The sequence below is a fragment of the Ooceraea biroi genome, chromosome 13 (assembly GCF_003672135.1).
Source record: "Ooceraea biroi isolate clonal line C1 chromosome 13, Obir_v5.4, whole genome shotgun sequence".
Lineage (NCBI taxonomy): Eukaryota > Metazoa > Arthropoda > Insecta > Hymenoptera > Formicidae > Ooceraea > Ooceraea biroi.
Genome location: NC_039518.1, coordinates 7,181,322 through 7,248,494, shown reverse-complemented (window position 1 = coordinate 7,248,494; position 67,173 = coordinate 7,181,322). Strand labels below are relative to the sequence as shown.

General features: G+C 40.1%; 5 protein-coding genes across 13 annotated transcripts; 4 read left to right on the top strand and 1 right to left on the bottom strand.

Annotated features, from left to right (window-relative positions):
* Positions 1-6,575: 6,575 nt before the first annotated feature.
* On the top strand, positions 6,576-8,046 carry LOC105281970 (signal recognition particle receptor subunit beta). The gene is made up of 4 exons (XM_011343573.3): positions 6,576-6,838; positions 7,167-7,333; positions 7,436-7,575; positions 7,688-8,046. The coding sequence occupies exons 1-4, from the start codon at positions 6,739-6,741 to the stop codon at positions 8,016-8,018; spliced, it is 738 nt and encodes a 245-aa protein (XP_011341875.1). The 5' UTR covers positions 6,576-6,738; the 3' UTR covers positions 8,019-8,046.
* Positions 8,047-9,398: 1,352 nt separating this feature from the next.
* LOC105281968 lies at positions 9,399-26,853 on the top strand. The gene is given in 26 exon segments (XM_026974526.1): positions 9,399-9,538; positions 9,694-9,875; positions 10,240-10,406; positions 10,488-10,573; positions 10,645-10,705; positions 10,784-10,913; positions 10,992-11,056; positions 11,140-11,211; positions 11,285-11,393; positions 11,582-11,761; positions 11,831-12,327; positions 13,696-14,143; positions 14,246-14,333; positions 14,423-14,532; positions 16,423-16,474; positions 16,573-16,814; positions 23,647-23,813; positions 23,895-23,980; positions 24,052-24,116; positions 24,171-24,320; positions 24,399-24,463; positions 24,547-24,749; positions 24,853-25,085; positions 25,155-25,645; positions 25,730-26,180; positions 26,294-26,853. Coding segments are annotated over 26 exon segments (4,896 nt in total). The 5' UTR covers positions 9,399-9,470; the 3' UTR covers positions 26,722-26,853.
* LOC113563169 lies at positions 22,535-24,768 on the top strand. The gene is made up of 8 exons (XM_026974477.1): positions 22,535-22,946; positions 23,102-23,282; positions 23,647-23,813; positions 23,895-23,980; positions 24,052-24,112; positions 24,191-24,320; positions 24,399-24,463; positions 24,547-24,768. Coding segments are annotated over exons 2-8 (717 nt in total). The 5' UTR covers positions 22,535-22,946; positions 23,102-23,281; the 3' UTR covers positions 24,754-24,768.
* A 1,292-nt stretch (positions 26,854-28,145) lies between the features above and the next one.
* LOC105286543 lies at positions 28,146-45,740 on the top strand. Of its 9 annotated transcripts, none has more exons than XM_026974472.1 (21): positions 28,146-28,677; positions 28,951-29,126; positions 40,148-40,308; positions 40,384-40,472; positions 40,540-40,600; positions 40,689-40,809; positions 40,883-40,941; positions 41,022-41,090; positions 41,146-41,206; positions 41,285-41,440; positions 41,526-41,699; positions 41,768-42,258; positions 42,343-42,793; positions 42,889-43,328; positions 43,416-43,644; positions 43,722-43,891; positions 43,977-44,169; positions 44,276-44,489; positions 44,552-44,742; positions 44,820-44,923; positions 45,577-45,740. In XM_026974472.1, the coding sequence occupies exons 1-21, from the start codon at positions 28,610-28,612 to the stop codon at positions 45,604-45,606; spliced, it is 3,708 nt and encodes a 1,235-aa protein (XP_026830273.1). In that variant the 5' UTR covers positions 28,146-28,609; the 3' UTR covers positions 45,607-45,740. The 9 variants fall into 9 exon arrangements, with proteins under 9 accessions (XP_026830273.1, XP_026830272.1, XP_026830271.1 ...); XM_026974471.1 differs by having other exon boundaries at positions 28,147-28,677; positions 40,680-40,809; positions 41,294-41,440; XM_026974470.1 differs by having other exon boundaries at positions 28,147-28,677; positions 40,680-40,809; positions 41,529-41,699.
* Positions 45,741-51,820: 6,080 nt separating this feature from the next.
* LOC105286549 (ornithine decarboxylase antizyme 1) lies at positions 51,821-54,267 on the bottom strand (the record flags this gene model as incomplete). The annotated part of the gene is made up of 4 exons (XM_011351573.1): positions 51,821-53,400; positions 53,501-53,651; positions 53,751-54,000; positions 54,136-54,267. Coding segments are annotated over 3 exons (498 nt in total), but the record flags the coding sequence as incomplete, so codon positions are not given.
* Between the last annotated feature and the right edge of the window lie 12,906 nt (positions 54,268-67,173).

Below are 67,173 nucleotides of genomic sequence, written 5' to 3'. Positions count from 1 at the left end.
CTTAACTTAAGAGACCCTTAACTTCTTCAGATTCGTGTATGATGCGAAAACAGTACTGCCTCGATCTCTCCCCCGCCATTGGAATCGATCAGTGCCTTTATTTTGTCATCATCAATTCGATTGACCTTCCTGAGCGTGATGCATCTTTCACATTAAAATCCCAGATCGAAATTTAGTAACCCAATTTTGACACTGCCGCAGTTTTAAAGCATCTTCGCCATATATTGGGTTGGCCAAAAAGTAATTGCGTTTTTTTTATATAAATAAAAGGCGAATTTTTCATGGGAAACAAAAACTTTATTAAACAATATATTATCCATTTTGTTTGATTATCTTTTGCCATTTTTCAGGCAACTTCATGATTCCGCGCTCAAAAAAGTTCTTATCTTTTTCAGCAAAAAACAATTCCAACAACGATTTGATATCCTCATCAGCAGTCAAGGTTTTACCATTCAAGGCGTTTTGCAAAGAACGAAACGAATGGTAATCTGATGGTGCCAGGTCTGGCGAATATGGTGGATGTGGTAACACGTCCCATCCAAGCTGCAACAATTTTTCACGAGTGACCAAACTTGTACGTGGTCTAGCGTTATCATGGCGAAACGCAACACCTTTGCGATTCACCAATTCTGAACGTTTCTGTTTGATGGCATCATTTAATTTATCCAGTTGACGACAGTATACGTCTGAATTAATGGTTTGATTCCTTGCAAGCAGCTCAAAATACACAATACCTTTAAAGTCCCACCAGACTGACAGCATAATCTTTCTTTGGTGAATATCTGCTTTTCAAGTGCTTTCAGCAGGTTCATCACGCTTGCTCCACGATCTTTTTCGTTTGACGTTGTTGTAGACGATCCATTTTTCGTCGCCTGTTATCATCCGTTTCAAACATCGATCATTTTCCTCACGTTTCAAAAGAGAATCGCAAATGTCAATACGCTCAGTGAGATGAATGTCTTTGAGCTCATGTGGTACCCAAATATCGAGCTTACTAATGTATCCAAGTCGTTTTAAATGGTTTTCAACACTCGATTTCGATATGTTAAGATTCTCAGCAATCTCTCGGGTCGTTAAACGCCGATTGGAATCGATCAGTGCCTTTATTTTGTCATCATCAATTTCGATTGGCCTTCCTGAGCGTGGTGCATCTTTCACATTAAAATCTCCAGATCGAAATTTAGTAACCCAATTTTGACACTGCCGCAGTTTTAAAGCATCTTCGCCATATATTGGGTTGGCCAAAAAGTAATTGCGTTTTTTTTATATAAATAAAAGGCGAATTTTTCATGGGAAACAAAAACTTTATTAAACAATATATTATCCATTTTGTTTGATTATCTTTTGCCATTTTTCAGGCAACTTCATGATTCCGCGCTCAAAAAAGTTCTTATCTTTTTCAGTAAAAAACAATTCCAACAACGATTTGATATCCTCATCAGCAGTCAAGGTTTTACCATTCAAGGCGTTTTGCAAAGAACGAAACGAATGGTAATCTGATGGTGCCAGGTCTGGCGAATATGGTGGATGTGGTAACACGTCCCATCCAAGCTGCAACAATTTTTCACGAGTGACCAAACTTGTACGTGGTCTAGCGTTATCATGGCGAAACGCAACACCTTTGCGATTCACCAATTCTCGACGTTTCTGTTTGATGGCATCGTTTAATTTATCCAGTTGACGACAGTATACGTCTGAATTAATGGTTTGATTCCTTGCAAGCAGCTCAAAATACACAATACCTTTAAAGTCCCACCAGACTGACAGCATAATCTTTCTTTGGTGAATATCTGCTTTTCAAGTGCTTTCAGCAGGTTCATCACGCTTGCTCCACGATCTTTTTCGTTTGACGTTGTTGTAGACGATCCATTTTTCGTCGCCTGTTATCATCCGTTTCAAAAATCGATCATTTTCCTCACGTTTCAAAAGAGAATCGCAAATGTCAATACGCTCAGTGAGATGAATTTCTTTGAGCTCATGTGATACCCAAATATCGAGCTTACTAATGTATCCAAGTCGTTTTAAATGGTTTTCAACATTCGATTTCGATATGTTAAGATTCTCAGCAATCTCTCGGGTCGTTAAACGCCGATTGGAATCGATCAGTGCCTTTATTTTGTCATCATCAATTTCGATTGACCTTCCTGAGCGTGATGCATCTTTCACATTAAAATCTCCAGATCGAAATTTAGTAACCCAATTTTGACACTGCCGCAGTTTTAAAGCATCTTCGCCATATATTGGGTTGGCCAAAAAGTAATTGCGTTTTTTTTATATAAATAAAAGGCGAATTTTTCATGGGAAACAAAAACTTTATTAAACAATATATTATCCATTTTGTTTGATTATCTTTTGCCATTTTTCAGGCAACTTCATGATTCCGCGCTCAAAAAAGTTCTTATCTTTTTCAGCAAAAAACAATTCCAACAACGATTTGATATCCTCATCAGCAGTCAAGGTTTTACCATTCAAGGCGTTTTGCAAAGAACGAAACGAATGGTAATCTGATGGTGCCAGGTCTGGCGAATATGGTGGATGTGGTAACACGTCCCATCCAAGCTGCAACAATTTTTCACGAGTGACCAAACTTGTACGTGGTCTAGCGTTATCATGGCGAAACGCAACACCTTTGCGATTCACCAATTCTCGACGTTTCTGTTTGATGGCATCGTTTAATTTATCCAGTTGACGACAGTATACGTCTGAATTAATGGTTTGATTCCTTGCAAGCAGCTCAAAATACACAATACCTTTAAAGTCCCACCAGACTGACAGCATAATCTTTCTTTGGTGAATATCTGCTTTTCAAGTGCTTTCAGCAGGTTCATCACGCTTGCTCCACGATCTTTTTCGTTTGACGTTGTTGTAGACGATCCATTTTTCGTCGCCTGTTATCATCCGTTTCAAACATCGATCATTTTCCTCACGTTTCAAAAGAGAATCGCAAATGTCAATACGCTCAGTGAGATGAATGTCTTTGAGCTCATGTGGTACCCAAATATCGAGCTTACTAATGTATCCAAGTCGTTTTAAATGGTTTTCAACACTCGATTTCGATATGTTAAGATTCTCAGCAATCTCTCGGGTCGTTAAACGCCGATTGGAATCGATCAGTGCCTTTATTTTGTCATCATCAATTTCGATTGGCCTTCCTGAGCGTGGTGCATCTTTCACATTAAAATCTCCAGATCGAAATTTAGTAAACCAATTTTGACACTGCCGCAGTTTTAAGGATCTTCGCCATATACATCACGTAACTTTTTATGAGCTTGCACAGCGTTTTTCCCTTTTCGGAAGTAATAAAACAAAATATGAGGAAAATGTTCTTTTTGATTTTCCATTTTGAAATCGACGGCAAACAAACAATTGTTAACGAAATCGTGTACTTTCTTTTTCTAAAACAAGCTTGAACTGTGAGTTGTTAACCTACATAATGAATTTGCGGTTTAGAATGAAGTTAGTTACATTTCAAGACATGTATGTCCATCTATTGGAAAAAAACGCAATTACTTTTTGGCCAACCCAATATGATAATCTATGAAATCTCTTATAACTATGGATCAACTTGCCGGTTTTAAACATTGCTATTTCTTACTGAACAATTCAATCAATTTCGTGCAATGGACTTTATCATCGCGCGATCGCGTTAGTTACGAATAATTCCGGAACGGGCAAATTCTGCAGATAAACGACCGCGGATTGAAGGCGGTTCAAGTCGCACCTAGACACGATAAGGTACACCAATCTCTTTTGAATGCTAGATATAAAAAGGGACGCCGTCTCACAGCGTGAAGGCAGTACGAAGCAGCTGAGGGGATCGGGCACTTATAAAGGATTCGCGTTGCTTGGTGCAGAAGGCAAAATACCATCCGCGGCCTTTTATGGCTCGCAACGCCGGGAAATAAATTGAAGAAGGCTTAACTCACCGTTGACCGGAACGGCGGGCGGAATCGCGGCCGCTGGAAGCTCCAGGGACAGCTGCTGCTGGTAGCGATGCCAAGTGTCTCCCGTCCACGGAGCGAGCAATTGACGGATAAGACGCTATCCCGAGGGGGCTTCTGTCCGGCAGCGAGGCAGCATTTTTTTTTCAAAATGGAAAAAAGTTAGAAAAGACAAATGCAAGTTTTTTACTTTTTTCCATTTTGAGTATAAAGTCCTGTAGAGCGGACTTTCTTTCTACCTATACTTCATTTGTGGAAAAACATTTTTTATTCTGCACAAGCAATAAAGAGAATTTTCGAAACTGCAATTACCATCGCTATAGTGAAAAAATAGTTCACTAGCAGCTCCAGCTTCCCCTTCAGCACATTATTACAGAAGAGGTAGATCTGCATGAAGAACACTCAATGAAAGAAAAATGAAGAATAAATTAGCTCCAACTCGTCGCATCCAGATTAAGGGGAAGCTGGAGTTGCTAGTGAACTATTTTTTCACTATAGCGAACGTAATTGCAGTTTCGAAAATTCTCTTTATTGCTTGTGCAGAATAAAAAATCCTTTTCCACAAATGAAGTATAGGTAGAAAGAAAGTCCGCTCTACAGGACTTTATATTCAAAATGGAAAAAAGTTAGAAAAGACAAATGCAAGTTTTTAACTTTTTTCCATTTTGAGTATAAAGTCCTGTAGAGCGGACTTTCTTTCTACCTATACTTCATTTGTGGAAAAGGATTTTTTATTCTGCACAAGCAATAAAGAGAATTTTCGAAACTGCAATTACCATCGCTATAGTGAAAAAATAGTTCACTAGCAGCTCCAGCTTCCCCTTCAGCACATTATTACAGAAGAGGTAGATCTGCATGAAGAACACTCAATGAAAGAAAAATGAAGAATAAATTAGCTCCAACTCGTCGCATCCAGATTAAGGGGAAGCTGGAGTTGCTAGTGAACTATTTTTTCACTATAGCGAACGTAATTGCAGTTTCGAAAATTCTCTTTATTGCTTGTGCAGAATAAAAAATCCTTTTCCACAAATGAAGTATAGGTAGAAAGAAAGCCCGCTCTACAGGACTTTATATTCAAAATGGAAAAAAGTTAGAAAAGACAATGCAACTTTTTTAACTTTTTTCCATTTTGAGTATAAAGTCCTGTAGAGCGGGCTTTCTTTCTACCTATACTTCATTTGTGGAAAAGGATTTTTTATTCTGCACAAGCAATAAAGAGAATTTTCGAAACTGCAATTACCATCGCTATAGTGAAAAAATAGTTCACTAGCAGCTCCAGCTTCCCCTTCAGCACATTATTACAGAAGAGGTAGATCTGCATGAAGAACACTCAATGAAAGAAAAATGAAGAATAAATTAGCTCCAACTCGTCGCATCCAGATTAAGGGGAAGCTGGAGTTGCTAGTGAACTATTTTTTCACTATAGCAATCGTAATTGCAGTTTCGAAAATTCTCTTTATTGCTTGTGCAGAATAAAAAATCCTTTTCCACAAATGAAGTATAGGTAGAAAGAAAGTCCGCTCTACAGGACTTTATATTCAAAATGGAAAAAAGGTAGAAAAGACAAATGCAAGTTTTTAACTTTTTTCCATTTTGAGTATAAAGTCCTGTAGAGCGGGCTTTCTTGCTATCTATACTTCATTTGTGGAAAAGGATTTTTTATTCTGCACAAGCAATAAAGAGAATTTTCGAAACTGCAATTACCATCGCTATAGTGAAAAAATAGTTCACTAGCAGCTCCAGCTTCCCCTTCAGCACATTATTACAGAAGAGGTAGATCTGCCTGAAGAACACTCAATGAAAGAAAAATGAAGAATAAATTAGCTCCAACTCGTCGCATCCAGATTAAGGGGAAGCTGGAGTTGCTAGTGAACTATTTTTTCACTATAGCAATCGTAATTGCAGTTTCGAAAATTCTCTTTATTGCTTGTGCAGAATAAAAAATCCTTTTCCACAAATGAAGTATAGGTAGAAAGAAAGTCCGCTCTACAGGACTTTATATTCAAAATGGAAAAAAGGTAGAAAAGACAAATGCAAGTTTTTAACTTTTTTCCATTTTGAGTATAAAGTCCTGTAGAGCGGGCTTTCTTGCTATCTATACTTCATTTGTGGAAAAGGATTTTTTATTCTGCACAAGCAATAAAGAGAATTTTCGAAACTGCAATTACCATCGCTATAGTGAAAAAAAAGTTAAACACTTGCATTTGTCTTTTCTAACTTTTTTCCATTTTGAATATAAAGTCCTGTAGAGCGGGCTTTCTTTCTATCTATACTTCATTTGTGGAAAAGGATTTTTTATTCTGCACAAGCAATAAAGAGAATTTTCGAAACTGCAATTACCATCGCTATAGTGAAAAAATAGTTCACTAGCAACTCCATCTTCCCCTTAATAACATATAACAGTTGTTATATTACGTGTTACTTCTGTGTTATATAATAGTTATATTTTGTGTTTGCTGGGAATGTTTCGGAAACGGGAAGTCCCCTGTGATGATGTGGCAGCACTATCCAGTGAGATTACGTGGCGGCATCTTCGTGCAGTTCGCGCGAACTATTCACACGCCGAGGAATTATGATAAATCAACGTCTGTGAAGATAGTTACCGGTAGATCAAATTTATCGACGTAAAAGATGTCGAAGGGTTAGGTGTAATTCGTGCAGATGTGGCAGACTACCGTCAAGAACACGTTTTATTTTCCGCGATACTCGCATAATACTGTAACCTTTGATGGTCGGTCGGTTGGCATATGTCTACATGTGTTCTCGAAGAAGTTGAGCCTCGAGGGAAACACAAATTATGACAGTGAACGAGCAGACCAAGTCGTCGTTGGAGAAAAATAGCAACATGCAGCTGTTGAGTTTGCTGGCTGCTGTGCTCGTTATTTTTATAACTTTAGGTAATTGCACTAGAATTTTATTCATAAGCCTTTGCGTTTGTTACTGTTGCGTCGAGCTTACTATAAATATGGAATTTTTATGTAACAAATTCCTATACATTCACCATAATTTTAAACATCTTCGGAGTTGTCACAATCTTTTTTAATTCATGAAATAAATGCGCCCTTGCAATCTTTTTCTTTAAATGAGAGAAGTTTTTGTCTTGTAAATAATGACTGTTAACGCAGACCAGTGACAATCTTTTCATCGTTTTACGTTTAAATTAATTTCTCATGTATATAATGTTCGTTAATTTACACATTGTTCTAATTAATATAAATTATATAGTTTTGTTCACACTCTGGCGTAGAAGAAGATCCATAGGCCGCAGTATCCTCCTAACGGGTCTTAGTGACAGTGGGAAAACATTGATTTATGCGCGATTAATGCACTCCACATTCGTCAGGACGTACACATCTGTTAAAGAAAATGTAGGAGATATGTCAGCTGGTAAGGTAAGTTTTAAGTAACGTTCTATGGTATACACGTTCTATAGTTACACATGATAAATCTATTATAAATATAATTATTTTCATAAACACAAATCTCTCATTTAGAGTTCTTTAAGAATTGTGGATATTCCTGGTGATGAGCGACTGCGCAGCAAGTACTTTGATAAGCACAAGACATCTGCCAAAGGTCTGGTTTACGTGATTGATTCAGTGACCATCCAGAAAGAAATCAGAGATGTGGCCGAGTGAGTAAAATTAAGATTACCAGGACAGAACATTTTTATGTGAATTTGAGATAGTAATTCATATTTAAATATTTATTTAAATATTATCTAAATATTTAATATTTTTCCACAGATACTTGTACAACTTGTTGTCGGACGTACAGAGAAACGTTCCAGTTCTTATATTATGCAACAAGCAGGATCAAACTATGGCCAAGGGATGCGCAGTGATAAGAACAATGTTGGAGAAGGAGCTGAATCTGCTGCGAATGACAAAGACTAGTCAATTGGAAGGCACCGACGCCTCGTCAACGAACGTCTTCCTGGGGAAGCAGGGAAAGGATTTCGAACTTTCACATTTAGATTCGCAAATCGATTTCGCAGAATCGTACGCGTTTAATAAAGATCCTCAAGCATCGGCCGATATCAGAGAACTTAACAAATGGTTACACAAGATTGCATAATAATAAATAAGGCTTCTGTTTCATCCAATATAATTTATTGCTTTGTAAACTTTGTATGATAAAATATCTTCTTTTCTATTGAAAATTAATAATAAATTAATTTACTTCATTTACTATAAAATAACTGTCTTATAAATAAACATTAAACCTATTCTTGAAATATAATTTACATATAGAGCGTCCGATTGTGAACGAATCAACGCTCACAGTAAGAAAAGTCTTTTTATCACTGTCAATTGCATAAATATCGTAGTAGATCCAGTAGTCATCTGTTTTACCGACGAAATGTTAATTCCTTTTTAAACATCTTTAGTTTTATTGGCTTCATTTGTCAAATAAAAATCCTTTTCCGGAATTAACGAGTGCGTACATACAGTGCAATTTTATAGCGGAGAATAAGAAATATTGCGAGATTGTGTGTTCAATTGCTGCTCTTAGGATAACACGACGTTTAACGCTCTCAATTGTTTTCCAAAAGTTCTGCGGTTCTACGAACAAAACAGATGCGTTCCCGCCTGAGAAATGCGCTGAAGCGTGTCGCAGACCCCTCGAATCGAATTCAGAAGTCCAGTTTAAAGGAATCGGCCAGGTAAAAATTTCTATATACGCGCGAGTGTGTGATGTTGATAAAGTAGAGAAAGAAGCAGTAGATCCCGTAAATTCTCGCGGGGGTGTTATCTTCATTAGAGGCATTCTAAGAAATTGGCTGCGAAAAGGACACTTTGATTGATCCACCAATTTTCGTCTATCCAATTCTCGCTAGCAACAGTTGCTCAAAGTTCTGCATCATTTGGGAAAATGTTCATCACGTAACCTTTTCTCGCAGAATTGTTGCAAAACGATGCTGAACATCCTGTCATTTTGCATAGATACATGCAGGAGTGAATTAAACAAAAGTATCAACATTAATGGCTCATCTTCTTGTACGTTAGTCATATGTTATAAGGCAGAAATAGTAAAATAGTGTATAATATTTCCTGCTTATAGGATTTGGTTGAGACATATCAGATTAGCACTGTTGGCCAATCTCTCATTACTCTCGGTAGAATGCCTTGGAGTGTCTCTCATGTGTATGAGATGCAGCGTGCATACGTAATGTGACAGTTCATTGAATTATACGCACTATGTAACTGCTGACTGAGTAGTTGCAATTCTTGTCTCTCCTTCAATAGGACAATGTTACACGAAGCATAATAACGAACATTGCCAAATGTATCTTCCTGTACAAAGTCCAGCTCGAAAATGCTTTTTGGGTTCTTGGACTTATGATAGTTAATGACTAGCAGATAATAACCCATATAGAACAAAATCCAAAACATATGGCAAAGATGTCTAAAGGACGTCTTGATGTCTTTCAGTCAGTAAATAAGCTACATGTTGACTGTGAAAAATGTAGCCTTTAAAGTGAAGTTTTTTATTATTTAGAATATTTAAAAAACAGTGCACAGCAAAATGGGAAACAAAAGTGGCTATTCTTTATCTCGCCCCAGACTGTCTCGGAAAAAAGGATACGTACAGAGGTTTGTGACTGCTTCTTTTAGCTATTTGCATATGTACCTACCTCGCTTATGAAAAAGAGGCATTTACGTTGCCAAAATATAATTTATTGTATCATTATATTGTATCACATATAGCTAACTTTCAGTATCAAGAATTCATTAATTTTTCGTTGCAGACGACGACTATTGCGGATGATGCAGGCTGAAAAAGCAAAGCACTCTAAGACCACTGAAGATGCTAATGACAAATGCAACCATTTTGATCAATTTGTCGAATCACCAAGTGACAAGATAGATACTGAAGATACAAAAATTGATATCTCAATAAAGCAGTTCCTGGATTCAACTTCAAACACAAGTAGGTGTTATTAAAAACATAACGAACTAAGAAGTGTCGAACTTTCCAAGGATAAAAATAGTTTTGTGATTGTAATTGGACGTATGGATGTAAATTGAATTTAGGAAAGCATGCCAAAGGCTGTTGCACTGTCCACATTTCTTTTTTGCGGGATGAAATCCAGAGAACATTTTTAACCATGCGCGAAGAATAGAATGCCCATTTAAAAGAAACTCGTGAAGAAAATCCCTGTTGCTTACAGAAGAGTTACCATTTATCTGTCTCATCTCAAGTGTCTTCTTGTGTAATCTCTTGTGCAATACATTTCTCGAATAATGCTGAACTGGTTTTGATTATATTGAAAATGTCATGCTCTTACTTTTAGTGTCAGCATCCACAGACAACATACCAGAACCACAACTCTTCACACATTCCATCATAAATACTCATCCAGTCGACAAAATGTTAAAGATGGAGTGTATAGAAGAACCTCTGAGTGAAACACAGTTGTCCTCTACAATGAAACTCGAAGATATGACAGATTATGACAGAGTAAGTTTATTCGCTAATTACTTTCTCCTCGCAAAGTCTTGCCAAAGATAAATACAGATATTGATCCTTTCTTTTCAACAGGTTGCAGCTACCTTGGAACAACTAGTTGAGGATTATGGGGGTAAATTGGTACGTCAAACTGGTGTCATCAGTTATGAATACACATTGTAGGTACCTATGAATTATGCAACGAGCCAGTCTTATTAAATTTGTTTACGTAATTTATTAACTTTGATAGGCCTGCAAATCAGACGGCGACTCCGACAATAGTTCCAGACAATCCTCAGATCTCAAACGTTGTAAGTATAGAATGAGGCACAGTAAAGAAACATAAATCTTTGTGTGTCTCTCGTATAGAATGTTGCTTATCATTTGAGACTCAGCAAAAGGAGAATTCGGCGCCAATCAAACTGGAAAGCGATAATATAAGTGAGCCTCAAGAAAATGTTCAGCTGGAAAGTGAGCCATGTGCAGGAGCTAACTTGGAACCTGTTACACAAACTCAAGGTAGAAAGTCGCTTACTTTAATTTTTTTTAAACAAGCCTGGTTTATTGAACATTAAATTAAATCGAACATGTTTCCAGGTACAACTACGACGACTACGTCCTCCGTGGCGTCCACCAATACACAGACTCAACAAAAAGAGAATGTATTATCAATTCCGTTTGTATTTTTCTTTATCGCAAGTCCATGTTTTATATCATCTTAATCATGTGCTGCGATTGTTTTCAGTACGTGTATAACAAATCTGGACGTAAGATAGGAAGAGTTATTTATGTGCGCCGATCTGATACTAGACAAGTAGTACGTTTCAACAGTACATAGAGAGAGATCTCGATCCTTGTTGTATCGAATACACAGTATCGTATTTTTGTAGCCCGCACTTGTTGCCTGCGAGAGATCGAATCCCGGACCAGCGATTCAGACACCTATGGAACACACTAGTATAGGAGGGATATTTAATATAGCCGGCAACAAAAATACAAGTTGGAAACGAAGAATACTCACATTCTTGGGATGTAGTCCAGTTGGCACTGGAATGCTACAAAACACTTGCCATCCTTGCAAATAGAAAGGAGGATAGAAAGTGGCTCGTAGCATTGCACTGCTAACTGGATTACAGCCTTCAGGAAACCCTTAGAAAACAGAACAATTAATTCTACGAATTTTGTAGCTTGCGAACAGATTGACGAAGCCAAGAAGAATCAATCCAGTGATGGAGAATCTACGTTTAATAGGATGGAGGATGATCTTTTCGCTCGATCTTTCCCCTCACTGATGGTGGTAGTGAGACCAAGTATCCGTGACAAATACATCAGGTCGCAAGTCGCGCACACGGAGAGACGAGCACTAGGTATATCCTTTTACATTTTTATTGATACAGTCACGCTGCCCGCGTCGCAATAACGACTGATCTTTCCAGACGATAAAGTCAAAAACATGCTCGGGTTTTCTGCAGCAAAATTCACCGAATGGTTATTTGAGCAGGGCTTGGTGAAATCGAGGCAGTACTGTTCGCATCATAGCACCAAGTCTGAAAAAGTTAATCTCAAGTTAGAAATGTACAGTGTTCGAGGAACGTTTCCTTATTCCGGCGGCTACGTCTGGAGCTCCAATTGTTGTCCCGATAGATACGTTTCCGTCTTTTCTGGTTCTGTTTTTCAAGAAGCTCCGTACATGCCCACTGTCCTGTTGAAGCTGATTTATCATTGGGCATGTCAAACTGACGTGCAGAACGTAATCTCTTGGGTGAACGTGTCCAATATATATCTACAAAACTTTTATGCAAATCTACGTAGCATTTGTACAGCGGCGGTATGGGACAAGTCTCGCAAAATGGGCGGTAAAAACTCGGAGATACAAGTCGGCGTGATCAAATTAAGGACCATGTTAACCATGCCAAGTGGACATACGCGACAGGTGAAAATGTCTTGATATTTCTATTAGGTTGTTCATTAAGTTCTGCGGTTTTTTTGCCCTAAATTAAAACATAAATCTATTGTACTTACACATTTATTCAATCTAGAATGTATTGTCCATTTTGATCGACCACCTTCTGCCAACGTTCTGGAAGGGACATAATGCCGCGTTTGTAGAAGTCGCGCGACTTCTGCGCGAAAAAGTCCTTCAAGTACGTTTGAATATCGTCCACTGAATTAAAGCGCTGCTCGTCGAGATTGTTTTGGAGTGACCGGAACAGATGGTAATCCGACGGCGCAAGGTCTGGGGAGTACGGTGGGTGCTGCATGACTTCCCAGCCAAAGCACTTCAACTTCTTCTTGGTCACCAAGCAGTGTGTGTTTGGCGTAGTCGTGGTGGAAGACAACGCCCTTCCTGTTCGCCAATTTCGGCCGTTTCTCCGCCACTGCCTGCTTCAATTTTTCTAACTGAGCGCAATGCTTCTCGGCGTCGATGGTCTGACCGCGCGGAAGCAGCTCGAAGTACAGGACGCCTCGCCAATCCCACCACACGCTCAGCATCACTTTCTTGGATGCAAATCCGCTTTGGCAATCGATTGTGACGACTCACCCGGACCGCACCATGACCGCTTGCGTCGAATGTTGTTATATACCACCCTTTTTTCATCTCCCGTGACCACCCGTTTGAGAAAGGCCTCCAGCGAGTTCCATTTCAGCAGGGATTCACAGATCATGACGCGGTCCAAAATGTTCTTTTCGGTGAGCTCGTGAGGACCCAAACATCTGCTTTTTTCGACATCCCAAGCCGTTTTAATCGCTGCGCAACCGTTGTATGGGCGATGTCGAAGCGCTCCGCGATCTCCCGCGTCGTCAGGTGTCGGTCTGCTTTGATTGCGGCCACGATTTGGTCGTCGTCAGTGGTGGATGGACGACCGGAGCGAGCAGCATCGGAGACGTTCACATCTCTGGAACGAAAGCGCGCAAACCAACGCTGACAAGTGTCAGCGCTTATGGCCGAGTCCCCGTACACGCCACATATCTCACGTTGTGCGTCCGTCGCTTTTACTCCTTTGCGGAAGAAAAATAGCAAAATGTGCCGAAAATGCACCTTTTGATCCTCCATTTTCAATGAATAGCGCGTACACATAACACGTCAAAACACAACAAAGACTGGCGAAATGTCGAGCGTTGTCTGACCTGTCACGGAGTATGCGGCAATCCGCGGTTCAGGCGATGCATGCTATCTTTTTCAATGGACAAACGCTATCTTATCAAGAAAACCGCAGAACTTAATGAACAACCTAATAGTTCCGTCGAAAACAGTGACGTTACGTTAATTTAAATGCTCAATTCGGCCTCTCGCGTTTAGGTACAAATCGAGGTTCTCGCTGTTCTGGATCCCGTGACGTCGGATATACGATTACGCGCCTGTGACCCAATGCAAGGCGGAGATCGATTAGTCAGGAGACGATTTCACAATATTCTACGTCCGTTGAAAGAGTGGGTGCACACGGATTCCAAGATAATGACCGATTTCACCGTCGACAAGCGCGCTTTGAACGACTTGGGATATAATCACGTTGTACAGTCTGCATTCGCGGGGCAGAATTCTAAAAACATGAACAACTTCCACATGGAATTTCTGCGAAAAAGCGTGTGGGCAATGTTTCAGAAGACGATGTTAAGCTTGCTCGGTAGACACATGATACAACAATTCTTGGACGAATTAATCTGGAGAGAAACGTATGGCGGTACGTCGAAACGCGCGTTCGACAACATTATCCGGCACATCGCAGAGCAGACCAAGTTTGACTTAAGTGAGTATAAAGGTGACTGTATCGCTGATAAGAACGTACTGACTCACGCCTGAATTGGACATTCGGTGCTAACCAACATTTTGCATTGCATATTTTTTTCAGACAACAATCTGATAAACCGCTTGGCGAAAATAGCTAGCAATCCGTTTCATGATTGGTCTTACACAATGACGCATTCGGCGGGCGACATGTTGGCGTCGTCAAAAGCTGATCATCATTAACTGCTGATGTGGTGGCATTTTAAAACGCCGCTGAGACCGTTCTGTTAAAATACTCCAGTCTGGAGAAGCGAGGAAGGAAACGGATTTATCCCGCGACAAATCTGGGGCAAGACCCGAAGAAAATTATTCTGGAGCCGAAGGATAACACAGAGAAGGAGGAGGAAGAAGGTAAAGGCGAAAAAGAATCGGAAGATCAGATTCGGCTTCAGGAATTGCACATACGCTGCGATGGAAGATGACAAGAATGCTCACTCACGTGAAACGCATGTAATTCTGGCCATTCTGACAGCGCAGCGGTAGCTTACGTCATTTTCGAAGAGAAATTGGACAAATCAACGCACCGAAGATCATTTTTACTCGCTTTACAATGGCAATTAGAAAATTCTGTGATAAAAGATGAAGATGATCGCATTTTATCTTTTATTTCTACTTTGGAAAAGAACGAATAATTAATCGACCATCTATCATCGATGCATTATCGTTCCTAGGTGTAATATCGATGCGAAAACTACGGATGTCGCACGTCCTTTATTCATAAGTCTTTGCGTTTATTAAGGGGGTATTCTAGTGCAGCATGTCAGAAAAATCGAATTTTTTTGGCATATTTTGCAAGTATATGGTATGGATAATATGTCTGCGAGAAGATTTGCCCGATTCGCAAAATTAACAAAGTAATAGCACCTAATAGAAAATAACCTCTGGCGCGCGCTCGGCGGTTGGACCGCGCGGCACACACCAGAGCATTGTTTAGTATTTTAGGTAGGGTCGGAAGATCGTTATTCTTTGAAGGTCGTACATTTGAATTGGAGCCTTTGTATAGTACAGCTTATATAGTACAACGAATCTCTAAATTCATTGATTTGGACTTTTGCTCCAAAACATCTCCATGCTGGCGTGAAAGTTGTTGAAATAGCAACATTCTTGGCAGTTATAATTTTCAGTAAAGGATTTATGCCAATTTTCAAACTTATGAACGTGATGGGAGTTAGTATTGGTCAGCAAGCGGTGATGTACGCAAACTCCCGGAACGAAGCTCGTATCACCCGCTCGGGGCGGCGCTCCACCAACTTCTCTCGAGATCAGAGAACGAATCGCAGGGAAGAGAGATCAGCCCTGCAGGACTTCTACGAACAAGAGGAATGTCCCCTGTATGGCCCTGGACTAGCCGATTGATCGTAAGTAACATTATCTCTATGTAATCAGTATGAAAAACTTTAACGTGTTTTTCTCGAAACCACGTTTTTCAAATTGGTTCCCAGGATATCTCAAAAACCAGTTAATCAATTGACTCAGGCTTTTGCACACATCTTCAGTATATGTGTGGCTATAGCCCCTACCACAATCAAGTCGAAATATTGTTTTTTGGAATTTCTACAGCCCTTCAATGGTGAAAAAAATGGCACAAATCGAAACTTAATTTTCTCAATGAAGTCATGTTTTAAATTTTCAACATTTTTTTTCATTCTGGTACCTGCTATAGCCACACTCATACTAATTAAGAATCTCTTTGGTTTTTTTGTTTCAGATGAGCAGAACAGCTGAAATCATGGGAACCATGGACCAACTTTTTTTCATGTTCTTATTTAATATCATGTGCAGCGCTTATTTATAGTTATTGTCTAATACACAAACTTGGAAACATACGCCAAATATGTATGAATAAGCAGGGAAAACCCTGCCTCAAAAAACCTTATACTTTTTTCCGCTTTTACACTAGAATACCCCCTTAATATTGCGTCAAGCTTAGTATAAATACGTAATTTTTATTTTATAAATTCTTATCGCGTTATTTTACATCTACCATAATTTTATCTTCAGAGTCGTCGCAGTCGTTTTTAATTGATGAAATAAATGCGCCCTTGTAATCATTTTATTTAAATGCGAGAATTATTTATCTTGTAAATAATGACTGAATTAACACAGAGCAGCGATAATATTTTCGTCGTTTTTATGTTTAAATTAATTTTTCACAGTTCCTAATTTCAAGCGTAAAATAATACTACTTACAAGGCGCATTTGATGAAACGCTCGGACACGACTCTACTTGTTTCGATATAGATTCACCATGTGAAAAGAGATCAAAAACGGTGAAGTGTCAACCTTGCCTTGAGTAAGTAAAGTTATAATTACAGGACAGAACATTTTTACGTGAATTTGAGGTGCTAAACTATATTCAGTATTATTTAAATATTTAATAACTTTTCGCAGATACTTGTATAACTTGTTGTCGGACGTACAGAGAAACGTTCCAGTTCTTATATTATGCAATAAGCAGGATCAAACTGTGGCCAAGGGATGCGCAGTGACAAGAACAATGTTGGAGAAGGAGATGAATCTGCTGCGAATGACAAAGACAAGTCAATTGGAAGGCACCGACGCCTCGTCAACGAACGTCTTCCTCGGGAAGCAGGAAAAGGATCTCGAATTTTCACATTTCGATTCGCAGAATCGTACGCGTTTAATAAGGATCCTCAAGCATCGGCCGATATCGAAGAACTTAACAACTGCCCAGCAAACATAGAATATAACTATTATATATCTCAGAAGTAACACGTAACATAACAGTTGTTATACACTATTAATATTGAGGCTACATAATTTCCTTTTATAACTGTAATATTACTTTGTTTTAAAACTTTAATATAACTGTGTTATTTCCTGGTTATAATAATATAACAGCAATATAAATTGAACATAACACGTGATATTACAAATGCTATATTATTATTACTTTGATGTTATACAACGTGTGATATAGAGATGTTATATTCATTTTATATTATATATATTATAACATGAATATAACATATATATTTAAAATGTTGCCTCTTTTCGTTGTTGGTATCCTTGCGTTCTTTTCAGTTCTTGCTGGTTCTTTCATCGTGTCAGCGTGTTGTTGCGTGGTATGGAAGTGCTCTCTTTATCCAAGGTAATCCTTAATTTCTAACTAGTATTCTTTAACTTATTGCAGTTAATCTATGTATATGTAATTAAAATGGTGTAGTAGGTTATGTATGCAAAGGTCACATTGCAAAAATACAATACCGGTCGTCTTCACTTCTACGGAACATTTAGAAATGCTTATCATTATCAAATGTACACAACTCTAAAGAGTGATAATGAAATTAAGTATTTCTAACTGCTCCGTAGAAGTGGAAATGACTCGGCGTTGCATTCTTGCAATGCAACTTTGCATCTATTACCATTTTACATATGCATAGTGTAAGAGGCGAAAAATAACTAGGACACTGCCTTAGATTTGAACTCGAACTCTCCGGGATCCCTGGTTCACACGCCTAGGGCTTAGGCTGTACGGCCAATACTCCTACTGTTGTGATCAACTTGTTTCCATTCCGATCCTCTATACGACCTGTCAGTCTCGACTATCTTTCCAGATCTTACACAGCTCGGCCAGCCTGACATTACATTCGTCCCGAATGTCTCCAAATCGTCGGTTCACTCCACTTGAGTCCCTCCCAACCTCCATGTTGGTTCACTCTTCTGAGTCCCTCCCAAACTCCATGTTGGTTCACTCCTCCGAGTCCCTCCCAATCTCCATGTTGGTTCACTCCTCTGAGTCCGTCCCGAACTCCATGTTCAGGCTTCACTACCGGCCAGCTGCTTCTCAACTCCCCCCTCTCCGAGGGGTAGCGGATGAATCTCAACTGTCTTCGAGGGGTAGCGGATTTTTCCCACTTCTGAATTGTAAGAGGCGAAAAATAACTAGGAGACTGCCTTAGATTTGAACTCGAACTCTCCGGGATCCCTGGTTCACACGCCTAGGCTTAGGCTGTACGGCCAATACTCCTACTGTTGTGATCAACTTGTTTTCATTCCGATCCTCTATACGACCTGTCAGTCTCGACTATCTTTCCAGATCTTACACAGCTCGGCCAGCCTGACATTACATTCGTCCCCGAATGTCTCCAAATCGTCGGTTCACTCCACTTGAGTCCCTCCCAACATCCATTTTTGGTTCACTCTTCTGAATCCCTCCCAACCTCCATGTTCGTTCACTCCTCTGAGTCCTTCCCAATCTCCATGTTGGTTCACTCCTCCGAGTCCCTCCCAATCTCCATGTTGGTTCACTCCTCTGAGTCCGTCCCGACCTCCGTGTTCAGGCTTCACTACCGGCCAGCTGCTTCTCAACTCCCTCCTCTCCGAGGGGTAGCGGATGAATCTCAACTGTCTTCGAGGGGTAGCGGATTTTTCCCACTTCTGAATTGTAAGAGGCGAAAAATAACTAGGAGACTGCCTTAGATTTGAACTCGAACTCTCCGGGATCCCTGGTTCACACGCCTAGGGCTTAGGCTGTGCGGCCAATACTCCTACTGTTGTGATCAACTTGTTTTCATTCCGATCCTTTATACGACCTGTCAGTCTCGACTATCTTTCCAGATCTTACAGCTCGGCCAGCCTGACATTACATTCGTCCCGAATGTCTCCAAATCGTCGGTTCACTCCACTTGAGTCCCTCCCAACCTCCATGTTGGTTCACTCCTCCGAGTCCTCCAATCTCCATGTTGGTTCACTCTTCTGAGTCCCTCCCAACCTCCATGTGGTTCACTCCCGAGTCCTTCCCAATCTCCATGTTGGTTCACTCCTCTGAGTCCTTCCCAATCTTCATGTTGGTTCACTCCTCCGAGTCCCTCCCAATCTCCATGTTGGTTCACTCCTCTGAGTCCGTCCCGACCTCCGTGTTCAGGCTTCACTACCGGCCAGCTGCTTCTCAACTCCCTCCTCTCCGAGGGGTAGCGGATGAATCTCAACTGTCTTCGAGGGGTAGCGGATTTTTCCCACTTCTGAATTGTAAGAGGCGAAAAATAACTAGGAGACTGCCTTAGATTTGAACTCGAACTCTCCAGGATCCCTGGTTCACACGCCTAGGGCTTAGGCTGTGCGGCCAATACTCCTACTGTTGTGATCAACTTGTTTTATTCCGATCCTCTATACGACCTGACAGTCTCGACTATCTTTCCAGATCTTCCAGCTCGGCCAGCCTGACATTACATTCGTCCCCGAATGTCTCCAAATCGTCGGTTCACTCCACTTGAGTTCCTCCCAACCTCCATGTTGGTTCACTCTTCTGAGTCCCTCCCAACCTCCATGTTGGTTCACTCCTCCGAGTCCCTCCCAATCTCCATGTTGGTTCACTCCTCTGAGTCCGTCCCGAACTCCATGTTCAGGCTTCACTACCGGCCAGCTGCTTCTCAACTCCCTCCTCTCCGAGGGGTAGCGGATGAATCTCAACTGTCTTCGAGGGTAGCGGATTTTTCCCACTTCTGAATTGTAAGAGGCGAAAAATAACTAGGAGACTGCCTTAGATTTGAACTCGAACTCTCCAGGATCCCTGGTTCACACGCCTAGGGCTTAGGCTGTGCGGCCAATACTCCTACTGTTGTGATCAACTTGTTTTCATTCCGATCCTCTATACGACCTGTCAGTCTCGACTATCTTTCCAGATCTTACACAGCTCGGCCAGCCTGACATTACATTCGTCCCCGAATGTCTCCAAATCGTCGGTTCACTCCACTTGAGTCCCTCCCAACATCCATTTTTGGTTCACTCTTCTGATCCCTCCCACCTCCATGTTCGTTCACTCCTCTGAGTCCTTCCCAATCTCCATGTTGGTTCACTCCTCCGAGTCCCTCCCAATCTCCATGTTGGTTCACTCCTCTGAGTCCGTCCCGACCTCCGTGTTCAGGCTTCACTACCGGCCAGCTGCTTCTCAACTCCCTCCTCTCCGAGGGGTAGCGGATGAATCTCAACTGTCTTCGAGGGGTAGCGGATTTTTCCCACTTCTGAATTGTAAGAGGCGAAAAATAACTAGGAGACTGCCTTAGATTTGAACTCGAACTCTCCGGGATCCCTGGTTCACACGCCTAGGGCTTAGGCTGTGCGGCCAATACTCCTACTGTTGTGATCAACTTGTTTTCATTCCGATCCTTTATACGACCTGTCAGTCTCGACTATCTTTCCAGATCTTACAGCTCGGCCAGCCTGACATTACATTCGTCCCCGAATGTCTCCAAATCGTCGGTTCACTCCACTTGAGTCCCTCCCAACCTCCATGTTGGTTCACTCCTCTGAGTCCTTCCCAATCTCCATGTTGGTTCACTCCTCTGAGTCCGTCCCGACCTCCGTGTTCAGGCTTCACTACCGGCCAGCTGCTTCTCAACTCCCTCCTCTCCGAGGGGTAGCGAATGAATCTCAACTGTCTTCGAGGGGTAGCGGATTTTATCCCACTTCTGAATTGTAAGAGGCGAAAAATAACTAGGAGACTGCCTTAGATTTGAACTCGAACCCTCCGGGATCCCTGGTTCACACGCCTAGGGCTTAGGCTGTACGGCCAATACTCCTACTGTTGTGATCAACTTGTTTTCATTCCGATCCTCTATACGACCTGACAGTCTCGACTATCTTTCCAGATCTTCCAGCTCGGCCAGCCTGACATTACATTCGTCCCCGAATGTCTCCAAATCGTCGGTTCACTCCACTTGAGTCCCTCCCAACCTCCATGTTGGTTCACTCCTCCGAGTCCCTCCCAATCTCCATGTTGGTTCACTCCTCTGAGTCCGTCCCGAACTCCATGTTCAGGCTTCACTACCGGCCAGCTGCTTCTCAACTCCCCCCTCTCCGAGGGGTAGCGGATGAATCTCAACTGTCTTCGAGGGGTAGCGGATTTTTCCCACTTCTGAATTGTAAGAGGCGAAAAATAACTAGGAGACTGCCTTAGATTTGAACTCGAACTCTCCGGGATCCCTGGTTCACACGCCTAGGGCTTAGGCTGTACGGCCAATACTCCTACTGTTGTGATCAACTTGTTTTCATTCCGATCCTTTATACGACCTGTCAGTCTCGACTATCTTTCCAGATCTTACAATAGATTAACAGCAATAAGTTAAAGAATACTGGTAAAATTATATGTACAACTATTTAGTTTTCTTTATAATATAATACTTATTTTGAATACTTTTAATATTAATGTTACTGTTAGAAACGATTACCTTGGATAAAGAGAACGCTTCCATAACACGCAACAACACGCTGTGTATATTTTATATGTATATGTTTAGAGTGCAAAATATAATGATTAAATATTTATATTTTTCCCTTTCCTCTGGAAAAACTGCATCATTATAATAACTATAGCGTTATTGTTATTGTATATGTTACTGTATTAACTTATATATTTTATACATACTAATTCCAGGAAAGGTCTTTGAATTAATTTCGAGCGAAAGCAAATGAAATAGTTTGCTCTCGCTTAGAATTAATTCAAAGACCTTTTCTGGGATTAGTATGTATAAAATATATATTTTCATTCTACAGTTACTATTCAGTTACAAAAAATATAACAGTAATATAACAATTACAGAATTTACATCACGATTATATATATGTTATATAATTATTCGCTAACTTTGTTAAGAGTATATAACATGTTACATACGTATTATATTCACGTTATATAATTGTAACATGTGTGAGTAGGAAATTGCTACTACGTGTGTATAACCTAGTACATCTATGTAATATTGCGTGTTACATTCCGTTTTATTACGGTAATGTAATAGTTATATACCCGTGTTTGCTGGGTGGTTATACAAGATTGCATGATAATAAATAAGGCTTTTGTTTCATCGGTTATAATTTAATATATTTAATCCGTTTTAATTGTTATCGAACTTTGTATGTGATAAAATATCTTTCTATGGAAATTGGTGTAGTATTAATTTACTCCATTAATTATAAAATAACGGTGCCCTAAATAAACATCAAAGCTATTAATAAGAAATATTACAAGATTGTGTGTTCAGTTGCTGCTCTTAGGATAATTAACAATGTTTAACGCTCTCAATTGTTTTCCAAAAGTCCTGCGGTTCTACGAACAAAACAGAAGCGTTTCCGCCTGAATAATGCGCTAAAGCATGTCGCAGACCCTTCGAATCGAATTCAGAATTCTAGTTCAAAAGAATCGTCCAGATAAAAATTTCTATATACGCGCGAGTAGGTGATGTTGATGAAGTAGATGAGAAAGAAGCAGTAGGTTGGTTTTCGAAAATTCTCGCAGAGATGTTATATTCCATATCTCATCAATATTTTTTTAAGACACTAATACATCTCTAATGTGTATGAGATGCAGCGTGCATACGTAATGTGGCAGTTCATTGAATTATACGCACTATGTAACTGCTGACTGAGTAGTTGCAATTCTTGTCTCTCCTTCAATGGGACAATGTTACACGAAGCATAATAACAAACATTTCTAAATGTATCTTCCTGTACGAAGTCCAGCTCGAAAATGCTTTTTGGGTTCTTGGACTTATGATAGTTAATGACTAGCAGATAATAACCCATATAGAACAAAATCCAAAACATATGGCAAAGATGTCTAAAGGACGTCTTGATGTCTTTCAGTCAGTAAATAAGCTACATGTTGACTGTGAAAAATGTAGCCTTTAAAGTGAAGTTTTTTATTATTTAGAATATTTAAAAAACAGTGCACAGCAAAATGGGAAACAAAAGTGGCTATTCTTTATCTCGCCCCAGACTGTCCCGGCAAAAGGATACGTACAGAGGTTTGTGACTGCTTCTTTTAGCTATTTGCATATGTACCTACCTCGCTTATGAAAAAGAGGCATTTACGTTGCCAAAATATAATTTATTGTATCATTATATTGTATCACATATAGCTAACTTTCAGTATCAAGAATTCATTAATTTTTCGTTGCAGACGACGACTATTGCGGATGATGCAGGCTGAAAAGGCAAAGCACTCTAAGCCACTGAAGATGCTAATGACAAATGCAACTATTTTGATCAATTTGTCGAATCACCAAGTGACAAGATAGATACTGAAGATACAAAAATTGATATCTCAATAAAGCAGTTCCTGGATTCAACTTCAAATACAAGTAGGGGTTATTAAAAAAAAAACGAACTAAGAAGTGTCGAACTTTCTAAGGATAAAAATAGTTTTGTGATTGTAATTGGACGTATGGATGTAAATTGAATTTAGGAAAGCATGCCAAAGGCTGTTGCACTGTCCACATTTCTTTTTTGCGGGATGAAATCCAGAGAACATTTTTAACCATGCGCGAAGAATAGAATGCCCATTTAAAAGAAACTCGTGAAGAAAATCCCTGTTGCTTACAGAAGAGTTACCATTTATCTGTCTCATCTCAAGTGTCTTCTTGTGTAATCTCTTGTGCAATACATTTCTCGAATAATGCTGAACTGGTTTTGATTATATTGAAAATGTCATGCTCTTACTTTTAGTGTCAGCATCCACAGACAACATACCAGAACCACAACTCTTCACACATTCCATCATAAATACTCATCCAGTCGACAAAATGTTAAAGATGGAGTGTATAGAAGAACCTCTGAGTGAAACACAGTTGTCCTCTACAATGAAACTCGAAGATATGACAGATTATGACAGAGTAAGTTTATTCGCTAATTACTTTCTCCTCGCAAAGTCTTGCCAAAGATAAATACAGATATTGATCCTTTCTTTTCAACAGGTTGCAGCTACCTTGGAACAACTAGTTGAGGATTATGGGGGTAAATTGGTACGTCAAACTGGTGTCATCAGTTATGAATACACATTGTAGGTACCTATGAATTATGCAACGAGTCAGTCTTATTAAATTTGTTTACGTAATTTATTAACTTTGATAGGCCTGCAAATCAGACGGCGACTCCGACAATAGTTCCAGACAATCCTCAGATCTCAAACGTTGTAAGTATAGAATGAGGCACAGTAAAGAAACATAAATCTTTGTGTGTCTCTCGTATAGAATGTTGCTTATCATTTGAGACTCAGCAAAAGGAGAATTCGGCGCCAATCAAACTGGAAAGCGATAATATAAGTGAGCCTCAAGAAAATGTTCAGCTGGAAAGCGAGCCATGTGCAGGAGCTAACTTGGAACCTGTTACACAAACTCAAGGTAGAAAGTCGCTTACTTTAATTTTTTTTTAACGAGCCTGGTTTATTAAACATTAAATTAAATCGAACATGTTTCCAGGTACAACTACGACGACTACGTCCTCCGTGGCGTCCACCAATACACAGACACAACAAAAAGAGAATGTATTATCAATTCCGTTTGTATTTTTCTTTATCGCAAGTCCATGGTTTATATCATCTTAATCATGTGCTGCGATTGTTTTCAGTACATGTATAACAAATCTGGGCGTAAGATAGAAAGAGTTATTTATGTGCGCCAACCTGATGCCATACAAAAGGTACGGAAAAGTTGGAAGGCTCAGCGGAATCAGTCGATTCAGAAACCTATGGAACGGGCTAGTATAGGAGGAATATCCGTCGGCAGCAAAAAATTGCAGGTGGAAACGAAGAATGCTTACATTCTTGGGATGTAGTCCAGTTGACACTGGAATGCTACAAAACACCCTATCCTTGCAAATAGAAAGGAGGATAGAAAGTGGTTCGTAGCATTTGCGCTGCTAACTGGATTACAGCCTTCAGGAAACCCTTAGAAAACATAGAACAATTAATTCTACGAATTTTGTAGCTTGCGAACAGATTGACGAAGCCAAGAAGAATCAATCCAGTGATGGAGAATCGACGTTTAATAGGATGGAGGATGATCTTTTCGCTCGATCTTTCCCCTCACTGATGGTGGTAGTGAGACCAAGTATCCGTGACAAATACATCAGGTCGCAAGTCGCGCACACGGAGAGACGAGCACTAGGTATATCCTTTTACATTTTTATTGATACAGTCACGCTGCCCGCGTCGCAATAACGACTGATCTTTCCAGACGATAAAGTCAAAAACATGCTCGGGTTTTCTGCAGCAAAATTCACCGAATGGTTATTTGAGCAGGGCTTGGTGAAATCGAGGCAGTACTGTTCGCATCATAGCACCAAGTCTGAAAAAGTTAATCTCAAGTTAGAAATGTACAGTGTTCGAGGAACGTTTCCTTATTCCGGCGGCTACGTCTGGAGCTCCAATTGTTGTCCCGATAGATACGTTTCCGTCTTTTCTGGTTCTGTTTTTCAAGAAGCTCCGTACATGCCCACTGTCCTGTTGAAGCTGATTTATCATTGGGCATGTCAAACTGACGTGCAGAACGTAGTCTCTTGGGTGAAAGTGTCCAACATATATCTAAAAAACTTTTATACAAATCTACGTAGCATTTGTACAGCGGCGGTATGGGACAAGACTCGGAAAATGGGTGGTAAAAACTCGGTGATACAAGTCGGCGTGATCAGTTTAGGCACCACGTCGCAAGATGGACATTTGCGACAGGTGGAAATATCTTGATATTTCTAGTTCCGTCGAAAACAGGGACGTTACGTTAATGTAATGCTCAATTCGGCCTGTCGCGTTTAGGTGAAAGTCGGGGTTCTGGGTGTTCTGGATCCCGTCACGTCGGATTTACGATTACGTGCCTGTGATCCAACACAAGACGAAGATCGATCGTTCAAAAGACGATTTAACAATACTCTATAACCGTTGAAAGAGTGGGTGCACACGGATTCCAGGATAATGATCGATTTCACCGTCGACAAGAGCACTGTGAACGACATGGGATATAATCACGTTGTACAGTCCGCATTCGCGGAGCAGAATCCTAGAAATATTATGAACAACTTCCACATCATGGAATATCTACGAAAAATCGTGCCGAGGATGTTTCAGAACACGTTAAGTTTGCTCAGTAGACAAATGATACAACAATTCTTGGACGAATTAATCTGGAGAGAAACGTATGGCGGTACGTCGGAACGCGCGTTCGACAATATTATCCGGCACATCGCAGAACAAACCAAACTCGACCTAAGTGAGTATAGAAGTGACCGTATCGCTGATAAGAACGTAATCACTCACGCCTCAAGTGCACATTCGGTGGTACGTGCTGCATCGCCGTGTAAAAAGTTTGCACATTTTTTTCAGACGACAATCTGATAGACCACTTGGCGAAAATAGCTACCAATCCGTTTCATGACTGGACTTATACAGCGAAGAATTCAGCGAGCGACACGTTGACGTTACCAAAGGATTCGGCACCGCAACAGCACGCGCAACAGGCCGCTGATGTGGTAGCGTCTCAAAACGCCGCTGAGTCCGCCCTGTTAAAATGCTCCGGTCCGAAGAAGCGAGGAAGGAAACGGATTTATCCCGCGCCAAGTCTGGAGCAAGACCCGAAGAAAATTGCCCTGGACCCTAAGCCTAACAAGGAAAAGGAGAAGGAGAAGGAAGGTAAAGGCGAAAAAGAATCGAAGGATCTGATTCCGCTCCAGGAATTGTACTACGCTACGCTGGAAGGCGACAAGAACCTGATTCTAAAGGAGCACAGGTCTTCGTTGTTTTTCAAGGTTTAACAAAAGCTCATACTGACCGTTCATACCGTCGCCGCGTATCTTTTGTAGTACCTGAAAGATATCTTTTCCGTTTAAGGGGGTATTCTAGTGTAAAAGCGGAATTTGTATGCTATTTTGGTGAATGTTTTTGGAAAAAAGTATAAGGTTTTTTGAGGCAGGGTTTTCCCTGCTTATTCATACATATTTGGCGTATGTTTCCAAATTTTTGTAGTAGACAATAACTATAAATAAGCGCTGCACATGATATTAAATAAGAACATGAAAAAAAGTTGGTCCATGGTTCCCATGATTTCAGCTGTTCTGCTCATCTGAAACAAAAAAACCAAAGATTCTTAATTAGTATGAGTGTGGCTATAGCAGGTACCAGAATGAAAAAAAATGTTGAAAATTTAAAACATGACTTCATTGAGAAAATTAAGTTTCGATTCGTGCCATTTTTTCACCATTGAAGGGCTGTAGAAATTCCAAAAAACAATATTTCGACTTGATTGTGGTAGGGGCTATAGCCACACATATACTGAAGATGTGTGCAAAAGCCTGAGTCAATTGATTAACTGGTTTTTGAGATATCCTGGGAACCAATTTGAAAAACGTGGTTTCGAGAAAAACACGTTTAAAGTTTTTCATACTGATTACATAGAGATAATGTTACTTACGATCAATCGGCTAGTCCAGGGCCATACAGGGGACATTCCTCTTGTTCGTAGAAGTCCTGCAGAGCTGATCTCTCTTCCCTGCGATTCATTCTCTGATCTCGAGAGAAGTTGGTGGAGCGCCGCCCCGAGCGGGTGATACGAGCTTCGTTCCGGGAGTTTGCGTACATCACCGCTTGCTGACCAATACTAACTCCCATCACGTTCATAAGTTTGAAAATTGGCATAAATCCTTTATTGAAAATTATAACTGCCAAGAATGTTGCTATTTCAACAACTTTCACGCCAGCATGGAGATGTTTTGGAGCGAAAGTCCAAATCAATGAATTTAGAGATTCGTTGTACTATATAAGCTGTACTATACAAAGGCTCCAATTCAAATGTACGATCTTCCGACCCTACCTAAAATACTAAACAATGCTCTGTTGTGTGCCGCGCGGTCCAGCCGCCGAGCGCGCGCCAGAGGTTATTTTCTATTAGGTGCTATTACTTTGTTAATTTTGCGAATCGGGCTAAATCTTCTCGCAGACATATTTTCCATACTATATACTTGCAAAATATGCCAAAACAAAATTCGATTTTTCTGACATGCTACACTAGAATACCCCCTTAATGTTTCCTCTGCGTGACGTTTCATCCAATGTAATTTATTGCTTTGTAAACTTTGTATAATAAAATATCTCCTTTTTTATTGAAAATTAATAAGTATTAATTTATTTCATTTATTATCAAATAACAGTGTCATACAAATAAATAAACGAAAAAAAAGAAGTAATTGATATTATCGACATTATTGGCACGTTGGCAAGACGTGATAATTATATATATGAAAAATGCTTCCTAATACTCCATATTATTCTATTAATCTCTATATACGAGCTTCTGACCATGCGTTGGATGCAGTGGATACATAGTGCCATTCCTCTCTCTCTCTCTCTCTCTCGTTCAATGGGGCAATGTTACACGAAGCATAATGACGAACCTTGTCGAATGCGTCTTCCTGCACGAGGCTTGCACGCTTTTCGGGTTCTTAGACTTGTCACAGTTAATGACTAACAGATAATAACCCATATAGGACAAAATTCCAAGAAAAACAGCGCAAAGATATCTAAAGGCTTTACGTCCTTTCCAGACAGTGAAATCAAATGAAGTACAAAGTTAATTTGGAAAAATGTAGCCTTTAAAGTGGAGGTTTTTTTATTATTTACAATATTTAAAGATCAGTGCACGGAAAAATGGGAAGCAAAAGCCACATGGCTCTATCCCACCACAGGCTGTCCCGGAAAAAAAGATATATACGGAGGTCAGTTACTGTTTCTTTTACCTGTTTGCATATGTACCTACCTCGCTTATGAAAAAGAGGCATTTACGTTACCAAAATATAATCTGTTGTATCACACATAGCTAATTCTCAGTATGAAGAATTTATAGACAAAGATTTATAAAAAAAGAACCGTCCTATTTTCAGAAATTGCACGTTTTCCAAAATAATATATTACTGATAAAATAAATGTGACGCATCAAGTTCTTGTGACAATGTAGTACAAAGTAATAGTTCATTAATTTTTCTTTGTAGACGACGACTGTTGCGGATGCAGCAGACCGAACAGGCAAAGCATTCTACAACAGCTGAAGATACTAGTAAGAAATACAAGCAAGCAATCGTCGGATTTAATCAAATCGTCGGATCACTAAATGGCACAACACTTCTTATCCCAATAATACAGTGCCTGGGTTCAACTTCAAATACGGGTATGTGTTATTAAAATAACGAACTGAAAAGTATCGAGCTTTCCAGAGATAAACAGTTTTGTGATTGTAATATATGTTTAAAGGCTGTCGCATCATCAACATTTCTTTTTCTGCCGAATGAAATCCATAGTACATTTGGGAAAATTGATTATGCCCAGGAGTCATGTGTGGCTACAACCTTCCCTTGCATTTCTCTCTGTAAAAGATATAAAGCATCAAGAAAATTTAATCAGTGTATTTTAAAAAGCAGCTGTCAAAATATAAGAGGCAGGGTTGAAAGCTCGCTGTGGAAAGAGATGTAGTTACAATACTTGCATTTTGATATTTTCTTTTTCTGCCGAATGAAATCCATAGTACATTTGGGAAAATTGATTATGCCCAGGAAGAGTCATGTGTGGCTACAAACTTCCCTTGCATTTCTCTCTGTAAAAGATATAAAGCATCAAGAAATTTAATCAGTGTATTTTAAAAAGCAGCTGTAAAAATATAAGAGGTAGGGTTGAAAGCTCGCTGTGGAAAGAGATGTAGTTACAATACTTGCATTTTGATATTTTCTTTTTCTGCCGAATGAAATCCATAGTACATTTGGGAAAATTGATTATGCCCAGGAAGAGTCATGTGTGGCTACAAACTTCCCTTGCATTTCTCTCTGTAAAAGATATAAAGCATCAAGAAATTTAATCAGTGTATTTTAAAAAGCAGCTGTAAAAATATAAGAGGCAGGGTTGAAAGCTCGCTGTGGAAAGACATGTAGTTACAATACTTGCATTCTGATTTTTTTCTTTTTCTGCTGAATGAAATCCATAGTACATTTGGGAAAATTGATTATGCCCAGGAAGTCATGTGTGGCTACAAACTTCCCTTGCATTTCTCTTTGTAAAAGATATAAAGCATCAAGAAAATTTAATCAGTGTATTTTAAAAAGCAGCTGTCAAAATATAAGAGGCAGGGTTGAAAGCTCGCTGTGGAAAGACATGTAATTACAATACTTGCATTCTGATTTTTTTCTTTTTCTGCTGAATGAAATCCATAGTACATTTGGGAAAATTGATTATGCCCAGGAAGAGTCATGTGTGGCTACAAACTTCCCTTGCATTTCTCTCTGTAAAAGATATAAAGCATCAAGAAAATTTAATCAGTGTATTTTAAAAAGCAGCTGTCAAAATATAAGAGGCAGGGTTGAAAGCTCGCTGTGGAAAGAGATGTAGTTACAATACTTGCATTCTGATTTTTTTCTTTTTCTGCTGAATGAAATCCATAGTACATTTGGGAAAATTGATTATGCCCAGGAAGTCATGTGTGGCTACAAACTTCCCTTGCATTTCTCTTTGTAAAAGATATAAAGCATCAAGAAAATTTAATCAGTGTATTTTAAAAAGCAGCTGTCAAAATATAAGAGGCAGGGTTGAAAGCTCGCTGTGGAAAGACATGTAATTACAATACTTGCATTCTGATTTTTTTCTTTTTCTGCTGAATGAAATCCATAGTACATTTGGGAAAATTGATTATGCCCAGGAAGTCATGTGTGGCTACAAACTTCCCTTGCATTTCTCTCTGTAAAAGATATAAAGCATCAAGAAAATTTAATCAGTGTATTTTAAAAAGCAGCTGTCAAAATATAAGAGGCAGGGTTGAAAGCTCGCTGTGGAAAGAGATGTAGTTACAATACTTGCATTTTGATATTTTCTTTTTCTGCCGAATGAAATCCATAGTACATTTGGGAAAATTGATTATGCCCAGGAAGAGTCATGTGTGGCTACAAACTTCCCTTGCATTTCTCTCTGTAAAAGATATAAAGCATCAAGAAAATTTAATCAGTGTATTTTAAAAAGCAGCTGTAAAAATATAAGAGGCAGGGTTGAAAGCTCGCTGTGGAAAGACATGTAGTTACAATACTTGCATTTTGATATTTTCTTTTTCTGCCGAATGAAATCCATAGTACATTTGGGAAAATTGATTATGCCCAGGAAGAGTCATGTGTGGCTACAAACTTCCCTTGCATTTCTCTCTGTAAAAGATATAAAGCATCAAGAAATTTAATCAGTGTATTTTAAAAAGCAGCTGTCAAAATATAAGAGGCAGGGTTGAAAGCTCGCTGTGGAAAGACATGTAGTTACAATACTTGCATTCTGATTTTTTTCTTTTTCTGCTGAATGAAATCCATAGTACATTTGGGAAAATTGATTATGCCCAGGAAGAGTCATGTGTGGCTACAAACTTCCCTTGCATTTCTCTCTGTAAAAGATATAAAGCATCAAGAAAATTTAATTAGTGTATTTTAAAAAGCAGCTGTCAAAATATAAGAGGCAGGGTTGAAAGCTCGCTGTGGAAAGAGATGTAGTTACAATACTTGCATTCTGATTTTTTTCTTTTTCTGCTGAATGAAATCCATAGTACATTTGGGAAAATTGATTATGCCCAGGAAGAGTCATGTGTGGCTACAAACTTCCCTTGCATTTCTCTCTGTAAAAGATATAAAGCATCAAGAAATTTAATCAGTGTATTTTAAAAAGCAGCTGTCAAAATATAAGAGGCAGGGTTGAAAGCTCGCTGTGGAAAGAGATGTAATTACAATACTTGCATTTTGATATTTTCTTTCTATTGCACCTGTAGAAAGGAATTACATTTTATTGAATCATACCGAAATAATATTGGAAATCATAATTCAGACGTGCGTACTAAATTTTCACAATTTTTCACACCTGTTCGATATCGATAATATCGATCACGACATGTGTTGGCTCCAAGAACCAAATGGTTCATCATTTGCTTCCAAAGATGGCGCTTTTGCCAGCCTGGCATTCCCAACTAGAGAGATCGTAACGTTCGTGGCTCCTCGCCGAGGAAACGAACTTCGGCGAATTGTACAAGCAACGGCATAAATGCCTTCCTTCGGTTATGAGTAACGGTCGGTAACGGCAGATGGCACGACTGTGACGTGGACGGAGGCGGCGCGGCGCACACAGGCGAATTCTTACAAATTCAAAACCTAAAATATAAAATTAAGGTGTTTTCGAAATCTAGTTTAATAAATAATGTATTGACTATCAAAGAATCATTTGCAGTTATGAACAAAAATTAACCATTGTTTTTAAAAAATGCCATTTTTAATCTGACGAGTTCATATTTTTGCAAAAATTAAAAACTAAGTTATTGTTTTTATTTTAATAACATTAAGAACTTATCGATCAAAATGATAAGAACGTGCTAATAACATAAGCATCGCCAGCGTAAACATAGTATGTATACATACTATATATTGTTAAAGCTAAATAATAAATAATAATAATATAAAATTTATTAAGAATATTTTTCAATATATCTATTTAATATATATAAGATATATATATATATATATATATTTAATATATGATATATGGAAAGTTATTCAAGAAATATGTTTGAGACTGTTTCGACGTTATTAAATCTTTGGTGGCCCTGAAAAGGACCGATTTTTGGCCCTGAAAAATAATATATATTACTGCAGATAATGCGAGTTAGTCGCATACAGCGATGACAGCCTCATTGTTTGCGAGTAAATGTCGTTCTACATTAGACGCAAGCAAGCAATCGCATGAACGTAAGCTGCACTACTTCCGATCGTAAACTGCTCGCAAGCAGCAGTCGCAAAGTTTGGTCAAATTTGACATTTGCGTCTCTGCGATTTTCAATAACCTGAGCGTCGAACTTTGTTATCATGGCAACTATATGATATAATCCCAGCAAACACAAAGTAACAGGTAATATACATGTTAGTTATAACTTCCCATTCAACAATGTAATTGTTACATAACACGTATGTTATGTTGTATTTATATTAATGAATGGGAAATTATAACTAACATGTATATTACCGGCTACTTTGTGTTTGCTGGGATAAGACTCGTGCGACTTGCGATTAATGTGCATGTGGTCAATCGCTTGCGACTAATGTAGAACAACCTTTACGCAGCCTCGAAAAGAAGAAATAAGCAGGGAGAGTTCCGTCTTCTCTCGACGAAGACGTTTTGTTTATAACATCACTGGACTCGCGCATCGTTTATATACCCAACGGGGTGTGTCGATGCGAACCAATGAAATGCATATAACAAATTCTTCAATTCCTATTGGCGATTAATTAGCGAGTCCAATGTTACGATTTCACGGAAAAACAATGCACAATCTGAAAATGAGCCGCAGCGCTTCCCGCAAATCGTATAAATACAACTCGCGGGAGGCGATGCGTTTTATCTTGTGACTTATTGCAGGTGCGCGTTAAGTCGTGTTTAAAAATTTGTGCCCCGAGGTGAGAGGTCGCATAGTGGGACAGTGGCAAGCTGGAAGATCAGTAGCAGATATTGCTGCTGATATTCCATGCTCCACAAAGACAGTACGCACGTGGATACAGCGGTATGCTGAAGGCGGTGATCATGCATTGCATGATCATCGCAAGCATAATCGCCGACCACGACGGACGACACGGGACGAAGACGAAAATCTCGTCGCTTCAATGCAACAACGGCCTTTTGGCACGGTTGCAGAAGCCATCCAGACTGCGGACGTCGACATATCGGACAGGACTGCAAGACGACGACTAAACGAAGCCGGACTTCACTGCTATCGTCCAGCTCACAAAATTCCGTTGACTCCTGAACATCGGGAGCAACGTGTCGCGTTTGCTTTGGACAGCTTGGCGACAAGCCGTGAGAAATGAGAGGCCACGATCTGGACCGATGAAAAGGTCTTTGTATCGTGTACCGACCGTCAACCTCACGTATGGCGATTACGTGATCAACGGTTGAATCCTAATCATGTTGTGCCTATCCACAGAAGTGGAAGGATTTCCTGTGCAATGTGGGGCTGGATTTCTGGCACTACAATCGGAGAGCTGGTGGACATTCCCACACGCATGAACTCTGCGCAGTACATTCACATACTGGAAGAAGTATTTCTTCCGTCAGTACGTGAAATCTACCCCGCGGAGGACATGCCAGTTATTCGATTAGTGCAGGATAATTCTAGTGTCCATTCATCACGGGAAACACAAGCATGGTTTCGGAATCATCCGGAGATTCATTTGATCCAATGGCCTGCTCGTTCGCCAGATCTAAATTTGATCGAAACTGTTTGGGCACAAATGGTTCAACGATGGGAACCAAAAAGGGAGAGGACGACAGCAGCGTTAGCCGCCCATGCGAGAGAAGTCTGGGAAGAACTTCAGTTTCAAGTGAAACTTTCAACCCGACTTCCTCGCAAATTTAATTGATTCGATTCCTAATCGACTCAATCAAGTTATCGATCGTGACGGATACTGGACTGATTACTGACTGACGGACTATTCACTATCGACCTCTTTACCGGAAAAAATCGGTCCTTTTCAGGGCCACCAAAGATTTAATAACGTCGAAACAGTCTCAAACATATTTCTTGAATAACTTTCCATATATCATATATTAAATATATTGGGTTGCCCAAAAAGTAATTGCGTTTTTTTCCAATAGATGGACATACATGTCTTGAAATGTAACTAACTTCATTCTAAACCACAAATTCATTATGTAGGTTAACAACTCACAGTTCAAGCTTGTTTTAGAAAAAGAAAGTACACGATTTCGTTAACAATTGTTTGTTTGCCGTCGATTTCAAAATGGAAAATCAAAAAGAACATTTTCCTCATATTTTGTTTTATTACTTCCGAAAAGGGAAAAACTCTGTGCAAGCTCATAACAAGTTATGTGATGTATATGGCGAAGATGCTTTAAAACTGCGGCAGTGTCAAAATTGGTTTACTAAATTTCGATCTGGAGATTTTAATGTGAAAGATGCACCACGCTCAGGAAGGCCAATCGAAATTGATGATGACAAAATAAAGGCACTGATCGATTCCGATCGGCGTTTAACGACACGAGAGATTGCTGAGAATCTTAACATATCGAAATCGAGTGTTGTATACCATTTAAAACGACTTGGATACATTAGTAAGCTCGATATTTGGGTACCACATGAGCTCAAAGAAATTCATCTCACTGAGCGTATTGACATCTGCGATTCTCTTTTGAAACGTGAGGAAAATGATCGATTTTTGAAACGTATGATAACAGGCGACGAAAAGTGGATCGTCTACAACAACGTCAAACGAAAAAGATCGTGGAGCAAGCGTGATGAACCTGCTGAAAGCACTTGAAAAGCAGATATTCACCAAAGAAAGATTATGCTGTCAGTCTGGTGGGACTGTGAAGGTATTGTGTATTTTGAGCTGCTTGCAAGGAATCAAACCATTAATTCAGACGTATACTGTCGTCAACTGGATAAATTAAACGATGCCATCAAACAGAAACGTCGAGAATTGGTGAATCGCAAAGGTGTTGTGTTTCGCCATGATAACGCTAGACCACATACAAGTTTGGTCACTCATCAAAAATTGTTGCAGCGTGGATGGGACGTGTTACCACATCCACCATATTCGCCAGACCTGGCACCATCAGATTACCATTTGTTTCGTTCTTTGCAAAACGCCTTGAATGGTAAAACCTTGACTGCTGATGAGGATATCAAATCGTTGTTGGAATTGTTTTTTGCTGAAAAAGATAAGAACTTTTTTGAGCGCGGAATTATGAAGTTGCCTGAAAAATGGCAAAAGATAATCAAACAAAATGGACAATATATTGTTTAAAAAAGTTTTTGTTTCCCATGAAAAATTCGCCTTTTATTTATATAAAAAAAACGCAATTACTTTTTGGCCAACCCAATATATGGTGAAGATGCTTTAAAACTGCGGCAGTGTCAAAATTGGGTTACTAAATTTCAATCTGGAGATTTTAATGTGAAAGATGCACCACGCTCAGGAAGGCCAATCGAAATTGATGATGACAAAATAAAGGCACTGATCGATTCCGATCGGCGTTTAACGACACGAGAGATTGCTGAGAATCTTAACATATCGAAATCGAGTGTTGTATACCATTTAAAACGACTTGGATACATTAGTAAGCTCGATATTTCGGTACCACATGAGCTCAAAGAAATTCATCTCACTGAGCGTATTGACATCTGCGATTCTCTTTTGAAACGTGAGGAAAATGATCGATTTTTGAAACGTATGATAACAGGCGACGAAAAATGGATCGTCTACAACAACGTCAAACGAAAAAGATCGTGATGAACCTGCTGAAAGCACTTGAAAAGCAGATATTCACCAAAGAAAGATTATGCTGTCAGTCTGGTGGGACTTTAAAGGTATTGTGTATTTTGAGCCGCTTGCAAGGAATCAAACCATTAATTCAGACGTATACTGTCGTCAACTGGATAAATTAAACGATGCCATCAAACAGAAACGTCGAGAATTGGTGAATCGCAAAGGTGTTGTGTTTCGCCATGATAACGCTAGACCACATACAAGTTTGGTCACTCATCAAAAATTGTTGCAGCGTGGATGGGATGTGTTACCACATCCACCATATTCGCCAGACCTGGCACCATCAGATTACCATTTGTTTCGTTCTTTGCAAAACGCCTTGAATGGTAAAACCTTGACTGCTGATGAGGATATCAAATCGTTGTTGGAATTGTTTTTTGCTGAAAAAGATAAGAACTTTTTTGAGCGCGGAATCATGAAGTTGCCTGATAAATGGCCAAAGGTAATCAAACAAAATGGACAATATATTGTTTAATAAAGTTTTTGTTTCCCATGAAAAATTCGTCTTTTATTTATATAAAAAAAAACGCAATTACTTTTTGGCCAACCCAATATATGGCGAAGATGCTTTAAAACTGCGGCAGTGTCAAAATTGGGTTACTAAATTTCGATCTGCAGATTTTAATGTGAAAGATGCACCACGCTCAGGAAGGTCAATCGAAATTGATGATGACAAAATAAAGGCACTGATCGCTTCCAATCGGCGTTTAACGACACGAGGGATTGCTGAGAATCTTAACATATCGAAATCGAGTGTTGAAAACCATTTAAAACGACTTGGATACATTAGTAAGCTCGATATTTGGGTACCACATGAGCTCAAAGAAATTCATCTCACTGAGCGTATTGACATCTGCGATTCTCTTTTGAAACGTGAGGAAAATGATCGATTTTTGAAACATATGATAACAGGCGACGAAAAATGGATCGTCTACAACAACGTCGAACGAAAAAGATCGTGGAGCAAGCGTGATGAACCTGCTGAAAGCACTTGAAAAGCAGATATTCACCAAAGAAAGATTATGCTGTCAGTCTGGTGGGACTGTGAAGGTATTGTGTATTTTGAGCTGCTTGCAAGGAATCAAACCATTAATTCAGACGTATACTGTCGTCAACTGGATAAATTAAATGATGCCATCAAACAGAAACGTCGAGAATTGGTGAATCGCAAAGGTGTTGTGTTTCACCATGATAACGCTAGACCACGTACAAGTTTGGTCACTCGTGAAAAATTGTTGCAGCTTGGATGGGACGTGTTACCACATCCACCATATTCGCCAGACCTGGCACCATCAGATTACCATTTGTTTCGTTCTTTGCAAAACGCCTTGAATGGTAAAACCTTGACTGCTGATGAGGATATCAAATCGTTGTTGGAATTGTTTTTTGCTGAAAAAGATAAGAACTTTTTTGAGCGCGGAATCATGAAGTTGCCTGAAAAATGGCAAAAGATAATCAAACAAAATGGACAATATATTGTTTAATAAAATTTTTATTTCCCATGAAAAATTCGCCTTTTATTTATATTAAAAAAAACGCAATTACTTTTTGGCCAACCCAATATATATATATATCTTATATATATTAAATAGATATATTGAAAAATATTCTTAATAAATTTTATATTTTATTATTTATTATTTAGCTTTAACAATATACAGGGTGTCCCGGGTTTTAACCGACAAACTGCGGGAGCATATTCTACTAGTGGAAATAAGAAAAAATTCTTATATCGAGTTTGCTTAGAAATGCTTTATTGCAAAGTTATAAACCAATATTGAAAAGAAATATGAGATAAGTAACAACGGAACATAGTGTAGAATTTGGAAGGTCGAAGATGTTCACATGTATTCATGTTCACTATGTCGAAACGATTCAGTATGATTGTTACTTTCACAACAGTAGCTGTTAGATTTCAATCGTCGTGTCAACTAGCAATTACTATCAGAATGCCAAAAGTGTTTTCAAATGAGGAATACACTGATATTCATTTCGTGTATGGGCTCATAATAATCCACATCCTACCAGACAAAGAAACTTTCAACACGAATTTCGATGTAATGTTTGGATGGGTATGCTTCATGACCGGCTTATTGGTCCGTTCTTTTTACCTGACCGATTGAACGGAGAATCTTTTCGAAAATTCCTATCAAACGATTTACCAATTTTGATGGAAAATGTGCCACTGCAGTTTCGCCAAAACAGCTGGATACAGTTAGACGGTTGTCCATCGCACTATGCTAGACAAGTTAGAAACTGGTTAGACGAACATTGTGCTCATAGGTGGATTGGTCGAGGAGGACCGGTTTTCTGGCCTCCAAGATCGCCCGATTTAACGCCTCTTGATTTTTATTTATGGGCAACTTTAAAAAATAAAGTTTACAGTACAGAAGTAATCTCGCTTGAAGATTTAAAGCAACGAATTACTAATTCAGTTACTGAGATGCAACAAAAGTTTCAGGAATGTCGTACTGTAACAAATTCTGTACTACGTCGATGTCTAGCTTGTATCGATGTGCAAGGACAACATTTTGAAATGCGTCACTAAATCATTGCGTAGATAATTTTTATTTTTGTGAAAAAATCCGTTGTTACTTATCTCATATTTCTTTTCAATATTGGTTCATAACTTTGTAATAAAGCATTTCTAAGCAAACTCGATATAAGAATTTTTTCTTATTTCCACTAGTAGAATATGCTCCCGCAGTTTGTCGGTTAAAACCCGGGACACCCTGTATAGTATATATACATAAAAATATATTAGTATGTATACAAACTATGTTTACGCTGGCGATGCTTATGTTATTAACACGTTCTTATCATTTTGATCGATAAGTTCTTAATGTTATTAAAATACAAACAATAACTTAGTTTTTAATTTTTGCAAAAATATGAACTCGTCAGATTAAAAATGGCATTTTTTAAAAACAATGGTTAATTTTTGTTCATAACTGCAAATGATTCTTTGATAGTCAATACATTATTTATTAAACTAGATTTCGAAAACACCTGAATTTTATATTTTAGGTTTTGAATTTGTAAGAATTCGCCTGTGTGCGCCGCGCGCCTCCGTCCACGTCACAGTCGTGCCATCTGCCGTTACCGACCGTTACTCATAACCGAAGGAAGGCATTTATGCCGTTGTTCGTACGAAGCGAGTACCACCAACTGTCTCACCTATTTCACTAGTGCGCGCATCGTCTAATAGCAAGCTCGCAATGTGATGCACGCATTTCGCGGTGCCAATCAGATTTATTGTCTTGGCATTCTTTCGGCTTTATTTCCCGTGAGCTCTAGTTATTTCCAATCCTGCGTGGTATCGAGTCGAGCAACGTCGCGAAAACCGCGCGATGCTCGCCCTTTGAGCGTCGTGTTGTCGTCTGGTTTTCCGGTGCGTTTAGGTTATCGTGTTGATTGATAACTGCGGTCTTTTGGCGGATTGTAGTCGATGCGTCAAGAAGCTGTTGTTTCTCTTTGTAAGAAGGCACGACAGGTAAGACTAACCGCGAGAAATTTATGATGATCGAGAATCGGTTCGAACGCTCGTTTCTGCCGATCGGCGCCGAACGGCCGGACGCGTACCAGACGTTTCTTTTTGCAACGAACGCAGCGATGCCGATATCAATCACGCAAACGTTTTCTTTGTTTGTGCAAAATTGCTATCAATGATTGACGCTTGTAAATAATATTAGTAGTTAACGCGCGAGGAAAATCCCTGCTGTTTACGGATCAGTCACCATTTATTTATCGTCTCGATCTTTTCTTATCGTGCAAGTCTCTTGTGCAGTACATTTATACCGTTGAACCGGTTTCGATTACATTGAAAATGTCTTGCTCTTATTTTTAGCGTCAGTACCCACAGACAAAATGCCAAAAACACGACTGTTCACACGTTCTGTCATAAATGCTCGTCCGATCAACATGACACTAAACATGGAGTGTACAGAGGAACCTCTGAGTGAAGTACAGTTGTCCTCGAGAACAAAACTCAAAGATAATTGTAACAGAGTACGTTCGTTCGCTAATTGCCTTCTCCTCGCAAACTCTCCTAAACGATGAGTAAAACTCCTTTCTTTCTACCAGGTTTCAGCTATTTTGGAAGAACTGATTAAGGATCACGGAGGTAAACTAGTGTGTCAAGCTGGTGTCGTCAGCGGTTATCAATACACATTGTAGGTATCCATGAATTACGAAGCGCGCCATTAAAATTTGAATTACATAATTTATTAACTTCGGCAGGCCTACCAGTCAGACGGCAACTCCGACAGTAGTTCCAAGCAATCCTCAGATCTTAAACGTTGTAAGTATAAAATGAAGCATAGTAAGGAGACGTAAATCTTTGCGTGTCTCTTGTACAGAAGAGTTGCTTTTCATTTGAGGCCCAGCAGAACAAGAATCCGGCGCCGATCAAACTGAACATCGGTAAGACAAGTGGATCTCAGGGAAACATTCAGCTGGTAGTGGATCCGCGTGTAGGAGTCATCTTGGGAGCCGTTACACAAACTCAAGGTAGCAAGTCGCTTACTGCGTTAATTCCAAACCAGGTTTGTTGAACATTAAATTAAATCGAACGTGTTTCCAGGTACAACTACGACGACTACGTCCGTGGCGTCCACCAATACGCAGCCGCAACAAGAGAATGTATTATCAATTCCGTATTCTTCTTTATCGCAAGTCTGTTTTTTACCGTGATGTTAATCGTGTACTGTGCTCTTCTTTAGTACGTGTATACCAGATCTGGGCGTAGGACGAAAGTTCTTCAGGTGCAACAGCCTGAGATCATAGAAGAGGTACGTTCCAACGGTACAAAGCTCTCAATCCTTGTTGTAATCGCATTTTTTGCAGCCCGCACCTGTTGCCCGCGTGAGAGCGAAGCCCGGACCAGCGACGCACGTTGTTACACCAAGTAAGGATAATGATAAGTTTAAGATTAGTATACTCTAGAAGGAGGCTAAACAGAGAATGCAATAATTAATGAAAAAAGTAACTACTGATGCTGCAGCGACTACTAGTTCACAAGGTGTGACAAATCTCAGAATAAAAACTATGAACAAACAGCAGACTCAGACAAACCAGCCGACTCAGAAACCTACGGAACACACTAGTATAGGGGGGATATCCGTCGGCAGCAAAAATGCAGGTGGGAACGAAGAATACTTTTTACTTCCTTAATTGTAGTCTAGTTAGCGTTGTGAACGCGTTGTCAAAATATTTTCCATCATCAGCAGCTTGTGAACAAATTGACGAGGTGAAGAAGAATCAGCCCGATGGTCGGGAGTTCACGTTTAACAAGACCAACGGTGGTCGAACTTATCCCTCCTTAGTGGTGGTAGCGAGGCCAAATCTACGTAACAAAGACATCGGAGCGCAAGTTGCGCAGAAGGAAAGACAAGCATTAGGTATATTGTTTGGCATTTTTATACGGTAATGCTGACTAGCATCGCACAATACTGACTGATCTTTTCAGACGCTAAAGTCAAAAGCGTGCTCATGTTTTCCGCGACGAAATTCGCCGAATGGTTGATTCAACAGGGCTTGCTGAAATCGGAGCAGTGCTGTTTGCAACATAGCACAAAGTATGAAAAGGTTAAGCTCAAGTTAGGAATGTACAGTGACCAAGGAACATTTCCTTATTCCGGCGGCTACGTCTGGATCTCCAATTGTTGTCCCGATAGATACGTTTCCGTCTTCTCTGGTTCTGTTTTTCAAGGAGCTCCGTACACGCCTACTGTCCTGTTGAAGCTGATTTATCATTGGGCATGTCAAACTAACGTGCAGAACGTAGTCTCTTGGGTGAAAGTGTCCAACATATATCTAAAAAACTTTTATACAAATCTACGTAGCATTTGTACAGCGGCGGTATGGGACAAGACTCGGAAAATGGGTGGTAAAAACTCGGTGATACAAGTCGGCGTGATCAGTTTAGGCACCACGTCGCAAGATGGACATTTGCGACAGGTGAAAATATCTTGATATTTCTAGTTCCGTCGAAAACAGTGACGTTACGTTAATGTAATGCTCAATTCGGCCTGTCGCGTTTAGGTGAAAGTCGAGGTTCTGGGTGTTCTGGATCCCGTCACGTCGGATTTACGATTACGCGCCTGTGACCCAATGCAAGACGAGGATCGATCGTTCAAAAGACGATTTAACAATATTCTACATCCGCTGAAAGAGTGGGTGCACAAGGATTCCAAGATAATGACCGATTTCACCGTCGACAAGAGCACTTTGAACGACATGGGATATAATCACGTTGTACAGTCCGCATTCGCGGAGCAGAATCCTAGAAATATTATGAACAACTTCCACATCATGGAATATCTACGAAAAATCGTGCCGAGGATGTTTCAGAACACGTTAAGTTTGCTCAGTAGACAAATGATACAACAATTCTTGGACGAATTAATCTGGAGAGAAATGTATGGCGGTACGTCGGAACGCGCGTTCGACAATATTATCCGGCACATCGCAGAACAAACCAAACTCGACCTAAGTGAGTATAGAAGTGACCGTATCGCTGATAAGAACGTAATCACTCACGCCTCAAGTGCACATTCGGTGGTACGTGCTGCATCGCCGTGTAAAAAGTTTGCACATTTTTTTCAGACGACAATCTGATAGACCACTTGGCGAAAATAGCTACCAATCCGTTTCATGACTGGACTTATACAGCGAAGAATTCAGCGAGCGACACGTTGACGTTACCAAAGGATTCGGCACCGCAACAGCACGCGCAACAGGCCGCTGATGTGGTAGCGTCTCAAAACGCCGCTGAGTCCGCCCTGTTAAAATGCTCCGGTCCGAAGAAGCGAGGAAGGAAACGGATTTATCCCGCGCCAAGTCTGGAGCAAGACCCGAAGAAAATTGCCCTGGACCCTAAGCCTAACAAGGAAAAGGAGAAGGAGAAGGAAGGTAAAGGCGAAAAAGAATCGAAGGATCTGATTCCGCTCCAGGAATTGTACTACGCTACGCTGGAAGGCGACAAGAACCTGATTCTAAAGGAGCACAGGTCTTCGTTGTTTTTCAAGGTTTAACAGAAGCTCATACTGACCGTTCATACCGTCGCCGCGTATCTTCCGTAGTACCCGAGAGACATGCGTATCTTTTCCGTTTAGTGTTTCCTCTGCATGACGATAATGAAGTCCAACACCGAGGTGATGGAGCACATGATCAGTCACGTACCCCCGCAAGTACCTGGTCAGTCGGAATTGTCGGTGTGCCGGTACTGTTGTATCGCTCTCTCGTCGCAGCACCAGATGCTCACTCACGTCGCGGAGACGCACAGTAATTTTGGCAATTCTGACAGCGCGATGGTAGTTTGCGCCATTTGCGAGGAGAAATTCGGTAAATCAATCATCTTTTACTCGCTTCACAATGATCATGGAAGATGATCGCATTTATAAATTTTATTTCTACTTCAGGAAAGAACAAATCATTAATCGACCATCTATCATCGATGCATTATCCCTCCGAGATGCCATATCGTTGCGAGAGCTGCGGTTATCGCACGTCCAGTCACAAGGACATCATAGATCACTATAACAAGGCCCATGAGAAAGGCGAGGGACTGCAGTGTCCTTATTGCTTGAAGGTAAGATACGAAAACGCAAGTATATTCTCATTCTCGTGCCAACATAAATTGGAAGAACACAATAAAAAATTATAATCGCGACAAGGTGATACAATTCGCACGTGATGGCAATGTGAGCGCATCCAGTGTCCATGCCTACCTGTCGCACATGCAAAGGCACGTTGTGAGGCGGGATCAAGGAAAGGGCAACAAGTGCTCGAGATGTTGCCTCTGGTTCAATCAGAAAAGTTCGTTGACGCGACACCAGCGAGAGTTACACGACTGCATTTCGAATCCAAGTAAATATACGTTCAAACGTATGCCTCTTACGCCTTTTTTAAAAACTGCATCTTAACGTAATAAACATGCTGATAATAACACTTGACTCAACCGCAAAACGCACAGACGCGATACCGTACTCCGCTGGTAGCAGTGGAATAATGATCTCGAAGGAGCAACCGGAGGTGAAGCAATTCACCATAGACAGTCCACCGCCTGAGCTACCGCCGGATGAAAAGATACAAAAGTGGAGTAGCGGACCGATCGTGGTGAACGCTTCCACGAGGTGCTTGCCGTGCCAGGAATGCGAGGAGGACATCGACGAAGAGGATCACTACCCGTAAGCGTATCATTTTCGGATTAACTGTCTCGCAAACGGTACATGAATTCTTTCCCGAACAGCGGCGAACAGCGGTGTCGGCAGTGCCGTTACGTTACGTGCTGCTGGCGCGCGTTCCAGGAGCACCGGCAACAAATCCATAACGAAAGACCGAAAACCAGTTTGATCGTGCCGTCTCCGCTGATCAACGTCCCGTTGGCAAAGAAATTGCAGTGTTCATGCGGCCACACGTCGATCGATGGCAATCAATTAGGTATAACAGTCGCGCAATTGGAATCGATTCGATATTTTTACGGTGGCTTAATTTAATTTTTGGACGTTGCGTTACAGCGAGACACTTGATAAAATGTAAAACAATGTCGGCACGTCCCGTGAAAGAATCGGCACCATCTGGTATGCTCGACAGCCTAGGACTGGTCCCGAAAACTACCGAAGTACGACACGTTCTTTTTTTTCTATAATTCTATAATTTTTAACTATACAGGGTGTTTCCTAAGTAAGTAGACAAACTTGAGGAGGATATTCCTTGGCTTATTTTAAGAAGAAAAGGTCATATAAACATATGTCCTAAACTGCTTTGTTTTCCAAAAAAAGTACATCACTGTTTTCGTTCGCTTTTCGTTTATTATAGAACAGTTTGTGTTATTGCAAATGAAACAAATGAAAAACAATAGTAACCAAAAAGAAAAATTATAACGAAAAAGAAAATAGTAACTAAAAAGAAAAATAATAACATCACAGTAACTGCTGAAAATGTCCACCTGCAGCCATGATACACGCCTCGACTCCTTTCCATTGATTGACGTACACGCTCAAAAATACCTGGAGTGTTACGTATTCTTTCACATCCATCTATTATGCGATTTCTGAGATCTGTTGAAATTTGTTGACTCGTACTGCAAAAGCACGCTATCCGAAAAGTGAACGAAAACAGTGATGTACTTTTTTTGGAAAACAAAGCAGTTTAGGACATACGTTTATATGACCTTTTCTTCTTAAAATAAGCCAAGGAATATCCTCCTTAAGTTTGTCTACTTACTTAGGAAACACCCTGTATACTTTCGCTGAATTTTCCTTCTCCTTGCAGGAGACTGTTCTGGACGAGAAATCCGATTAAACGTGAGACAAAACAGTGAAATGTGCAAACTGCTTGGGGATGAGTGCGAGGTACACAATTGTAAAATTGAGAAAGAGATACGCAAGATACAATATTTTTAAGAATGAAAAAATACAGAAAGCATGCGTAAAGTATACGTTAATCTCCCATACCTTTTTAAGGGGGTATTCTAGTGTAAAAGCGGAATTTGTATGCCATTTTGGTGAATTGTTTTGGAAAAAAGTATAAGGTTTTTTGAGGCAGGGTTTTCCCTGCTTATTCATACATATTTGGTGTATGTTTCCAAATTTTTGTATTAGACAATAACTATAAATAAGCGCTGCACATGATATTAAATAAGAACATGAAAAAAAAAGTTGGTCCATGGTTCCCATGATTTCAGCTGTTCTGCTCATCTGAAACAAAAAAACCAAAGATTCTTAATTAGTATGAGTGTGGCTATAGCAGGTACCAGAATGAAAAAAAATGTTGAAAATTTAAAACATGACTTCATTGAGAAAATTAAGTTTCGATTCGTGCCATTTTTTCACCATTGAAGGGCTGTAGAAATTCCAAAAAACAATATTTCGACTTGATTGTGGTAGGGGCTATAGCCACACATATACTGAAGATGTGTGCAAAAGCCTGAGTCAATTGATTAACTGGTTTTTGAGATATCCTGGGAACCAATTTGAAAAACGTGGTTTCGAGAAAAACACGTTAAAGTTTTTCGTACTGATTACATAGAGATAATGTTACTTACGATCAATCGGCTAGTCCAGGGCCATACAGGGGACATTCCTCTTGTTCGTAGAAGTCCTGCAGAGCCGATCTCTCTTCCCTGCGATTCATTCTCTGATCTCGAGAGAAGTTGGTGGAGCGCCGCTCCGAGCGGGTGATACGAGCTTCGTTCCGGGAGTTTGCGTACATCACCGCTTGCTGACCAATACTAACTCCCATCACGTTCATAAGTTTGAAAATTGGCATAAATCCTTTATTGAAAATTATAACTGCCAGGAATGTTGCTATTTCAACAACTTTCACGCCAGCATGGGGATGTTTTGGAGCAAAAGTCCAAATCAATGAATTTAGAGATTCATTGTACTATACAGGGTGGTCCACTTAAATCGATCATCTTAGATATTTCACTTGTTTTTGATGATACGAAAAAATGTCTAAGGAAAAAGTTGCACCGTTCGAAGGGGCTATCATGATGACAGAACAAAAATTTTTTCAAGGCTATTTTTTTCGGAGATCAAAGGTCAAGATAATTTTTTTAAATGGAACTACATATTTTTGTTTGCGCAATTTTATAGCCAACATCGTGAGAAGTTCAGCGACCTATGACAACATGACCTTTAAATGATCTTGAACGCGGGAAACAGAAAAATCAAACTTTATGCTCTTCAACACAAAAATTTATTTAAAGAGGTGTTCGAAATTATGTCCTCCGACTTCAATACATTTTCTAATACGATGCACAAATGATACTCTTACCCTTTTTATCATTTCTGAATTTATACTAGCATATGCATTCAAAATGCGCTCTCTCATGTTCTCTTGTATAGTTGGTACATCATGGTAAACAGTGTTCTTTAACATTCCCCACAAAAAAAAGTCTAAAGGATTCAAATCAGGAGAATGTGCTGGCCAACTGATACGTCCTCCTCTTCCTATCCAGCGTCCATGGTTAGTGAAAGTTGATTCATCGGTAAACAATATTCTGTTGAAGAAGAATTCATTGATCTCCAACTGTTGTAGCGCCCATTGACAAAATTCTATTCGATTAATAAAATCATTTCCATGAAGTTCTTGATACAATGCAACGTGATATGGATGAAATGAGTGGCGTTTAACAATGCGTAAAACACTTGTCTTGGAAATACCAGTATTTCTTTGTATTTGTCGAGAACTGATACGTGGATTATTTGCCACTGCAGCCAAAACAGTAACTTCTGCTGGTTCATTAGTTTGCAAACGAGGTCGCATTTTCTTACGTGAACAAACACTTCCAGTTTCACGAAATGTTGTAATAAGACGGTCAAAAGCAGCGCGAGACGGTAAACGCTTTTCAGGGTATCTTTGGCCGTACATTCTCTGCGCCTCTGTAGAGCTTCTTCCGCTTTCACCGTAAATAAAAAGCATTTCTATTCTTTCCTCTTTCGTATAATCAGTCATATTTAAACTCTGATATCGAGAAGCTCAGGAAATGAACTGAACTGCAAAAGCATTTCACGATCATAAATATTTACATACACATACACACACGCACACAATACATGTATGGAATTATTTCAATCTTACATTCCATTGAATTCCAGAACATGAGAGTGTTTACCGATGAATCAATGTTCACTAACCATGGACAAGTAAATAGAAGAAATATGAACTATTGGACCGTCGAAAATCTAAGGTGGCTTCGATAAGTAGAACGTCCATGGAGCCTTAGAAAATGTATTGAAGTCGGAGGACATCATTTCGAACACCTCCTTAAATAAATTTTTGTGTTGAAGAGCATAAAGTTTGATTTTTCTGTTTCCACGTTTAAGATCATTTAAAGGTCATGTTGTCATAGGTCGCTGAACTCCTCTCGATGTTGGCTATAAAATTGCGCAAACAAAAATATGTAGTTCCATTTAAAAAAATTATCTTGACCTTTGAATCTCCGAAAAAAATAGCCTTGAAAAAATTTTTGTCTGTCATCATGATGGCCCCTTCGAACAGTGCAACTTTTTCCTTAGACATTTTTTCGTATCATCAAAAACAAGTGAAATATCTAAGATGATCGATTTAAGTGGACCACCCTGTATAAGCTGTACTATACAAAGGCTCCAATTCAAATGTACGACCTTCAAAGAATAACGATCTTCCGACCCTACCTAAAATACTAACAATGCTCTGGTGTGTGCGCGCGGTCCAACCGCCGAGCGCGCGCCAGAGGTTATTTTCTATTAGGTGCTATTACTTTGTTAATTTTGCGAATCGGGCAAATCTTCTCGCAGACATATTATCCATACCATATACTTGCAAAATATGCCAAAAAAAATTCGATTTTTCTCACATGCTACGCTAGAATACCCCCTTAATTCCAGGATTTGATTGAAGATAACTAAAACATTACCCTCTGCAAGTAGCAAAGTCGAAAAGACGAATCAGAAAACGTCTCACAATTCATAGGTTTTTCCACAATCCCATTGTACATTGCTATATATTCGATTGCATATCGCATATACTTCACTTTACATTCATTCGCAGCAGCACGAACGATAGCATATTAACAAATCTATTGGGTTGTTCGGAAAGTTATTTCGTTTTTTCAAGGAAAAATGAAAGGCGGTTTTTTCATATTTAGAATACATTTTATTCAGTGATGTATTGGCCATTTTGTTCCACTACCTTTCGCCATCTTTCTGACAACTTTAAGATTCCACGCTCATAGAAGTCCTTCTCCTTATTGACAAAAAATTGAAGCAAGTGATTTTTGACGCCTTCATTTGAATCGAAGTTTACATTGTTCAAAGAATTTTGTAGAGACCGGAACAAATGGTAATCGGATGGTGCCAGATCAGGAGAGTATGGTGGGTGTGGTAGCACATCCCATCCAAGCTGTAAAAGCTTCTGGCGAGTGACCAAACTTGTGTGTGGTCTGGCATTGTCGTGATGGAATACGACACCTTTCCTATTCGCCAATTCTGGTCGCTTCTGCTTGATGGCAGCATCCAATTCATTCAGCTGACGACAATACACTTTCGAATCAATCGTCTGGTTGCTTGATAGTAGCTCGAAAAATACGATTCCCTTCCAATCCCACCATACAGAAAGCATGGTCTTCTTTTGATGAATATCTGCCTTGGATGTCGATTGAGCAGGTTCATCTTGCCTGGACCATGATCGTTTTCGCTTAACATTGTTGTAAACAATCCATTTTTCATCTCCAGTTATGATTCGCTTCAAAAATGGTTCATTTTCTTCACGTTTCAACAATGAATCGCAGATGGTAATGCGTCAATCAAGTCAATTTCCTTTAAATTGTGTGGAACCCGAATATCGAGCTTTGAAACGAATCCAAGGCGTTTCAAATGATCGTAAACGGTCGAATTCGATAAATTTAACTTTTCAGCACTTTCGCGTGTTGCTATGCGACGGTTTGCATCCACCAGAGCCTTTATTTTCTCGTCATCAGCTTTAATTGGCCGACCTGAACGTGGCGCATCTTTCAAATCGAAATTTCCAGTACGAAATTTCGAAAACCAATTCTGACACTGACGTTCACTCAATACATCTTCTCCGTACGCGGCACACAATTTTTTTCTCGCTTGCACTGCATTTTTACCCTTTCGGTAGTAAAAAAGCAAAATATTACGAAAATGCTCACTTTGATTTTCCATGTTTGATGTGATGCCAAACAAAAATTACTTGACAGATCGCAACACAATAAGATACTAAATGACGTCTGAAATGTCAGTTGTCAAAATATAAAACGAATTTGCCGCTTAGAGTAAGGTTAAGTATCGAGGAACGCGACTAACGACACCTCTTTGTGAAAAACGAAATTACTTTCCGACCAACCCAATATATATATATTGGGTTGTTCGGAAAGTTATTTCGTTTTTTCAAGGAAAAATGAAAGGCGGTTTTTTCATATTTAGAATACATTTTATTCAGTGATGTATTGGCCATTTTGTTTCACTACCTTTCGCCATCTTTCTGACAACTTTAAGATTCCACGCTCATAGAAGTCCTTCTCCTTATTAACAAAAAATTGAAGCAAGTGATTTTTGACGCCTTCATTTGAATCGAAGTTTACATTGTTCAAAGAATTTTGTAGAGACTGGAACAAATGGTAATCGGATGGTGCCAGATCAGGGGAGTATGGTGGGTGTGGTAGCACATCCCATCCAAGCTGTAAAAGCTTCTGGCGAGTGACCAAACTTGTGTGTGGTCTGGCATTGTCGTGATGGAATACGACACCTTTCCTATTCGCCAATTCTGGTCGCTTCTGCTTGATGGCAGCATCCAATTCAGCCAGCTGACGACAATACACTTTCGAATCAATCGTCTGGTTGCTTGGTAGTAGCTCGAAAAATACGATTCCCTTCCAATCCCACCATACAGAAAGCATGATCTTCTTTTGATAAATATCTGCCTTGGATGTCGATTGAGCAGGTTCATCTTGCCTGGACCATGATCGTTTTCGCTTAACATTGTTGTAAACAATCCATTTTTCATCTCCAGTTATGATTCACTTAAAAAATGGTTCATTTTCTTCACGTTTCAACAATGAATCGCAGATGGTAATGCGTCGAATCAAGTCAATTTCTTTTAAATTGTGTGGAACCCGAATATCGAGCTTTGAAACGAATCCAAGGCGTTTCAAATGATCGTAAACGGTCGAATTCGATAAATTTAACTTTTCAGCAATTTCGCGTGTTGCTATGCGACGATTTGCATCCACCAGAGCCTTTATTTTCTCGTCATCAGCTTTAATTGGCCGACCTGAACGTGGCGCATCTTTCAAATCGAAATTTCCAGTACGAAATTTCGAAAACCAATTCTGACACTGACGTTCACTCAATACATCTTCTCCGTACGCGGCACACAATTTTTTTCTCGCTTGCACTGCATTTTTACCCTTTCGGTAGTAAAAAAGCAAAATATTACGAAAATGCTCACTTTGATTTTCCATGTTTGATGTGATGCCAAACAAAAATTACTTGACAGATCGCAACACAATAAGATACTAAATGACGTCTGAAATGTCAGTTGTCAAAATATAAAACGAATTTGCCGCTTAGAGTAAGGTTAAGTATCGAGGAACGCGACTAACGACACCTCTTTGTGAAAAACGAAATTACTTTCCGAACAACCCAATAGTTTATCTTCTTTCTTACGATATCGTAATGTCTTGTCCGCTTGAAATAAAGTAACTAGGCAGGATACGCTATATAAATACTTGTTAGATGTTGTTTTGTATATTAATGCTAAATAAAATTGTATATTATTCTCGAATTTTAAAAACTGCAGATGCATTTTACGAAACGAGTGTGCTCCACAAATAAGTCATATTTCTTCATATTAAAAGTTCTTATCGTGATAATCGATATATTGTATGTATCGATATTACGCTTGCTGCACAATTATAAAACGGAAGCACTTGCATATTGTTTATTTTTATACCATCACCTAAAAAGTTTGACGTAAACGATCTCCGGTAAGCAAGGAATAGACGATATAGTAGGGTTTTATTAAATGTTTATTTAGCAAGTTACGTCTTCATGTATGAATAAGAAACGTAGTATACATATTAATTTTTCACGTGTATTTGTGTGTGTGTGTGTGTGTGTGTGGTGTATATCTGTGTGGTCAAATGTACGAATATATAATACTAACTGACGGGATAAAACGCATCGAGTTGTTTATCAGTTTACAAAGTTGAGGCAAGTTGATAATTATTTGCGTGAAGTTAACATACAATAGTCCGTCATCTGTACTTATCTTTATCTACGTACCTAATAAGCTATTAACATTTTTTTTTCTTTTTCATCATTTTCTTATTTTTTTTATATTTTTCGTCTTTTTCATGTTGTCCGTTATCGAGTCAACACTAAAGAACGCATTTATTAGCAAGATCTCTCCAATGTTAACTGATTGGGAATTACCAAGTGTACTGTCATTTATACCTAAGAACTTACTATCAAAAACGATTAATAACGTAATGGGGCGCTTATAAACGATAAACAAGATTTATAATAATCCTTTCCAATTTTGAGAATTGCTAGGTAAAAAGTATATGACGGAACATCGGAATACTCCGCACTTTTAACGATGCATAACAACGTGATACTTATAAAGTGAGCATTTCCGCTTCGGATTTGCACAATTGTGCTATCCTCATATTCGGCGGAAAACGTTGGTCTGAATCAGAAAATTAAACTCAGCTGGTCCATCAACATACTAAGGCAATAAAAACTTTTACAGTTTCAGCCTCTTCCAAAAATGAACTCGCTGTGCAAATAGCTACTATTATTTTATCACTTTTGACTTTTTACTTTACACGAACCGAACTACGAAAGTAAGGAGAAAATAATTATATCTCCTCAATTGCTTCTTATAAAAAAATGTCAGTCAATTGGTCCTTCAAATAATGCAACTTTCAGGTGAAAGGATGAAAAGCGTTCATAAAATGAAATGAACGGGTTTCCCAACGGTGTTCGCACAACGGATATTAAATCTAAGTTATACACATATCGATAATACTTACAAATAATAAGGAAATGTACTTACACTACGAAGAATAATATGCGGTGATACCCAATCTGCCACAATTAACATCGAGATATATCGATAATAAATTTTCTCTAAAATTTGACGGTTTGCCAACCACGTACAACTGTTAATATGCAGCGGCAAATGCCGTCAAATTCCTTCACGTGGGAAGCTTCGTCAGCAGCTTACATGCTCTTACGAGAGATATTAACATTGTGTTTCAAGAGAATGAATCGATATACCCATCGAAAGCCTGTTATTTACGCGTTCTACGTATTCGCGACTATGTTTTTCTGCTTTTTTCTCTGTCATGCCCCTTAAATTTAACGCTAAGGTAATGCTTCACGTTACTACCGAGAGCAACAATTCCATCAATTTTGCAAAAAATAAAATTGTCAATTGGTTTTAGCACTATGCATAAATAAGAACTTAAAAAAATATAGAAGGCGAAACGCATCAGGGTCCCTCCGATCATCTTTTTCCCTTCGACCTCGGACCGCGGCGATAATACCTGGTGATAATAAAACAAGGGAATCCAACCAATTACACCTGAAATCATACGATAAACTTACAACGAACTGAAAAATAAAGAAGAGCGAGAAAGAGAACAAATTCCTGACCCCCTTTTCTCTTTGCAGTCGATACCTACGCGTTAAATTTGAGAAGGGCCGAGCTGCTTGCCGATTACTCGATGGCATAGAGCATGTAGAGATTGCCAGCGTCACTGCCTGGCGGTACCAAGGCATGAGTTGGCGGCAAGACCGTGAAGCCCAAGAACATGAAGGTACGAACCAGCATTGCTAGACCATAACAACAGAAAGATTTAGACGGTGAATCTTTCCCCGCGTCGACGCAAAAGTCTTCGACGTTTGTGCCGAAAAACGGCAGGCGACAAGTACCTCGGTCCGATCTGTCTTTGCGCAGGCAGACGATGATATTGGTGCAGCGCAACGTCTCCTCGGCGTATTCTAGGAGAGAGACGAAACCTTCCTTTGATCCTTCGGGCAGAAGGCAGCTCGGTACGCGAATGTATAGACAGCGACGCCACGCCACGGTCTCCCATTCGACGGATGTACTCTCGGTCAAGTGGAGAGTGAATGTTAGACGCAATGGTTCGTTGCTTCTTACGGCTTTCAACAGTTCATCCTCCTGTGTGTCAACGACAAAGGAAAAGTTGTAGGGAATTAGACGTCCCTCTTGCCGCTCGGAGATACCCAAGTTTTATTCCCCCCGTTTCCCCGAAACTGGTTTGATCCTCCTTTCGGGTGAAAAAGAGATACGTACTTGCACAATGTGGGAGCTCACAGAGAGCTGACTCTGCTTGATCCCCACGCCGCGGCTCTCTGTGTTGACTGTAGATACAGACAATGCGGCATGGGGCACATCAGGACCACCACAGAGGCCCCACACCCAGCGTTATACAGTAATGTAGCCTAGAGCCTTCCTCTAGGGTCTCGTCCATACATTTACTAGACATTTCACTGGAATGTGCATTTTAGTCGTTAGAAACGCGAGCCATGAGTCTTTACGTCTATAATGTGCCAAAGCATAAAATTTCATGCAGAATTGTTTAAATGAATAACAATGCTGCTTGCGTAAAATTATACAGGGTGTTTCCTCTAACTGTAGCACTTAGAATATCTCTGCTTCCTTTGATGATATGAAAAAAGTCAAAGGACGAAAATTGTTCGATAGTACTCTGGTAAGAAAATAATTTTTTTAATGTGACCTTTCACAAGATATCAAGGTCATGAACATTTTTTTAAATGAGATGGACGAAATGATGTAGCTTGTAAAAAACAAATTCAACCATACAGAATATGTTGACCTTCAAATGACTTTGAACCACAAAAATCACGTTTAGGAAAAGAAACTCTATTTATTGTATGTATAACTACAAAGATATACCGGAATATCGCGATAAACTTCATTTTTTAGGTGTCCCCAAAGAAAAAAATCAAGAGGCGTAAGATCTGGTGATCGAGCCGGCCAAGAAATTCTTCCACCACGTCCAATCCAGCGATCAGGAAATGATTCGTTGAGTATGTCCCGTGCAAATGAAGTTTATCGCGATATTCCGACAACACCTGAAGATATGCGAGAAAGAATTCAGCGTGCGTGCACCGCAGTTACTCCGGAATCTCTCAAAAACGTAAAACAATCGTTTATTCATCGAATTCGAAAGTGTATGGAAGTAAACGGTGATCATTTCGAACATCTGTAAAAAAGGTATATCTTTGTAGTTATACAATAGAGTTTCTTTTCCTAAACGTGATTTTTGTGGTTCAAAGTCATTTGAAGGTCAACATATTCTGTATGGTTGAATTTGTTTTTTACAAGCTACATCATTTCGTTAAGGAAAATGTACCATCTCATTTAAAAAAATGTTCATGACCTTGATATCTTGTGAAAGGTCACATTAAAAAAAATAATTTTCTTACCAGAGTACTATCGAACAATTTTCGTCCTTTGACTTTTTTCATATCATCAAAGGAAGCAGAGGTATTCTAAGTGCTACAGTTAGAGGAAACACCCTGCATAGGAGCTGTGAACGTAGAAGTGCAAGGATGCGTGCAAGCATGATCTACGATTACGGGAAAAGATTGACGATGAATTGGCGGACACGTGTTTATTTTCTGAGCGAATGTAAACGTCCGCTCAGTGTTGTAAAGCGGTAAATGTGGTAAAGCACTGTTCTTTAAAGAGAGGATGACGTATGTGGAGCATAAACACTGACTACTGCCAAGAATCTTAAAATTCCCGATGGAGTGCTTATACAGGGTGTCCCGGGTTTTAGCCGACAAACTGCGGGAGCATATTCTACTAGTGGAAATAAGAAAAAATTCTTATATCGAGTTTGCTTAGAAATGCTTTATTACAAAGTTATGAACCAATACTGAAAAGAAATGTGAGATAAGTAACAACGGAACATAGTGTAGAATTTGGAAGGTCGAAGATGTTCACATGTATTCATGTTCACTATGTCGAAACGATTCAGTATGATTGTTACTTTCACAACAGTAGCTGTTAGATTTCAATCGTCGTGTCAACTAGCAATTACTATCAGAATGCCAAAAGTGTTTTCAAATGAGGAATACACTGATATTCATTTCGTGTACGGATTCTGTGACGGAAATGCACGAGCTGCCGTACGAGAGTATCAACGTAGATTTCCTAACAGGAGAGTACCAGATAGTTCTGTGTTTAGTAATACCCATTTGCAATTACGTAATTTGGGTTCATTTCGACCTATGAATGAATATGATGATGTTCGTTCAGCTCTAAGACACCGACGACGCTCGGAAAGAATCTTAAATCTTCGCCAAAACAGCTGGATACAGTTAGACGGTTGTCCATCGCACTATGCTAGACAAGTTAGAAGCTGGTTAGATGAACATTACGCTCATAGGTGGATTGGTCGAGGAGGACCGGTTTTCTGGCCTCCAAGATCGCCCGATTTAACGCCTCTTGATTTTTATTTATGGGCAACTTTAAAAAATAAAGTTTACAGTACAGAAGTAATCTCGCTTGAAGATTTAAAGCAACGAATTACTAATTCAGTTACTGAGATGCAACAAAATTTTCAGGAATGTCGTACCGTAACAAATTCTGTACTACGTCGATGTCTAGCTTGTATCGATGTGCAAGGACAACATTTTGAAATGCGTCACTAAATCATTGCGTAGATAATTTTTATTTTTGTGAAAAAATCCGTTGTTACTTATCTCATATTTCTTTTCAATATTGGTTTATAACTTTGCAATAAAGCATTTCTAAGCAAACTCGATATAAGAATTTTTTCTTATTTCCACTAGTAGAATATGCTCCCGCAGTTTGTCGGTTAAAACCCGGGACACCCTGTATAAGGATGCGTTTATCTCTCCTCTCCAGGATGAGGGTAACCGGCTTATCGAGAGAACTAGCTGTATCATGAATGCTACCTCGTCTTATTAAGTTTCTGTAGCGGATGATCGAAATACAAGAACGCAACGGAAACGAATCCTCTCTCAGCGGCAAGTAACATAATTATAAACAAAGGAACGACGCGTGATCATCTTGAAAATGGTCAGACAAAGCGAAGAACGTGAGACGTCTACCTTGGCCTTTGAGCGGGCATTTCAGAGCAGAATATAGCGAACGGAGTAGTTTCCACTTGTAAAACGCGAGGCGATGAGGCGACGTCGGGCGTCGCGTCGCGCGGCAGATTGTCTCGCAAGGAGCTAGAGCGAGATTCGCGGTTAAAGGAAAAATGCGCGACTGTCGCGTCGGCGGGTCGACGTATGCGATTTATAAGGGACGCCGGGTGCACGCGGGATAATGCGCTGCCGAGTATATTGTCGGTCGCACGTCAGCTACGTCATTAAAATGGGCGCAGTGCCAAACAAATAACGCGTGTTTTGCCCGTCGCAACTGATCGGTTTGCTCGTGTCTTGGCCGGATACGTCGTAATATGCGCTAAATACAAAGACTTTCCCCGGTTAACATTGAGAAATTTGGACTTATGTAAGGAGCTCTCTCTCTCTCTCTCTCTCTCTCTCGAGGTAATATCTATCTTTTGTAAATAAGCACTTTAAGTAAGTTTATCGCGTGTTCATCTACGCGGTGGCATTTATAAATAATTACCCGGCGCAGTGCATTTGCGTGCAGGGCAACGAATAACGCAAGCGGATATCAAGGAAATTGTATTATAAATACTTGGATGCTATTATACTGTCTCGCTTGATTATATTCGTAGTCCATATTTAAATGTTAACGTATTAAATATTAATTATATTATAAAAAATAATTATAAGAATGTCTGCCTGAAAAGATGACGTTTTGGATACTAACATTCCGTTTTAAATTATCGATATACTATCAATTTAAATTTAAAATATTTTCATTATAGCAACATTTTGAAGTCCCTTGATTGAATTAGTCTCTTGCAAAATTTCGGATTGGGAAAGATAGCAAAAGTTTTAATGGAAGCTAGAAACATAAATAAACGTATTTTTTACGTAATAAGCGTATTTTCCATGTTCAAGTGTTAGCGTTTCAGAAAATGTAACTAATAGGTCACCTATTAAAGTAATGTTTAAAGTAGCACGATAATACTTATCACGTAAATTGCAGTGTCAATAAATGAGATAAAACATGTTTGAATCATGATTAGTAAATATGATGTCTGATTCGAATTTAGAAAAGAAACATTTTTCTCAGTTTACATTTTATAAGAAGAAAAACTTTTTGCAAGAGACACGATTCATCAGGTTAATTCTATTGCTTTCGTGTCGCGTGACGCTTCGCACAGCGACCTTGCGCGTTTCTACGCTAGCTCGGTTCGCGTTTTATCAGTCTGGAAGCTTCACGGAATCGATTGATAACTTTAATTAGAAGCGTTCAGGCCTCTCTAGCGTATCAACCAATTGTACTCTTCCACAGGAACGTTCCCAATGCTATTTATGTTATCATTCCTAATCAGCCGTTTGAGCCGCAGTCTTAAAGTGGATATACACGACAGATAAATGAACGAAGAGATCTTTAAACGATTTTAGATAGATCGTATTTATCGCCACGGTGCTTTTAACTGATTATCTAAGGCAAAGGATTAGCCTCTGGCTTCATTTAATTTTCCAGGAGATTGAACGGAAAATAGACGAAGGGAACTGATAAAGACGGCAGAAATTATGCACGTGCGCTCGGCTCAGGTGATAAATAAATATCCGGCTGCGCCCAACTAAATGCAAAATAAAAAGAACACAAAGAGTGTACCAATGCAACTAAAATTCTAAAATTCCCGTTCGTTAAGCCCGTTATTGCAAACAAGATAAAGGATGGCTTGCCCTTTATAATGCAGTTATTACCCGTTAAAGCTAATCTGCAAAGGCCGAGTCTAATAACTGGGTTACCGGGAATTATGTAAGAAACATGTACGCGATAATGAGTAGTCGGTTAATGAATGTTTTGTTATCAATAGCGGAACGTTCTTATCATACAACTTACAATAACGTAGATAAAATACATCACGGGGTTTCTAATGAGAGTATATAAACTGATTGCGAAGAAGTTGCTGTAAGAGGCGAAAAATAACTAGGAGACTGCCTTAGATTTGAACTCGAACTCTCCGGGATCCCTGGTTCACACGCCTAGGTCTTAGGCTGTGCGGCCAATACTCCTACTGTTGTGATCAACTTGTTTTCATTCCGATCCTCTATACGACCAGTCAGTCTCGACTATCTTTCCAGATCTTACAGCTCGGCCAGCCTGACATTACATTCGTCCCCGAATGTCTCTAAATCGTCGGTTCACTCCACTTGAGTCCCTCCCAACCTCCATTTTTGGTTCACTCTTCTGAATTCCTCCCAACATCCATTTTTGGTTCACTCTTCTGAGTCCCTCCCAACCTCCATTTTTGGTTCACTCCTCCGAGTCCTTCCCAATCTCCATGTTGGTTCACTCCTCTGAGTCCGTCCCGAACTCCATGTTCAGGCTTCACTACCGGCCAGCTGCTTCTCAACTCCCTCCTCTCCGAGGGGTAGCGGATGAATCTCAACTGTCTTCGAGGGGTAGCGGATTTTTCCCACTTCTGAATTGTAAGAGGCGAAAAATAACTAGGAGACTGCCTTAGATTTGAACTCGAACTCTCCGGAACCCTGGTTCACACGCCTAGGTCTTAGGCTGTGCGGCCAATACTCCTACTGTTATGATCAACTTGTTTTCATTCCGATCCTCTATACGACCAGTCAGTCTCGACTATCTTTCCAGATCTTACAGCTCGGCCAGCCTGACATTACATTCGTCCCCGAATGTCTCTAAATCGTCGGTTCACTCCACTTGAGTCCCTCCCAACCTCCATTTTTGGTTCACTCCTCCGAGTCCTTCCCAATCTCCATGTTGGTTCACTCCTCTGAGTCCTTCCCAATCTCCATGTTGGTTCACTCCTCTGAGTCCGTCCCGACCTCTATGTTCAGGCTTCACTACCGGCCAGCTGCTTCTCAACTCCCTCCTCTCCGAGGGGTAGCGGATGAATCTCAACTGTCTTCGAGGGGTAGCGGATTTTATCCCACTTCTGAATTGTAAGAGGCGAAAAATAACTAGGAGACTGCCTTAGATTTGAACTCGAACTCTCCGGAACCCTGGTTCACACGCCTAGGTCTTAGGCTGTGCGGCCAATACTCCTACTGTTATGATCAACTTGTTTTCATTCCGATCCTCTATACGACCAGTCAGTCTCGACTATCTTTCCAGATCTTACAGCTCGGCCAGCCTGACATTACATTCGTCCCGAATGTCTCTAAATCGTCGGTTCACTCCACTTGAGTCCCTCCCAACCTCCATTTTTGGTTCACTCCTCCGAGTCCTTCCCAATCTCCATGTTGGTTCACTCCTCTGAGTCCTTCCCAATCTCCATGTTGGTTCACTCCTCTGAGTCCGTCCCGACCTCTATGTTCAGGCTTCACTACCGGCCAGCTGCTTCTCAACTCCCTCCTCTCCGAGGGGTAGCGGATGAATCTCAACTGTCTTCGAGGGGTAGCGGATTTTATCCCACTTCTGAATTGTAAGAGGCGAAAAATAACTAGGAGACTGCCTTAGATTTGAACTCGAACTCTCCGGAACCCTGGTTCACACGCCTAGGTCTTAGGCTGTGCGGCCAATACTCCTACTGTTATGATCAACTTGTTTTCATTCCGATCCTCTATACGACCAGTCAGTCTCGACTATCTTTCCAGATCTTACAGCTCGGCCAGCCTGACATTACATTCGTCCCCGAATGTCTCTAAATCGTCGGTTCACTCCACTTGAGTCCCTCCCAACCTCCATTTTTGGTTCACTCCTCCGAGTCCTTCCCAATCTCCATGTTGGTTCACTCCTCTGAGTCCTTCCCAATCTCCATGTTGGTTCACTCCTCTGAGTCCGTCCCGACCTCTATGTTCAGGCTTCACTACCGGCCAGCTGCTTCTCAACTCCCTCCTCTCCGAGGGGTAGCGGATGAATCTCAACTGTCTTCGAGGGGTAGCGGATTTTATCCCACTTCTGAATTGTAAGAGGCGAAAAATAACTAGGAGACTGCCTTAGATTTGAACTCGAACTCTCCGGAACCCTGGTTCACACGCCTAGGTCTTAGGCTGTGCGGCCAATACTCCTACTGTTATGATCAACTTGTTTTCATTCCGATCCTCTATACGACCTGTCAGTCTCGACTATCTTTCCAGATCTTACAGCTCGGCCAGCCTGACATTACATTCGTCCCCGAATGTCTCTAAATCGTCGGTTCACTCCACTTGAGTCCCTCCCAACCTCCATTTTTGGTTCACTCCTCCGAGTCCTTCCCAATCTCCATGTTGGTTCACTCCTCTGAGTCCTTCCCAATCTCCATGTTGGTTCACTCCTCTGAGTCCGTCCCGACCTCTATGTTCAGGCTTCACTACCGGCCAGCTGCTTCTCAACTCCCTCCTCTCCGAGGGGTAGCGGATGAATCTCAACTGTCTTCGAGGGGTAGCGGATTTTATCCCACTTCTGAATTGTAAGAGGCGAAAAATAACTAGGAGACTGCCTTAGATTTGAACTCGAACTCTCCGGGATCCCTGGTTCACACGCCTAGGTCTTAGGCTGTACGGCCAATACTCCTACTGTTGTCATCAACTTGTTTTCATTCCGATCCTCTATACGACCTATCAGTCTCGACTATCTTTCCAGATCTTACAGTTGCCAATTAAGAATGCAGAATATATATAATGATACGAGGAAATGATACGAGAAACGATATGAAGAAAGGTCTGATCTTTTTGTTGAATAATGTCAATAAATAAAGACGTAGAATATGGTTCACGATGGAATAAACAAACGTAACGCACGCGCGCAGTTATCGTACATTCAGTTGAAAATTATGAACGCATTAATTTTGCACGAGAGCCTGCTGGCAAACAATTTGTCTGCAGTGACTAAAGAGACCAGCTACGTGCAGAACATCCATCTACCGTATCATCGTTGTCCGCGTATCACCGCGATACGACGAGCGCAATTTCGCGGCTAGAATTACGTATGCGTGCGTCGTCGTGCTCGAGAAACGCGATTGAACGAAACGACCCGCATCGCATTCGCGTCCTCCACTAATTCAGCCTTCGCCTGCGTTTTAACGCGACGCAGCTGACGGACGCGATCGATGCTGCAAATTCGATTTTTAAAAACCGTCTTCTCTGCCCTGCAAAAAAATACTGCAGTGTCGAGAGATGTAACGACGAGATAGAACGACATTCCAGGCAGTATATATCGATTGACCGAGACAGAGAGAGGCGAGCCGACGTTATAAAGAAAACACAAAGCCAATGTCGCTCTAACGGCGCACCGCCGCGCCGGTTTCACGCGAAATGAGCACGATGGTATGCTGTACTGTAAATCGATCATCCTCGTCATTTTCCTCGTCAGTTGATAGAATTTCCGTTATTCTGAATAATTAGATTTTGAGTGCTTTAAGAAAGCTCCTGCACGGAGGATGTATTCAGGATATCTTCGATTTTTTTAAACAGAAATAATCAAGTTATGGCTCTCTCTCCTCTGTCTGTTTTACATTTGTCCTTATTGCAGACCCGAATGCAGCTGGTTCAGCAAGTTTCTTCTGGAAAAATTTCGACTCCCCGCAGTGTGACCATGAAAACCGCCTATGTACGCGTGTTTTTCCGCTCACCATCGGAGAGTCACTCCGAACGACTGTTAAGGAAAGCATTGCATCACGCGCAGTTATTGCCAATTATTACGACAAAGCTCGTACATAGCTGATGCAATTAAGTGCAGGTGGTCGCAACAAATTACAGGTACATCCGAAAGCATTCTCAGTTCGTGACTGAATTAATAAGTACAAAAGTAAAAACGAAAATATTACGAGAAATATTTTACGAAAATCAAAAATGATAATATTACAGTATTGTAATATTCATATAGTGTTTATGTAACTGTGAATATTTTGTTCGCATTTGGATTCATTTCCGTTCCTTTGATAAGCTAATGTTAGTCGAGGAAACTGATTAGACAACCATGATACAATGTGCGATTATATTCCTTATCTCATATTTCAGCGCTTCCAAGAATAATGTACAGGTCTTTCAGAAATAGATGGACAAAGAAGCTTATCGCTTCGTGTGACAAAAAATACGAAATCCTGCAGGAATTTTTGAATACCTGCAACAATCTATGAGACCTTGACGGAAGGGAATTATTCCCAGCAATTTCTTTAATGAAAAATATTCTTTTACCACAGTTTGTTTTAAATCAAAATCCATATTTCTGACTTTTTTCATCTTTACGACTAGAGTGTGCTCTTAAAGTTTGTCCACCTATTTGTGAAACACCCTGTATATCTCGCTACGTGATCTTGAAAGTGGAATGTCAGCGAAGATAAAAAAACGCAAAGTAATCAACTGACGAGAAACCTTTCCGCACAAAGGAATCTTACGCTTCTGCGGATTCTTAGGATTGCACGTTGTTAGATTAGCCTAATCGAGAGCCACTTGCCCGTCATCCCGATTCGTACTCGACGTGTCGACAACTTCACGTCAAGCGACAGGCGCCGCCGTAAATCGTGCATGCGCGTTGAAAACCGACTCGGTCGACGTGACCTGACGGAACAGCTGACGAAGCAACGCTACCGTAACGCGCGAAATAGATTTTTAACGGGGAGCCGTCACGTGGCCTCGGAGCCACGGAATCGACCTCGTGCTCGCGGTGCATCTGCGAGGTTCAACCAATCTTATCGCGAAGAAATTCCAGTGGGAGGTGTCGGCATCGCGGCGTGCAACGCCGACGGGTCAAGTTACTGTCTTCGAGTCGTCTCGTCCCGTCCAACCGCATTGTTTCCGTTAAGGGGATCCTGGAGTCGTCTGTATTACCGGCGGAATTGGTCGATCTTACTGTACTAATTACTCTTTGATGATTGTATAGAATGAAAAATCCTTCTCCACGATTAAAGTATACAAAGAAATATACCGAGCGAAACTCGACTTTATGTTAAAAACGACAAAAAAATTTACAGTTTTATTATCGGCTTATCGTGACGTCACCTCGTACATTAATGTTCTTAATATAAATGTTTTGCAGTTTGTGTGGCCAAAATTCGATAGTCGCAAGGACGGAACAAAATGAAAGAATATGGGGAAGCTTTTAGAAATGAGTTTAGAAGCCTAGTGTAAAAGGAATTAGTGCAGAAAGATTCGCGATCATTTCGTGCCTACGTATGCCTGTGAAATCGTGGCTGAATCAAAAATTGTGATTTTTTTCCGTTTGGAAAGTTAAGTCCTGCTTTTCGCGTTACATTATTGTGTGTACTTTCATCGTGGAAAAGGATTTTTCATTCTGTGAATTCGATAAAAAGAAAATGCAGGAAAATCACCGATTCCGCCGGTAATTCAGACGCCGCGACGGAGTTCACTGGCCACTCCAGGATCCTCTTAACGTCACTGACAACGGCCGTCACGTCGTGCGGCTCGCTGCTGTCGTGTCGTCTCGTATTTCGATAACCTGACAAAAATGCTGGCCGATATCGCGCCCCGTGAGATTTAACAGTTTATAAACAAAGAGAGAGAGAGAGAGAGAGAGAGAGGAGGATAGCGGGTGGAATAAAAACATGGATCAGGATGCGAGATGCAAGATGGCGACATGCGGGGCGAAGGCGAGAACAAAAATGGCGCAGTTACGCGTACCCGCTGGGCGCTGGTACTCACCAATTACTGGAAATTAAACTCGGCATTATCGGCTTTTTACTACTTTCACTATTACTTAACGACAGACTGGAGTTAATACTCATACTTCTTTCTTCGTAGAATTTTGGCGGCTTTAAATGCACTGCTCCACCACGAAATGTTCGCTGGAGCAGCGATCGACGGCGACGGCGACGGGGACTGATTGCGGCGGCTTTCGCTGAACGCAGGAGCGTGCAAGAGCGAGAGCTCCCGTTACGGCGTGTGAAGCGTTACTGCCGGAGCTGCGGTCGACGAGCTCCCTTCGAAGTTCCGTGGCTAACGCAGCGCACCACTTATGCCTCCCATCCTGACGTCACTCGTTACGTATCGGCGCTTGATTCGCGGGTGGATCGGCGCCGACACTGCGGACTTTTAAACGCGACAATCGTCGCGGAACTCGCACTCGATCTTAATCTCGACTGTCGGACTATTGCGGAGACTGTCCGGAATTATCGATTTAATGGCTTGAAAGAGACGAGTGTCCTTTCGGCGAACGAATACAGCGATAAGGATTACAAGGTTGCTCTTAATTGCTGACACGCGTTAACCTCCAAGAGTCGTGCACGTCGATATTTTTATAATATTTATAAATATTAATTTACGACCGATTTTATTAAAAGTTTTAAAATATGTTTACAAGAAGTATCAAAAAAAATATTGACACACAAAAAGGGAAATTAAAAAAATTTCATGAAATGTCATTATTAAAATATAAAATATTGTATTGCTGGTAAAAGTAGATATGAATATCAAATATTAAATATACTTATATAAAAATACACATTTTATTGGCCACACTATAAAATAATTGATTAAATTATAAATTTGGACTGTATAAACTGTACATTTGTTAAAGAAATTAATGCTCAACTTCATAATTTTAATATTAATACTCATATTACTTGTTACTTTTTAATTAAGTCTATAATTTTAGAAATATAATCTAATCTAAAAAGTTTTAGTTATTTTTCAACATAATCTATTAGGGGTGTGATTTAGTTTTGAGGGTTTTTTTGCTCAAAAACGCATGTATTTAAATATGATAATGAATGAATACTTTAATCAAAATATTTTCCTTCGTTTTCTATAACTTTTTCCCATCTTTCTGGCAAGAGATGGATTCCACCACGAGAAAATGACTCTTCTTTCGAGTTGATCCATTCGTCGACGAATTTTCGCACTTCTTCGAAATTATCAAAGTGTGTATCCTCTAAAGCGTGTTGCATCGACCGGAACAAATAATAATCGCATGGAGCAATGTCCGGAGAATACGCGGGGCGCGGTAAGACTTCCCATTCAAGCTCTAATAGTGTTTCTTTCACTGACAACGCAACGTGAGGTCGAGCGTTGTCACGAAGAAGAATCACTTTCCGTCGTTTGCTCGCAATTGGTGGTCGTTTTTGGCCCAATGCTTGCTTCAACTTGTACAATTGGTGTCGATAACCATCAGCCGTGACAGTCTCATGCGGATTTAACAGCTCATAGTACACTATCCCACCAAATACAGAGCATTACTTTTGAACCGTGAATATTGCGTCTCGGAGTGGATGTTGATGGTTCGCCTGGATCCACCCATGATTTTCCGCGTTTCGAATTATCAAAATAGATCCACTTTTCATCCCCAGTAACAATCCGAGACAAAAGACTTCTTTTTTTGCCTGGCGATCAACGAAATGCAAATGTTCAAATGGTACTTTCCGATAATTGATGTCGAACCCATTTCCCTTCTTTCTGAATTTTTCCCATTTCATGTAAATGTGTGGTAACTGTTGTACGATCAGCATTTAATGCTCTGGCAAGAGATGGATTCCACCACGATAAAATGACTCTTCTTTTCAGTTGATCCATTCGTCGACGAATTTTCGCACTCCTTCGAAATTATCAAAGTGTGTATCCTCTAAAGCGTGTTGCATCGACCGGAACAAATAATAATCGCATGGAGCTATGTCCGGAGAATACGCGGGGCGCGGTAAGACTTCCCATTCAAGCTCTAATAGTGTTTCTTTCACTGACAACGCAACGCGAGGTCGAGCGTTGTCACGAAGAAGAATCACTTTCCGTCGTTTACTCGCAATTGGTGGTCGTTTTTCGTCCAATGCCTGCTTCAACTTGTACAATTGGTGTCGATAACGATCAGCCGTGACAGTCTCGTGCGGATTTAACAGCTCATAGTACACTATCCCACCAAATACAGAGCATTACTTTTGAACCGTGAATATTGCGTCTCGGAGTGGATGTTGATGGTTCGCCTGGATCCACCCATGATTTTCCGCGTTTCGAATTATCAAAATAGATCCACTTTTCATCTCCAGTAACAATCCGAGACAAAAGACTTCTTTTTTTGCCTGGCGATCAACGAAATGCAAATGTTCAAATGGCACTTTCTGATAATTGATGTCGAACCCATTTCCCTTCTTTCTGAATTTTTCCCATTTCATGTAAATGTGTGGTAACTGTTGTACGATCAGCATTTAATGCTCTGGCAAGAGATGGATTCCACCACGATAAAATGACTCTTCTTTTCAGTTGATCCATTCGTCGACGAATTTTCGCACTCCTTCGAAATTATCAAAGTGTGTATCCTCTAAAGCGTGTTGCATCCACCGGAACA

What these genes read in the sequence shown, in the direction of transcription:
- LOC105281970 (XM_011343573.3), top strand. Translation starts at nt 6,739, where the DNA reads ATGACAGTGAACGAGCAGACCAAGTCGTCGTTGGAGAAAAATAGCAAC. An exon ending in GAGATATGTCAGCTGGTAAG is followed by an intron (nt 7,334 to 7,435) that starts GTAAGTTTTAAG and finishes TCTCTCATTTAG; the next exon opens with AGTTCTTTAAGAATTGTGGA. An exon ending in GAAATCAGAGATGTGGCCGA is followed by an intron (nt 7,576 to 7,687) that starts GTGAGTAAAATT and finishes ATTTTTCCACAG; the next exon opens with ATACTTGTACAACTTGTTGT.
- LOC113563169 (XM_026974477.1), top strand. An exon ending in ATATGACAGATTATGACAGA is followed by an intron (nt 23,814 to 23,894) that starts GTAAGTTTATTC and finishes TCTTTTCAACAG; the next exon opens with GTTGCAGCTACCTTGGAACA. An exon ending in ACCTGTTACACAAACTCAAG is followed by an intron (nt 24,321 to 24,398) that starts GTAGAAAGTCGC and finishes ACATGTTTCCAG; the next exon opens with GTACAACTACGACGACTACG.
- LOC105286543 (XM_026974469.1), top strand. Translation starts at nt 28,610, where the DNA reads ATGGGAAGCAAAAGCCACATGGCTCTATCCCACCACAGGCTGTCCCGG. An exon ending in GGGTTCAACTTCAAATACGG is followed by an intron (nt 29,127 to 40,147) that starts GTATGTGTTATT and finishes TCTTATTTTTAG; the next exon opens with CGTCAGTACCCACAGACAAA. An exon ending in ACAAACCAAACTCGACCTAA is followed by an intron (nt 42,794 to 42,888) that starts GTGAGTATAGAA and finishes CCGTGTAAAAAG; the next exon opens with TTTGCACATTTTTTTCAGAC.